This window comes from Haliotis rufescens, unplaced genomic scaffold (genome assembly GCF_023055435.1).
Source record: "Haliotis rufescens isolate VD_foot unplaced genomic scaffold, xgHalRufe1.0.p SCAF_12, whole genome shotgun sequence".
NCBI classification, from domain to species: domain Eukaryota; kingdom Metazoa; phylum Mollusca; class Gastropoda; order Lepetellida; family Haliotidae; genus Haliotis; species Haliotis rufescens.
In genome coordinates, this window is record NW_025963802.1 from 31,912,025 (window position 1) to 31,984,113 (window position 72,089).

At 40.1% G+C, this 72,089-nt stretch overlaps 3 protein-coding genes across 4 annotated transcripts in view; 2 read left to right on the top strand and 1 right to left on the bottom strand.

The window, feature by feature from the left end:
• LOC124117487 (kyphoscoliosis peptidase-like) overlaps positions 1 to 1,493 on the top strand; it is an 8,159-nt gene extending 6,666 nt beyond the window's left edge. Inside the window, exon 2 of the mRNA XM_046479407.2 lies at positions 1,302 to 1,493. The gene's annotated coding sequence lies outside the window, so the exon portion shown is untranslated. The remainder of the gene's footprint in view (positions 1 to 1,301) is intronic.
• Positions 1,494 to 14,850: 13,357 nt separating this feature from the next.
• LOC124117494 (protrudin-like) lies at positions 14,851 to 41,728 on the bottom strand. 2 transcript variants are annotated; one of them, XM_048393548.1, is made up of 13 exons: positions 41,562 to 41,728; positions 36,297 to 36,446; positions 34,064 to 34,134; positions 33,549 to 33,720; positions 29,961 to 30,056; positions 28,504 to 28,595; positions 27,242 to 27,262; positions 25,299 to 25,420; positions 23,915 to 23,980; positions 21,168 to 21,297; positions 20,906 to 20,955; positions 20,137 to 20,218; positions 14,851 to 19,262 (listed from the first exon to the last, which is right to left on the bottom strand). In XM_048393548.1, the coding sequence occupies exons 1-13, from the start codon at positions 41,582 to 41,584 to the stop codon at positions 19,177 to 19,179; spliced, it is 1,161 nt and encodes a 386-aa protein (XP_048249505.1). In that variant the 5' UTR covers positions 41,585 to 41,728; the 3' UTR covers positions 14,851 to 19,176. The 2 variants fall into 2 exon arrangements, with proteins under 2 accessions (XP_048249505.1, XP_046335376.2); XM_046479420.2 differs by lacking the exon at positions 27,242 to 27,262 and having other exon boundaries at positions 28,483 to 28,595.
• A 2,949-nt stretch (positions 41,729 to 44,677) lies between these two features.
• LOC124117500 (2,3-bisphosphoglycerate-dependent phosphoglycerate mutase-like) lies at positions 44,678 to 54,368 on the top strand. Its single transcript, XM_046479433.2, has 6 exons — positions 44,678 to 44,907; positions 45,716 to 45,925; positions 49,550 to 49,633; positions 50,684 to 50,782; positions 51,369 to 51,477; positions 53,976 to 54,368. The coding sequence occupies exons 1-6, from the start codon at positions 44,752 to 44,754 to the stop codon at positions 54,095 to 54,097; spliced, it is 780 nt and encodes a 259-aa protein (XP_046335389.1). The 5' UTR covers positions 44,678 to 44,751; the 3' UTR covers positions 54,098 to 54,368.
• The last annotated feature ends 17,721 nt before the right edge of the window (positions 54,369 to 72,089 follow it).

Here is a 72,089-nt window from a genome sequence, read left to right on the forward strand (position 1 = left end):
ATGTGAACGGGGTAATAGATGCGTTTGGACCTAAAGTTTGTAATGTTTCGGCAACTGTTTTAAGCGTTTATAATTGTTTTGTCAAATCCGATTTTCAAGTGTATACTTTCTTTTGCCCGGAAGTGTAGTATTAGGTTAAGTCAGATAAGGTTACCCTCCAAAACGATAAAACAACATTTTATGTTTATCGAGGCATTTCTGTCGTTTCTATGCATGACGCCAAAGCTTTGTACAAATATCAATCAACGCACTTTTAACAGCTGAAGAGGCAGTATTCATCCCTCTGTGTATTGTCCAAATATCCCCCTCCGCTTTGGGGTTTTCATGTGATCTTTCATCATGGAAGTTGATTTATTTTCCGAGTGGGAATCCTTGGCTGTAATTCATCCGTCAGTGTGTTCGGCCTTATTTTTGTTTGCCTTGCAATTCTCCTCCGATCCTTCATCAGTGGAGATGCTTTTCCTCATGGAAATCCTTGGTAATGATTCTCAAGAGCTTCTCTGTTGTTGTACTGAAGACTGAAAATTGGCCACTGGGGAGAAGGCTATTAGGTAGAACTTGGTTAAATATGAATGTCATGGTAGCCAAATGCCGTGGTTTTCTCAGTGATAGTTGTGGTTTCCATTACCTACATTTAACGACCTCTGTTGCCTGCAAAGGAAGCATAGTTAGCCGCCAGTAAACGTGTCTCTGTCCAATTTGAAATTCGGGCCAGTGCCAAAAACATAAACTTCCCTAACGCCATCAAAATATGGTTTGTTCGTCAGAATCTAATCCTACCATGTTTTCTAAATTAGAATAATCAGGTTCATTTTTTATACATTTTAACCACGATATTACCTCCCCACGCCTTCACTCTGAAAACAAATTCAATGATGATGTAAAACAAGATGTACTTGTTACGTAATACATTTGTTAATAAAGACCTGGAAAAGGAAATGTGACCTATTCATTAACCGACTCTTCGCGGGGAGCTTATAATTAAAATTAAACCTTCTCCTTCTGACCATACCATGACGAGTAAAGAACTGTTTTATAATTTGATCTTTTAAACATAAACAAAAGCGTTTGGAGTTCTCATTTATATCAAGATAAACATTTCAACTATGCACACATGACATAACAACTTTTCTTCTTCTTTGTCTTTTCTTTTCCGAAAAAGTGTCATGTATGAATGTTCTTCAAACTACTTAATGTCTATCAAAGACAACATTTCAACTAATAACTTAAATCATTAAATATTCATACTCAATTTTAACACATTTCAAATTATCCCGCTCACAAAACACTCTCTGTTTCAGATCCACCAGCCGTCCAATCAGCTTCAGTTTGGTACGCCCACCATGTCAGTACGGATGCGCAGTGGACATATTTGACAACGTGTTCTGTGTTATCTTTGTATTCGCTCCTGTATCTCCACCTTCTGCTGCGTTCTCTTGTATTGCTAACGTGTTCGCTTCAGGCTTCATGTTTAATAAATCGTCTTTTATGTTCGTATTTGTCCTGCATTTACAAAATAACAGGTCCGGAGACACACGACTCTCGTAACGCTGTCATAACTCCCATACTGTAGATCACTGAGGCGGTTGAGTGGCCTATAAGGTAATGCGCTTGTTCGTCACTCCGAAACCCGGGGTCGAATCTCCACATGAATATGTGTAAGGCGTTCCATGTGTATAACGGCATTATTGATGGGTTATTGCTAAAAACGACGTCAAACTCTACCCACTCATGCCATGATCGCCTTGTGTAAATGGTGGCCGAATATTTCTGTGATCGCTAGCTTTGTACAACTCGGGTTCGAATCCAAATTATGTTACAAAGATGGGTGTCTCTGTTGTAAATTAGCATATTGTACCGTGTGTCAGCCGTATTAAGGATTTCCTTGAGTATATGTCAAATTATTATGTGAAAATTAAAGTAACTGTGACGCCCCGACACATCCATCGTCAATACCCCAAGGGTTTGAATACTCCACGCTGTTACAAAACACCTCAGTGGTATTGAATACAATTTGCATGACGACATCTCCAATTAGACACAGTCAGATTCCCACGTCATAACTTCCCTGTCAAACTGTTTGTTGTTTTGTTTATTTGTTTGTTGCTTTACGCTGCATTCAACAATATTCCATCTATAGGACGGCGGTTTGTAAACAATCGAGTCTGGACCTGACTATCAAGTGCTTGACATCATGAGCATCGATCTACGCAATTATATATAGGATACGATGACATGCATCAACCAATTCAGCGAGCCCGACCATCCGATCCCGTTAGTCGCCTCTTACAACAAGCATATTCGCCTCATACGGCAAACATGGGTTGCTAAAGGCCTATTCTCTACCCGGATCTTCACGGGTCCTTGTCAAAGTGAGTGAATGTTGTTTACGCCGCAGTCAGCATTGTTCAAGTCATATCAAGTGAGGTTTGTGCAATCTGCCAACAGAGGGCGCAGGCATAACCAGTGTCTTTTGACGGGATTGACGGAAATAGCCGATCGTAAGATTGTAAGGTCTGGACCTGGCAGCCAGGTGACTGATAGCATGAACAACATTCCAGGCAGTCGGGGTATAGTGACACACAACCCGTCAGATCAAACACTGTAACCACCCGAGTCTTAGTATTCTGGAAGCATTGCATTCTTTGGGCATAAAGTGCACCCTGTCATACCCTATCAAATTTGAGTATTACATACTACCCAAAAGAAGTTCAAGAACACCCGATTCTTCGTATTGCTGTAGTTAATCTGTCATGCCATGATAGATTAACCATAGCAATGTGAAAGAATCGGGTGTTCTTTACTTTTTTTTAGTAGTATAAATCATGAACCTTCCAGTCAATCATGCGTCAATCATGCGTCAATCGGGTTTAGTTGACACGATACTGTATGTAATGAAGTGTAATAAAACGTATAAGCCTGAGAGTTTAACATTACTACACATACCTCTAATTTCACACCAATTGCTTTAAAAGAACTTGGGAACATGTTCTTTGTGCTGATGGGAAGGGAAATATTTTTTTTAGCCTCGTTATCTGGGCTTTCTGTTTTTAGCTCCTTCTGAAAGAACCCCATCTTGGAACACGCGTGCAATGTGGTAGTCGAGAAGCATTCTAAATACAGAGATACAATTGCATAACAATTATATACCGTTACCATGACAACAGGCGAAACCCGGATTCGGTTCATTTCTTATATGATATGATCCTAACACGAATAAGTATATTACCAACACGTGCACCACAACACGCCCGCATGGGGGACTGACATGCAGTGCTGCAATACGCTGTGGGTATACACGGCTCATCGTACTCGCTGAAATACTGCTCTAAGAAGTAAATGTTGTTGTGATAAGTAAAATGTTGCAGTGATCAGTTAAACGTTGTGATAAATTAAATGCTACTATGATAAGTGAATGCTACTCTGATAAGTAAAACGTTGTGATAAATAAAATGCTTCTATGGTAAGTAACATGCTGCTGTGATAAGTAAAACGTTGTGGTAAATAAAATGCTACTATGATAAGTAAATGCTACTGAGATAAATAAATGCTACTGTGATAAGTAAAATGCTGCTGTGATTAGTAAAACGTTGTGATAAATAAAATGCTATTATGATAAGTAACATGCTGCTGTGATAAGTAAAACGTTGTGATAAATAGAATGCTACTATGATAAATACAATGCTGCTGTGATAAGTAAAACGTTGTGATAAATAGAATGCTACTATGATAAGTAAAATGCTGCTGTGATAAGTAAAACGTTGTGATAAATAAAATGCTACAATGATAAGTAAAATGCTGCTGTGATAAGTAAAACGTTGTGAAAAATAAAATGCTACTGTGATAAGTAAAACGTTGTGATAAATAAAATGCTACTATGATAAGTAAATGCTACTGAGATAAATAAATGCTACTGTTATAAGTAAAATGCTGCTGTGATAGGTAAAACGTTGTGATAAATTAAATGCTACTATGATAAGTGAATGCTACTCTGATAAGTGAAACGTTGTGATAAGTAAAATGCTGTTGTATATTATAAATCCTACTATGATAAGTAAAATGCTGCTGTGATAAGTAAAATGATGTTGTGATAAGGAAAAGCTACTATGATAAGGAAATGCTACTGTGATAACTAAACCGTTATGATAAGTAAAATGCTGCTATTAAGTAAAATGCTGTTGTGGTAAGTTAATACTGTTATGTTTAAATATACATAAAATATGAAAAACGATCGTGGTTTAAACCTACAGGCGAAATCAGAATGCTACAGTAAATATATCACGTACAACGGTATTGGTCAATTCTAACAAATTGAAAGACTTTTGTTGTAAGTCAAACATGAGGTGAGGTGAAATGGGGTTTAACGTCGCGACCAAGATTATTGCATTCATATAGCGATGTGCATGAACGTGTGTGTGTGTGGATGCTTGTACTAGTCCGGACAGATGCCGATTTATAGTGCTAGCTCACTGAGATACCATGCCGCAGTTTAACATGAATACCCCACTCAGACACAGTATACTGACTTCGAGCCGACCAGTCTTTGTTTTCGCCCCTTAATGCCGAGCGCCAGACAGGGTAACAACAAGTACCATCTTTTAACGTCTTTTGGTATGACGCGGTCGGGGATCGAACCCCGGACCTTCCGCTCTCCGGGCGGACGCTCTAACACTAGATCACGGAGGCGGTCCTACATTAAGCATGAACACCTGTCGTTGACAGTCGTACTGGTTGAAATACTGGTTTCTGGTACGCCTAAGGGGCGCAACTCTGCAAAGACGTAATTTAAAAAGCAGTCCTGATTTATTGAACAGGCTGACATAATTGATAACTAGTTGCGACACTTGGTTTCTACTGGTCCCTGGTTCGAATCTGAGATTCGCTCGGATTATGAACCCCGGTCTCGTCAGCATCAACCCCGATGTTTGAAACGTGATACACCTCTGCGGCCTTATTCAATTTCCGCTTTCCTCCATCAATAAGCCGACTCGCCAGCATATTACCACTGACATTCAAATTGATGTTAAACTATAACTCAAAATAACTGGTGCATATGCAACCTACCCACCAATCAATTAATGTTTATTCAGAAAACTCAACAATTACATACAACTCACAAACAGCCGGAAACTACATTCGCTAAACTTCGGCAACTTTACTTCCGAGATGGCGGAGTGCCGAGATGTTTGTATGAATGTATGCTGCGCGCCTATCTTGTCTGGTAAGCTTTCTAACACAATCGTCAGCAGGCAGCCATTCCAGCCACAGACACTAACACCAAATCTCGCCTGGAATTCTGGAATTCCGTTGCTTGCACTTCTCCTTATCTTATTCCCGGTCTTCACTTGACTCATCCAAGGGTTTTTTGGTGCAGAACGGAGAAGCGGCATACCTGCAGAAAGCGTATAGCTATGCGTTGATATACCTGCGTTGCCTGTCAGGTTATTGAGAAATCCACTATGAACTTTGAAAAAAGTCCAAAATGTACAAAATAGTCGTATGTGGGTCATACAATGTCTGCTGACAAGATTGTTTGGTAGGAATGTTTTTATAAAACTTTTTCTCAAATCTTTTCAGAAGTTGGTTCATATGCACCGGCTTACAATGAATATTACAGACAGCATGAATATACATGGGTGATGTGAACGAAAATCGTCATTCAGCAATATTTCAACCGTTTTGTTTGTTTGTTGTTTAACGCAGCACGGAGAAGTAATCCAGCTATATGACGGCGGTCTGTAAATAATCGAGTCGGGACCAGACAATCCAGTGATCGCTATCATGAGCATCGATCCAGGTATTTGAGACATGATGACATGCATCGACCAAGTCAGCGAGCCTGACCACACGATTCGATTTCAAGTACTAGTATATAACGGCGACATGAACATGATCTATGTTGGACTAGACAAACAAGTGAACGATAGCATGAGTGTTCAACGACCCATGCAACTAGCACGATGACACATATGTAGCTGGGCGTGGAGTCATCCCACAGATGACATCCTTACCTTGTCAGCTTGCTGACGGGGTTAACCTCTTTGGTCATGTGGACAAGGCATCCGACCTCCGCTCAGAAGGTCCGTGGTTCGAATCCCATCACGGGACTCGGAAATTTTATGCCGCTACATTGGCGCCCAACTCGGGGCTGAGCACGTTCATATTAAATTTGAGCAAAATAAGCCTCAGTACCCTACTATGCGGCCCGGGACGTGCCTTCTGTTGACGGGGGAGTATGTAGCTGGGCGTGGAGTCATCCCACAGATGTTATCCTTACCTTGTCAGATTGCTGACGGGGTTAACCTCTTTGGTCATGTGGACAAGGCGTCCGACCTCCGCTCAGAAGGTCCGTGGTTCGAATCCCATCACGGGACTCGGAAATTTTATGGCCGCTACACACAGTCAACCAAGTAATAGAGCCGGACTCTCACATAGGACACCGGGAACCATTTCTACATCTGAATACCACGGGCCCGGTTGAGTATGAATACTGTCGTACCAATATTAAGGATGTACCGTGAATATTAATACCCTGAACAGAAGTTCGGTTATATCACGGCGAGTCAGCTTTGGAGGAAATCCCGCGGCCAGTCATGGAGATTAAACCCACGAGTAAAGCTTTTTTTGTTTGTTGTTTAACGCCGCACTCAGCAATATTCCAGCTATATGACGGCTCCACGAGCAAGGTGTTCACAGACCAAGGATCTAGGTGATCTGGGATTTGACCTGACGTCGAGGGGAGCCTGACCTCATCATGAAATAATACCGCCGTATCATGAATACTTATAGTTCTGAGATGAAATGGGGTTTAACGTCGCGTTGAAGATTGTAGCACTCATAGAGCGACGTGCATGTACGTGATTGTACTTGGATGCTTGTGTTAGTCAGAAGCTATTCCGGTGTTATAGTGCTCGCCCACCGACATACCATGCATAAATTCAACATGTATATACTACTCAGACACAGTATTCTGACTCCGAGCCGACCAGTCCTTGTTTTTACAACCCCTTAAACAAGTACCATCTATTTTCGTCTTTTGGTCGAACCACCGACCTTCCTCTCTCTGGACAGACGCTCTCTCCACAATATACCCCGGAGTGTGCTGAATGCTTATAATTAATATTGCAGGTATATGATGACTATTGCTGTCGCATCATAATTGGCGCCAGCATAATGTAATATTGCCTTTATATCAAGAATTATTTATCAAAATATGAAGACTTCTTTCAATCCTGAGAGCAGCCGAAACAAAGAAGCCACAGTGCTAGCAGTCATGATTTGCACGACCGACGCCGAATCGACTGCGCACGTGCAACACGAAGTATCTCGTTACAACCACGAGCTCTCATCTATTTCTTCCAACAACGGTAATAGAAATGGGGGGGGGGGGGGGGGGGGGGGTGCTTAGTACAAAATAAACTGTGCCCATAATATGTGAGTGAGTTGGGTTTAACGCCGCTTTTAACAGTATTCCAGTTATATCACGGCGTGTCAGCTTAATGTGGGAGGAAAGCCCATAAAAGCAGGAAGAAATAAACAAGCAGGAAGAAATAAACAAATTGTTCACTGGATATACATGTTTTGTGGGTCCTCCTGTGGTTTTGTGTTTGTCTAGATTTTACATCTTGGAGCGCTGACTGAAATCATTATGTATCAAGCAATGGTTATCCAGTCTTATTCTGTCGGGGCTTCAGCACTGGTGTGGGCATTATAAAAGGAAAGCAACTTGAAAGGCAGTAGTCTGGTAGACTTCCTGACACATGAATAATCATACTGATTAAGTGGTTCAATAAGTGGATTGCTAAGTTGTTATATCTGTACAGTGAAACCTCGTTTGTCCGGATTCCTCAACATCCGGACAATTTCTGCTGCGAACGCATTCGTCACCCCTCGGCCCTTTCCGCAACCTGCAAGACGACTCGCCCCCTGTGCGAAAATACGACAAATCAATCAAAATTCGCGTATGACTTCAAGTACTTCGGTCAAAAATTCTTCAGGAAATTTCTTTTTTTATTTTAGATAGATGTCTTCCACGAGTGGGGGCACGGCATTCGGCTGTCCCGGAATAACACGAGTTGGCCACGAATGCTGCGAACGGTCATATGTGGACACGGTGACATTACTCGCTAACTATGATGAGACTTTATCAATCCGATTACAGTGGGAACATGTAGTCTCCGTAAAAGTGGAAGACGCCAAATCTGACACATCTCAAGACCCCTGAAGATCCGAGTTAGAATTGGTCTTCAGCAATCCATGCTTGTCGTAAGAGGCGACTTACGGGATTGGTGGTCATGCTCGCTGACTTGATTGATGCATGTCATCGTATGCCAATTGCGTAGATCGATGCGCATGTCAATCACCGAGTTGCCTGGTCCAGACTCGATTATATGCAGACCGCGTCATATAGCTGGAACAATGTTGTGTTCAGCGTTAAAAACAAACACATCGAAATGCTCCTGACATCAAGTACACCCATTGTAGAATACACCAAAATAACAAGTTGTTCATTATTATCCATACTTTTATTTTTCAAAATTGTTTTGGTGCAAATATGTTTATACAAACAATAGTAAAGCTTGTGAAGAAAGCTTACAAAAACAAAGAACAATTCTGAAACCTACAGTTTGTAAAACATATGCAGTCAAAATAAACAAACAAAAGATGTCCCTATGGAAATTGCTGAGGTATATATGTCTGAATTCCACTTGTACTCTGAAAACTAAAACATCCCTTCATTTACCCAAATACTTTAAGATCAAACCCCAATGCTGAACTCGCTCAACCTGTAATAATACTGTGCCATAAAGTTTTCTCCAAATAAGAGGCTTAAACAGTATGACTTTGACACTCTTACCCTTGCCATAATACCAACAATGGTGAATAATAAAGATTTTCTGGTTGATGGCCTCTAGATTACATATTTCCAAGCAGAAAAATAGAAAGCCTTTGACACTACAATTATCTGTGCCCACTTTGGTCTCCTTGTTATTGATCTAGCCTCAGGTTTATTGGCCAATACACCTCTCTATGCACCGGTACTTAAAAGTTTCTCAAGTTGACAAGAGAGGATCAAGTACTTAAATGCTTTCTTACAAATTCTAGATTTGAATTCAATCGAAGGAAAGGAAACATCCAATCTTTCTCTGCTTGTTTACAAACTCGGAACCTTCTGATAGCCAAGTCACTGACAAAAAAAACTGCCACCAGGATGCGTGGAAGAATATTCAAAGCATTTGGAACAATCTTCGTTCAAAGGCAAGCTTTGGGGTGAATATTTTGTCCTTTTCAAGTACTTCTAAATGAAAAAGGTAAACGTTACTCAACTGGAGTTGAGTAAACGTTAGCGATACCCATACTTCCCTTGGTGTATTGGCCAATACACCAATCTCACTAAAATCAGATCTTAGTTCTTGCAGCGAGAACCCAGATCTGATTTTAAGGAGATTGGCCAATACACCAACAGTTCCATTTCTCTGATAGGCCCCGAAAGGGGTGGGTATAACTCTTACTTGAAAGGTCTATTTACCTGTATATCAGCTTACAAATCCTTATCATCCATATGGCGATTCTTGGCTCATCTTAACCTTTTCATTATGGGATCAGTTCGTCTTAGTGCAAAGATCGCCATGTTCAATGGATCCAGTGACCCATTTCACAAAGCTATCTTAGCACTGCTACAACTGTCATAAGTGGTCTTAGTACTAAGATCATATGTTGAAAAGGGACTTGCTCTTTACGGATCATGTCATCACTACTTAGTACTAATATAGCACATAAATGAAACTTCTCTGAGTACAAGCAGAGTAGCTGTATCTGTAGCTGTAGCTGTAGCTGTAGCTGTAGCCTAATATCACGAAGTTGCATCATCAGAAGCAATATTACTTCACATGGAAAATATTACTTTACATGAATAACAGTCGAAGCATTTCACATCGTTACCATTCCCAGTGTAACTGTCCAAAAGACATACACCAAGCCATTTGGAAGCTATGGTTACATAAGAATTTCACTGAAAGGGTAGGCTCTTAAGATAAAAAAGAAATTCGAAAAATTGTACTCTGTACAGAGAAAAATATATAATAATTTCTTCATAATTGTTTCCATATTAATATCAACATTTGTTCCATAGAAAAGCTCTTTGAATACAAAATCCTAAAAAAGGTATACTGTTGCAAGAAGCCCATTAAAAACAGAATGTCACATATATCATATCTACAAATAAATAAACATAAACTTAACTAAAACGTAAAAACATCTACCAATATACACTAAGTCATGAAATCTACATAAAAATTGAAAAGCAGATATAGATGAAAATCCCACAAAAAAGCAAATGTGATATTTGGTCCAACAAAATATTACATGAAAATTGAAAATCCATCATGAAAACAGTCATGCAAACATCAATTTTATGAATATTCTTGGTAAAGCTCTGTAATACAAATTCCCTCACACCACTGCCTGACTAGGCCTCTTAATCCTACCAGTACACTGCAAGGGTCCCAAACAATATTATCTTAATCCTTTTTGACAAGAGCTCTCCACACCTGAGGAAGTCTGATACAAATACAGTGGTAGAAATGAACCATAAATGTACTAGACTCAATAGTGATAACATACAAGAACACTAACTGAAATGTCTCTAGCCCTCAAACTATGAATGCCTTTAACGTAAGATGAGCTGACTCGGGCTAGCAGGCTAGAGCCAATTGTTATCCCTGGATCATGCATAACAAACCATGCACAACTAAAATGAACCATACAGAACTGATACCATCTTCCTGAAGCAAGGGAGGTTATTGGCTACAAAAGTCCAGTTTCCAACCTTGCTGAACTAGGGATGGTATTTTGTGGCTTGATCATACTTCCACAAGTGGCTATTACAGGTTATTTCCTTTCTGTGTCCCTCCTGTTGACCAATCAGATTCTACCTCTTCTATCACTTGCATTTGCTTCAAACAAAATGGTGGTGCCCAGTCAAGACAATCTGATCAATTTATTGAAGAAAAGTTTCACATCCCTTCCCTTCACAGACACCCAGTGCATGTGGGTTGTAGCACACTTGTGGAAAAAAAGATAAAAGATTTGGAAAATATCTGTCGACGCCAAGCTGACAGTGCACATGCTTTGCAAATCCTGCTATCAACCAAAATCTGAGTGGCAATCACCATGTTGTTTATGAACTGGATGTCGATTTTGTTATGGGATTTCTGATTGGACTATGCATAAACTCTTTAGGCCAGCCAAAAGATTACTCATAAATTCCAGCCTAGTACGCAAGGGTGGTAATTGGACTTTTGTAGTCAGTTAGCTCCCTTGCCTGAGGAAGATGAACTGATACAGACAATGTGTAACTGATACTGATTATATAATTTTGTTTTTGTGAGGGTAAATGTGATATATAATGTAAAAAAATTCTCATTTCTGATCAACGCTGAGAAATGAAAGTATGAAAAAAACCAATAATAATAAATGAAAAAAATATACACACGGCCCAATATAAAGGAAACATTTCATTGAAAAAGAGTGCATATGTATTGCATCTGATTGGATGTCATTTGTTCAGGCAGATAAATACATTACACAGACAATCTCATTAAAAGCAGATCTTTTACTCCAATATGATACTTCTCTGAGGTCTGAGGACACAGATCATTCTTTCAGATTGTGCTGTCAAAGTTAGCTCCAGCTTCACCTGACACAATCATCAATGGAGGTGTCTTCAGTTGTACTGACCGAGAGGTAACGTATCAGATTTTAATAAGATTGTTACACAGATGACAGACAATAGACTTCTGAAGTCTGTGTACAAGTAGAGGAAGAGCAGGTTGGTCAAGGCAGGGGATACCAAATATACATGTAGTACACTTTAATATGAGTGAGTCAGTGAGTAGGGCTCAACACCACTTTCTTCAATACTCCTGCACTATCATGACAGGAGCATACCAGAAATGGTCTTCACACACTGTACCTTTTGAACCCAAATCTTTGAGATGAATTTTGAACTGCGTCCTTTGTACATCAAAGCGATTACAAGGTCAGTCTGGACAAGGTCTGCCTGGACAGGGTCTGCCTCGACAAGGTCAGCCTAGTCTGGACTAGGTCAGCTTGGACAAGGTCAGTCTGGACAAGATCAGCTTGGACAAGGTCAGGCTGGTCAAGGTCAGCTTTGACAAGGCCAGGCTGGACAAGGTCAGCTTTGATAAGGTCAGTCTGTACAAGGTCAGCTTTGACAAGGTCAGGCTGGACAAGGTCAGCTTTGACAAGGTCAGGCTGGACAAGGTCTACCTGGACAAGGTCAGGCTGGACAAGGTCATCCTGGACAAGGTCAGACAGGACAAGGCCAGGCTCAAAATTGCATGGGCTGATTTGTTATTCTCACATCTGATTGTTGTATTACAAGAACATCACCAGTACTAAAACTATTGATGCAGTCTCCAGAACAAAGCATCATCAGATCTTGCTAATTTTACAAATATTGCTATCATCATATATCACAAAATTCGCTCCAAATTTGATATCAGTTCACATCTTAAACATATTTCCTGTAAAACGTGGCTAAATGTTTGTATGAATTCTGAAAGACATTCTTTAGACTAGATACAAACAACATATGTTACGTCTAGCTCGACTGGTACAAACAAACACTGAATTCTGAAACATCTTCTACCTAATGAAATCACAGGTATCTACTAAAACACCCTAGGTCAACAGCCTCTAAATAGTTATGAACAAATTTACACAATTAGTAAACATGCATTTGTCATCAACATGATTACATAAATAGAAATTGTTATTTACAAATTGTTAAAATCATCAAAAACTGTTTTTTACACTTTACAATTCATCAGATATTTTTTTAAGGAATACATGAACATGTCCCGCAGTCAAAGTCATTTTCTTCCAAACCGGAAAAATCTTACAGTCAAACACTGCTGTGTCCAAGCTGAAGGAACCGATGTAAATAATTCGAGTTATCCAAGATTCGACATAACCGAAAATAATGAATAAAGAAGGAATAAGCTGGGACCAATCTCTTACTTCAAGGGAAATGTAAATTCGACACATCAAAGTTCGACACAACAGTGTTTAACTGTTTTTGTTTCACATGAAACAACAATGTTGCCATGGTTACAAAACAAAACAATATTGTTGATCAACAAGTAGATGCTTATACAAAATCAAACAAAGTGTTGCATATATTGCACATATTTCACTCTTCATACAATCACTTGAGAGGAATGTTCCTCTACACTTGTGGTTTTCTCAGAGAATCAAAATATTTCCAGATTTACTGAGTTTATCAACTGGTACATGTATTTGTAAAAGACAACAATACCAGCTAAGATTTGCATCATGATAACACATCTGCTGAACCTCAGATCAGCTGGATTATTAAAAATGCATGATCATACAGAAAAGCATTTTTTTCTACTTTTCTATTTAAAACTGAGAAACTAATTCCAAAGATATATTAGGAAGATACACATATTATTTCGCTTTGATACCTCTTTAACTCAAGCCATATAGTGTCCAGGAAAAACAGGTAACCACTCATAACAAAGAGGACAAGAAAGTTTCGTAGCACAATAATTACACTGAAGGATGAAAGAGAAGGTATTGCTTCATCCTGGAGTCCATCATGGCAAACAAAACTGAAATACCTCAGAACAGTCGCAATCGCAATTACAGAACTTATAGAACCATTTCCAAAATACTTACTTCAAGTATATCTTTGAATATATATGTGTAAATGGTTTCATTGACAAATATTTTTTACTTAAATCTTAAATTCTGTATAAAGATTTGGTAAAAAACAAACACTCTTCTCAAAGACTGCATTATCACAAAAGTGTAGAATATACCGTATTCGACGTAATAAGCGCCCAGGGTGCTCTCAAAATTAGAAATAGGGGTCTCTTATTAGAACATCATTTTGATGAAAAAAAAACAGAGTTGAAACATAAATTTTGTGGTTTATGCTGTAAGTCTGAAATGTTTATGTACGACAGATATATTTTTCAAGAATTTAATTGCCCATAATTAAGGGTGCATATAACACACGAGTGCGTATTATACGCGAATAAATAAGTCTTGTGTACATTGATCAATCGGAAGAGGTGCTTATTGGCATTGTTCACTAGCCAATATATTAGCAAATATTGCCGTGGGCGCTTATTAGAGCGGGGCACTTATTACGTCGAATACGGTAGTAGCCATTGGTCCCTGTGGCCTCTGTCCCAGCCTCTGACCTTGAACAGCAAGGGGCGTAACCAAGAGAGGTCACAGGGTACAGCGGCTCAGAACATGGTTACATGCACACTACCATAAACTTTCAATAACGTCACTGGTGTTGAGCTGATTGGCACAACCTTCCACACAATAATCGGTTGAATCACAGGTTATCGACATGAGCGAAACAAATAACATGTAACACAACTGATATACAATATTGATGAGCAGGACAAAGCACACTACTGCTGCCAGTGTTCGTGGCACCGCTTCCAAATGATTTCAAACTTAGGGTCAAGTGGGTCAAGTGTATTACCGGTACTTGGGAAAGCGACCCTGGGCCCCATACAACAAGGTGTTTGTAGCACTACAGTGAGTGAGTGAGTTGGGTTTAACACCGCTTTTAACATTATTCCAGTTATATCACGGCATGTCAGCTTAATGTGGGAGGAAAGCCCGAAGTGATGCAGGTCTCAGACGTTTACCACTACGGTGAAACCCATGAGCACGGGTATAGTGCTGACAAACCTAGAAACATAATCGGGGCGAACCGGGATTCGAACCCACAATCATAGGTTTCTGGCTTGCCCAAGGGACGCAACTCTGTACAGCGAATCGCGGCGCCTTAGACGACTGGGCCACCTGTGCCCCCCTTGTAGCACTACAACTACAAGTCTATGTTAAAGCATGGGAGTTACAATCACCTTCGCACTAACATCGCTTTGTGAAACGGGGGCCAGGCCTCCAGGCCTTTAAAAAACTGTTGTATTCTGAACATTTTGAGTTACATAAATATGATTCTTTGTAATTATTAATCTCTGTTGAACACCAATGAATAAAAAAACTTCAGTCTACAAAAAAAAAAGTTGTTCATATTATTACACTTCCATTCACAGGTTCAGTTTTGAAGACAATTAAGAGACACTAGTTTGAAACCCTCCGGACATATAGGTGAGGAGAGTACAGCAAAGTGATTCAAATAAACAGAGGGATGCTTTTTCTGAATATTCTCTATGCAATTGTTTCATGGCTGTGAAAGCACCATAATAGTATTGGCAGTAATATTAACTTATATCTGTTGGTAACTGCAGCTTAAACAGCTAGATGATGTAGAACACAAATTCTATGCACACATACGTCTAACCCTACATGGATAGTACTAAACAGGCAACGTGGACTGTTGATATATTTTGCATGAATTCACATATGATTGGTTTCTAATTTCCTGATTTTTATACCTGGAGTACAAGAGGTGCATCTAGATTAATAAACTTGGTTTGAAATTCCTGGTGTTGGAACGTCGATGGTATGGTTAAACGTTTTAACAGCAAATGATATATACTGGTAGGTCCAAGAACCTGAACATGCTGAAGGAGACACTTCATAATAATATTTCTTTTGCAAAAAATTATTATTTTAAGAACTATATGTCCTTTTGGCATCAAGGGGCTTTACAGACATAGGAGAGTAGAAACAGAAACTTATTTTTAAACAACAGTCATGATGAATATTTCTGGATTTCTGGAACCAAGTATTCTTTGGCAGGCCTCACTGTGGTTGCGAGGATCTCGTGCCTGACAATAGTTTCCTAGCCTAAAATATCAGCTTGAAAAACATTACTTTGACATTTGGGTTCATACAGGTTCAGTCTCAAATTTTGAGGTCTTTATAAGATTTTTTTCCCAAATTCAAAACTCTCAGCAGCCGATCACTGAAACTGAGATAACTATGTGATTACTGAGAGTAAATAGATCATTTACAAATTGTTTTCTTTAAAGATTATCAAGTTCAAAAGATTTCAAGCTGTTCTAAAACTAATAAAAGATTAACAGGGTTTTTTAATTTTGTAGTTGCTTAACATGTTTAAAATGACTTAAATACACACTTGTCGCTTGGATTCAGCAAATTATTGTATCTAATGCATCTCAAACACACAGAACATTTGCGAGATATATGCTTGAACAGGCTGGCTACCATTGCACTGAGCCTCAAATACTGCCTGGTAATAGCATCATCATCATCATCATTGTCATGAACACCAGGTGACCAAACAGACATACAAGGGATGAACAGGTTGCCCAGAGCTGTCTACTAATGTGCTTGCCACTAACCGCTAGATCCTCATTTGTTGTAACTGTGCAATGAAGTCAATAGGAAAATGGTTGTTTGGAGTAGCATGTAAAAGATTTAGGTTCCCCAAACGAACATATTATAGAAGAAAACCTCATGGAACCCCAGACCCGCCCTAATTTCAACACTGCATTTGAATGCTTCAATATACTGATGAAATATCCCATGTAAACCAGCAACTGAAGAGATTTATGTAGAAAACATTGCAAAGAAAAACAAAGTCAACCCCCCTCTTGCCACAATCATCTACCATGGCAGACAGGTTCTGATCCCAGCACTGCTACCCGTACTAAGGTAAGTACATGTCCACATGGCCAAGGTCACGACAGCTCCATGAATGTAGGTCGCGGACAACTCCATGAACATGGGTCACGGACAACTCCATGAACGTAGGTCGCGGACAACTCCATGAACATAGTTCACAGACAGCTCCATGAATGTATGTCATGGACAACTCCATGAACGTAGGTCGCGGACAACTCCATGAACGTAGGTCGCAGACAACTCCATGAACGTAGGTCGCGGACAACTCCATGAACATAGGTCGCGGACAACTCCATGAATGTGGGTCGCGGACAACTCCATGAATGTGGGTCACGGACAACTCCATGAATGTGGGTCACGGACAGCTCCATGAATGTGGGTCACGGACAGCTCCATGAATGTTGGTCACGGACAACTCCATGAATGTTGGTCACGGACAACTCCATGAATGTGGGTCACGGACAGCTCCATGAATGTGGGTCGCGGACAACTCCATGAATGTGGGTCGCGGACAGCTCCATGAATGTGGGTCGCGGACAGCTCCATGAATGTTGGTCCAAACAACTCCATGAATGTGGGGCAAATCATGTCTCGCACATCATTTGCACCACTACAGGGCAACTATCAAACCTCAAACAGCTAGACAGAAAATTTGGGGAAACTCAATTTGCACTTATCGTGGAGCAACTTCCACACACATACCTGAGATACTGTAACAAAAAACAAACCTGTTCTAACCAATAAGATTGTAGTCAATGGCTAGTGTTTGAGTTAAGTTTTATGCTATTTTGAAAAGTAGTTCAGTTATATCACGGCATGTTAGTCTAATGTGAGAAAAGAGACCGATGTGACGTTAAAAAGTCCTAGATGTTAAAAGAATTTTTTTTTAAATGTATCGAAACATGAAGTCAGTGTATCATGACATTCAAATAGAACATCTCTGTTTCGGAGAATTGTGGAACAATGTAGGCAAAGCTCACCCATCAATTCTTCGTAGCGGAATACATATGGCTGCTGTGCAGTATAGCAGTGAGTCTGAAGTGTGTTTATTTTTACTTAGCTAATGAAATAAGACTGTTAATAACTCTTGGATGCATATTCATGCAAACCCTACTACTGCCTGACATTAAAGTGAGTGAGTGAGTATGGGTTTACGCCGCTTTTTGCAATATTCCAGCAATATCACGGCGGGGGACACCAGAAATGGGCTTCACACATTGTACCCATGTCGGGAATCGAACCTGGGTTTTCGGTGTGACGAGCGAAAGCTATAACCACTAGGCTACCCGACTGCCCCTGACATTAAAGCAACGAGTAGAACAGCCTAAGGATATGGCAAATGTTGAGCACATCAGGTGACAAACATTGCCATTGTCAGATGTAAGCTAAGTGCTCATTGGTCTGAGAACTCACAGGCTTCCCTCTCACTTGGTCCAGTCCATGTTGTTGGTTATATATAACGACTACACTGCATCGCTGCCGTATTTATTCATAGATGATGGAGACGTAATGAATTGTAAGCTGTAAGCTGTAAGCTATAGCCTCATAAGCCTCCACTCCTCACATCATCGTTTCCTATCACTACATAGTACCCAACAACGTCTCACAGGCATGAGACTCATATCATCTATCAACAAACAAACCAATCTTTGGTCTCTTAACATGGTCTAAAAATTGTTGCAAAATTGGTCCAACATGATTGTGTAACATAAGAATACGCTAAACGTCATCCTTAAAATTTCATTGGTTCTCACTAAAATTGTTACGATTAAAATCTATATGATAAAAACATTGTTGGTTAGCTTCAACTATTTGAAATATAAATGATATGATAAAATGTTGACCAACATAGTAGCAGTAAAACAATCTACAAAAACACTAGATGGCACTAAACATTGACCGGGTTACATAACTTAAAAACAAACATTATAAATATGTTAATAGCTCAAACTAAAAACATGGCATATAATAACAAAATAAAATTACATAGGTATTAAAGTTTTCAAGTAAACAAGCAGGCTTAGAAATGTAAACAAGAATGTTTAAAATGTACATTGACTTGCTTGTTATTATGAACATCATGATACTACTTGAAGAGTTTATATAATCATGATAATACAAATCGTATTTCAACTAGCTTACATCTGCTGACTAGTACACACCTTAAGTTTGTTTTCATGAATGAAGAATAGTTTTTTGTTCAGAGGATACTTCTCAACACGACGAGGACAACGTAACACTGACAGGGGGAAAAAGTAAATTATCTTTGTCTTGATTTAATCACTTCAAATAGAATACTTCAAACCCGCTTCTCATTGCATTTTAGTCGAAGAAAACTGCTTGTGATCGATTTTATAAACAAGCCTTACATATATCAAATCATCACGTTTGTCAATGATCAGTGAAAATGAACACCCCTGACCAAAGTGAAATTCTTCCTCCATGCTTCTTGGTCTCTTATTTCTTCAGCTGATTGTCAAAGGTCATGGTCCCTGACCTTATCCTTGAAGTCAAGGTCATCTGACCTTGCTACAGAGGTCAAGGTCATCAACTGACCTTGTCCTTGTCCTTTTTTGTGAGAAGCTCGTGACAAGTATTGCAAACAATCACAGTCTCAGTCTGGGCTGCTGGAGCTGAAACAACATAAAAGAAACATAACCTACTCATGTCCCAAACCAGTGATAGGTTCTAGTGAGTGTAACACTATCCTCTGGCCACAAAAGCTGCCTGAGACTAATATAAGTGGATCGCTATTTTTCAGGGCATTATCATTTGCAGAAGCCCGAGGTCTCCCATTATGGCCCGACGAAGGAGGGCAGTTGAAAAGACCGAGGGCTTCTGCAAACGATAATGCCCTGAAAAAAACCGTTACCATTAATACAGCTAAAATGGATGGAATTTGTTATCAAATATAAAGAAACAACAATATCGGTTTTGAAACATTTACTGCAATCAACACGATTCTATCCTTATCCTATGACCTCACCTAACAACGGGCATGACAATGGCTTGGCGTCAAGCAATTTGAGGGCATTATCAAGTTACAGTGGCCTGCTGATTTCTGATAACATGCGGACGGTTTAATGATAATTCTATCCATTTTAGCTATAAGAAGTCAATAATTTTCAAAGCCATCTGAAATGGAAGATAGCATACATGCTGGCCTGGAATGAATGATAAAGTTGTTTAAAGTTGGAATTAGTACTCCTTGGTTGTCCAGTGTATCTCAATTCAATTCTCATAACATCCATGGACCCATTTGCCACCAAATGAGTACGAGTCAGCAATATTCCAGCTACATTACACTACCAACTCTTTTGGGTAAACTAGTGGTCGACTGCATGAACATCGATCCATGTCGTCAGGGCACAGTATCGCAAATATGCCAGGTCACACACTTTGTACCCATCCAATACTCATGAGCTGGGACAAACAGCAGCTCCCAACTCTTTCATAAATGATTGTGTACATGAGGACGTTATCCTGCCAGATCAGGCCTAGACTTACACGTGGCTCCAAACACGGATCTAGGGACCTTCTGGTTGCAGCACTTGTTACAGAAGTGGTTCCCACAATGCCGGCAGTAGTACTGCAATAGAAACATGGATTACATTTCACTCAGATTAATATTGAGATGATTTGACTTCAACATGTTCATAAGGAAAACAACTGCTTCTCAGATTATGATCATTGTTCCTTCTAGTTGACAAAAGGAAGAGCGAGCACTTTGGGTTCAATAGTGACAAAAATATGGGGTTATTTTCAACAACAAATAGGGGAGTGGTGGGTGTGGTGTTTCAAAGGAAAGCCATAAACTGCTTGGCGATCCTTACTCTCACATGGCATGTCGTGTGCTTGTTTGGAAGTTTGACAGTTTATCCGCAGTTTGACGTCTGGTGCTTTATGCACATTCAAAAGTCATGTATTTCCTATTTCAGTCAAAAACAGCCAAGGAAATAAAGTCAAAAACTTCTCTTAGAAAATGGGATCAGTCCAGGATTTCCTCAGCTCGTCTTTCACTTGCCATTGCTTGCTGTTAGGCTTGCTGGTTAATGAATGGGACAGTCCACTTTGGACTGTCCCATAACATGCGCCATCTTTCACTGTACTTTGGGTTTTTTCAGTAGCGTCTTATATTGCTCAACACCATAATGTGGGTGGAGATCTTTACAGCGCAGTGCTGCACTGTAAACCATTAAAGAAACCATAACAGGCTCTGCCTATCATGTCAAGACTAAGCTTTGTTTCTTGTGAATAGTATTTAATTTGTACCTACCCTTCTTTTTAAAAATGATGAGAAAGACACTTTGCATGTGAAACAGTTTTCTGGAAAAGAAATGCATTCAATGAATATATATTCAAAATAGCATAAACACAATAACTTATTTCTTTATTTTAACAAATATTGCCTAAAAACAAATATCATTCTCAGCATCATCAGAAGAATGATGAAGCAAACACACAAAAGATGGACAAGCCTTGACGGAACCCCTTTCCTCCTGAAACATAAGAACATATCAGGCGTTTTATCAACTTACCACTGGCAAGCTGTTGCCGGCGCCGCTTGAGTTCCAGGAGCCTGGCAACCATACCAGGTTTAGATGGCGCCGGCTCCAGTCTGGTAAGGTGGTCTCCGTCCAACTCTACTGTGTTCTCATCTAGATCTTCCTGGATGGAAAGTTTGAAGACATAGTGGGTGAAAACTCAGCAGTGTAACATTAGTTTTGAGTGTGAGATATTGAATTAGGGAGTCAGGAATATGACAGTTGTACTGTAATAGTCATCTTAGAGTGTCAATCCTCTCAGTTCTCTCAAAATATTTGTTGGGCACTCAATCAGTTATCTTTTATAGGTTGGACATGTCTCCCTTAATACGTAGATAGGCAGTGGCCAATTTCCCGTAGGCTGAGATGGGATGGCAATATTCATAGCATTATTTGGTCCTCTGTGTCACATGAAAACAAATATAGCAGACTATGTGAAGTAAACTTGCCCTTGACGTAATTAACATTAACAGAGTGAGTGAGTTAATATTTAACGTCACATTGGCAATATTCCAGACATATCGTGATGAGAAGTTAAACGTTTAGAATACATATATGTAGATTAAATAAAAACCTGTCATCGATGGGCAGTAAAATAACTAGAATATCACAGATTGATATTTAAAACTTGCATACAACCATAAAAAGATATCACTATATGTAACAATACATAATAAAAAGGGCTACAGATCGCCAGCAGCTGAAAGCATAGATCACAATGCTAGGGTCCATGGGGACTTACAGTACCATTGCTTCCTGCATCATGTGCCGGACCCCAGCCGGATTTACATCATCCCTTCAGGTGTTGGCAACTATTGTCCAATTTAGCCAAAGTTAAATGAACACATATTCTCAGTCTCATTAAAATCAGATCTAAGTTCTTGTTGCCGCTAAACAAAGATCTGAGGACATCCCATTATGGGTCACGTCAGAACAACCTTCCCCGAAACTTTGACCGACCACTGAAATGTCTAACAAGAAGTCGACATATTAGAAAGCAGCTTTCTCGAGCCTTACGTTTCAACCTAGTGACTTCCAATTCAGACTACATTAAATTTTTGAAAACTGAACAAACGAACATTCCAGAGTGTTTAATATATGGTTGAGATTGTATGGCAGTGCTTCCCCATGTACTGTGCAACACCTACTCCGTTCAAATGTTTATCCCACGGAGGCCAGAGATAGACGATAATTTTGACAGAATCAGTCGTACAGGCCGTAACTGTCATTCAGAATACACCGTGTTAAAGTTTTTGAGGTTGCATGATCAGAAAAAAACATTCAGACTGTCACTTTCATGATCTGGTTAGCAACGCTTTGATTGGTCAGATGAAAGGTCGTTCTGATGTGACCCGTAATGGGATGTCCTCAAATCTTTGTTTAAAGATAGCGAGAACTAACATCTGATTTAAATGAGATTGCACATATTCTACGATTAAAAATGTGACAGAAAAAAATACTTCGAATGACGTGGTCTTACATACCCCCTCTGGGGGACAATCATTTTACATTACTTCAACCCAACATCACCAGAGGTGTTTGTTATTACTTTTAGTGCAAATGCAAACTTTCAAGGTGTACCCCCAGGTCTCCTAACATTTGTAATCAAGGATTCAACACATGTACACCTACAACCAGATTTGGCACAGATTTGTACATTTTGAGGCTTATGTCCATTGGCTGAACCAACAGCAAAACTAGTATGTGCACAAACAAACCATTTTTCATTATCGCCACTTGGTCACCTCATAACAATACATACTATACAGTAGGGCTGCAACGAATACACTATGAGGCGAATACGATTTGTATCATGAATATAGGGTAACGAATACGAATAATAATTCACGAATACAATAACAAGTCAGCAGTTGATGTATCACTTGTCATATTCAGCATGTTCAGTGAGGCAACAACAACATAAATTATTTGACATGGTTTGTTAATTTTTAATATTTTATTTAATATTTTATTAAATATATTATTCATTTATATACTGCATTTATCCAGGTACTAGTATCTGCTCAAATGCAACAATGACCAGTGACCACAATACTGTCAAATTAAACAGTATAAGAGTGTTGTCTTATGAAGAAATCTATGCATAAAATATGTTATGGGTATTTTTTAAATTTAAATGCATTTGCTTGCATATTCATAAATATTCGATTCTAGTAGCCACGAATAACGAATTCAATTCTTGAATGGATACGGTTCGATTCACCGAATATGCAAGTGAATCGTAACAGCCCTACTATACAGTGAGTAGGGTGTGTAGATATTAGATCATTACCCACTCAATGAGATCCTGTTTCACAAAGTAAAGTCGCACATTTGTCAAAGGGAGATAACTTGTGAGGTTAGGTGAAATCGTGTTTAACGTCGCGTCCAAGATTATTTCACTTGTATAGCGACGTGCATGCAAGTTTGTGTGTGTGGCTGCTTGCCGATTTATAGTGCTAGCACACTGAGATACCATGCCGCAGTTTAACTTGAATACCCCACTCAGACACAGTATACTGACTCCGAGCCGACCAGTCCTTGTTTTAGTCCCTTAGTGTCGTGCACCAGACAGGGTAACAACAAATACCATCTTTTAATGTCTTTTGGTATGACGCGGCCAGGGATGGAACCCCGGACCTTCTGCTCTCCGGGTGGACGCTCTACCACTAGACCATGAAGGTGGTCGGGAGATAATTTGTACTTAACATGCTGCCACAGCTACACATAGGAATACTCACATCATATAGCTCATCTTTGTCTGGGGAATCTGTTACATCCCCACTTGAGGCTGTGTCACTGCTTCCCTGATGAAAAATTCGACCAGAGTCAATCAAAACTAAACCTTGAAAGGTACTACCATGATTACTTTTTCATCCACTGAAGGGGCAGTCGGGTAGGCTAGTGGTTAAAGCATCCGCTTGTTGGTTGGTTGGTTGGTTTGTTGTTTAACGCCGCACTCAGCAATATTCCAGCTATATGACGGCTGTCTGTAAATAATAGAGTCTGGACCAGACAATCCAGTGATTGATATCATGAGCATCGATCCACACAATTTGGATCGATGACATGTATCAACCAAGTCAGTGAGCCTGACCACCCGATCCCGTTAGTCGCCTTTTAAGTCAAGCATAGTCACCTTTTACGGCAAGCATGGGGTTGCTGAAGACCTATTCTACCCCAGAATCTTCACAGGGCGCATTCGCTTGTCACCGGGTTCGATTCCCAACATGAGTACAATGTGTGTAGCCCATTTCTAGGGTCCCCCGCCGTGATATTGCTGGAATATTGCTAAAAGCAGCGTAAAACCATACTCACTCACTCACTCATCCACTGAAATCAACACAGTACCTTTCAAAAATCTTAGGAAGTGAAATTAGATAAAACATTCCGGCAATTTTTCTTTTATGAAGTTCAAAAATAATGTACAACAATAAACTGGTCCAAATATATACCAACATTCATAAAGGTCTGATTTGTAAAACATGTAATCATCCAAGACTTGCTCCCACAGGAGATATTGCTCCGTGAGCTCAAGCTGTATCTCGTGGCAATGAAATCGCATCACAATGCTTTGCAGACCATTGTGATGTCATTGTTACCATGACGTCACAATCAAATGACATCACTAATGGCTCTGCTAGTACTTTTTACACTTAGGACACTGCTTATTACTGTTCACAAACTGAAGAAGTGGAAGAACGATGTTGGATGATAAATATAATCTCACCCTTTTGTCTTTTGAAATTAAATATGTCAACATGAGTTGATAAAAGTGGAAAAACTCTAAGGCTTGTCAAAAGACACTCGGGTGAGATTCTCTATTTATACATCTTGAAGATACAAATAATGAAACATTTACTAAGTGCTTGTATCAAGCAATCATACATCTATAAACTTTTTGTTGTCATCATCCCAAACTTGAAATTGTTGAAAAGAAAACAGTTCAAGCTACATATGACATGATGACTCCATTCAATGAATCTCCAAACATAATTTCCACAAATTTCAAGTTAGGTAGCTTCAGTGTGTCAAACACATTCCACGACAAAGAAAATGTGTTGTAATTTCATAGTCTCTGTTCATTCTCTACTCTACACCTTGTATCTATTGAGAGTGGGTTACCTTTGACTGGGATTCAGATGGAGTGGCGGCAGTGCTCTGTGAATCACTGGGGTTCGCTGCAGTGCCAGAGCAGGGCTTGCCATTTGCTATGTTCTGCAGAAATGTCCACTGGCTGTGGAGAACTGGAACAGAGCGCATCAACAAATAATGTCATTCTAGTTCAAAACGAGTTGCCAGATTGATATCAACTGAAAGAAAATCAAAGTCATCACTTTTGCAAGAAATGTTCGCATTAGGCATCATCGATCGACTTTGTTTTCTCATTTTAATCATGTTCATAATCCAGACAATTGTCTAAACTGAACCAGTGTCCAACCTAGAATTGAAAATCAAGGGGGGACTTGTCCCCCCATCATGTAGAAAATAGGGGGGATTTTGAAAAAGTAGGTGGGATAATTGCTTTCTTCAAAAATGTCTTATTTTGTATTATGTACTGGAACATCATCATATAAAAGTGTAACAGATCAGAATAAAGAACTGAAATGAATAACAATGCTTTGTGCTTTTTTCTATTTTGATTAAAAAAGTCTGTAATTCTTTTGTTTTTGTGCGACATGGTCATTCACTATTCAAAAGATCGTCTGCTATGACAGTCGGCGATTCATATTGTGTGATTTCAGAAATGAAACTAAAACGAACTAAAATGCTCAAAAATATTTTCAGAACTATTCAAGATAGAATATTTATTGTCTTTAAACATCTTGTCAAAGGTTTTAGATTACTAAACAACAAAATACAACATAATTTTGATCAAAGTTTTGATACGTTTTCTTCTAAAGTAAATCAAATTTCGTTTCCTATGCCAATCCTATCGATAATTTATTCAGCAACCCAAGGGACGTCACTCGTGTTCGAACTTCCGGTTGTTATCGATCGGTCTTCGACAGTTGTTTACAATGTTTGCTGTGAACTGTCTTTCTTCGTTAATTGATTAAAGATTTAGTGAGTATTGAATCTAAAGGTAGGGATAAACAGCTGATAAAGTAAGTGACTGTACAAGAAATTACTGTGTGCGACAGATCGCGCTTTGATTTTTTTATGAGGGGCGATTTGATTTTTTTTAGCATGAATCACGCAATCATGCGGCCTGGGTTGGACACTGCTGAACATGCTGATTGGATTTAATTCAAAGATTAACATGGCTAGCCTTGTGGTTAAAGCGTTAACTCATCTTTTCTTTGACCCAGGTTCAAATCTCCAAATGGATACAATGTCTGAAGCCCACTTCTGGCCTCCACCTGATATTGTCAACCTGACTGAGGACAGTGCACAGCCAAAGGCTATCAATAACATCAGCGGGAGGGATGTCTGTGGGTAAGCCTAGTGGTGAAAGGTGAAAGTGTTCGCACATCACGCTGAAGACCCAGGTTCGATTCCCTACACGGGTACGATGTGTCAGGCACATTTCTGGTGTCGCCTGCTGTGATATTGCTGGAATATTGCTAAAAGTGACATAATACTCACTCATTCACTCTGAATGGTAGTCCCCAAGAGTAATTCATGTATTCAACATTTGCCATTGATTACTTCAAATCAATCAGACACCAGCTAATTGTTTCTGTCACAATTTTGACTACTGACCTGGGCTTAAGTATCTCCTGCTCTCTGACTGGTCATTATTAAATATGTTGAATCAAATGACGTCTGCCTCAGCTTGTTTCTTTTGGATCTATCAGGGGTTGATTGATTGATTGATTGATTGATTAATTGATTGAGTATGGTTTTACGCCGCTTTTAGCAATATTCCAGCAATATCACGGCGGGGGAACACCAGAAATGGGCTTCATACATTGTACCCATGTCGGGAATTGAACCCGGGTCTTCGGCGTGACGAGCAAACGCTTTAACCACTAGGCTACCCGACCGCCCCCTATAAGGGGTTGGATTGCCTTGATAATTCATATTTATGCATCAGTTCACAACACAGCTGGGAAGATACTCACTATTGATGGTGTCTCTGTGACCACAGAAGAACAACAACATAATTTTGATCAAAGTTTTGATACGTTTTCTTCTAAAGTAAATCAAATTTCGTTTCCTATGCCAATCCTATCGATAATTTATTCAGCAACCCAAGGGACGTCACTCGTGTTCGAACTTCCGGTTGTTATCGATCGGTCTTCGACAGTTGTTTACAATGTTTGCTGTGAACTGTCTTTCTTCGTTAATTGATTAAAGATTTAGTGAGTATTGAATCTAAAGGTAGGGATAAACAGCTGATAAAGTAAGTGACTGTACAAGAAATTACTGTGTGCGACAGATCGCGCTTTGATTTTTTTATGAGGGGCGATTTGATTTTTTTTAGCATGAATCACGCAATCATGCGGCCTGGGTTGGACACTGCTGAACATGCTGATTGGATTTAATTCAAAGATTAACATGGCTAGCCTTGTGGTTAAAGCGTTAACTCATCTTTTCTTTGACCCAGGTTCAAATCTCCAAATGGATACAATGTCTGAAGCCCACTTCTGGCCTCCACCTGATATTGTCAACCTGACTGAGGACAGTGCACAGCCAAAGGCTATCAATAACATCAGCGGGAGGGATGTCTGTGGGTAAGCCTAGTGGTGAAAGGTGAAAGTGTTCGCACATCACGCTGAAGACCCAGGTTCGATTCCCTACACGGGTACGATGTGTCAGGCACATTTCTGGTGTCGCCTGCTGTGATATTGCTGGAATATTGCTAAAAGTGACATAATACTCACTCATTCACTCTGAATGGTAGTCCCCAAGAGTAATTCATGTATTCAACATTTGCCATTGATTACTTCAAATCAATCAGACACCAGCTAATTGTTTCTGTCACAATTTTGACTACTGACCTGGGCTTAAGTATCTCCTGCTCTCTGACTGGTCATTATTAAATATGTTGAATCAAATGACGTCTGCCTCAGCTTGTTTCTTTTGGATCTATCAGGGGTTGATTGATTGATTGATTGATTGATTAATTGATTGAGTATGGTTTTACGCCGCTTTTAGCAATATTCCAGCAATATCACGGCGGGGGAACACCAGAAATGGGCTTCATACATTGTACCCATGTCGGGAATTGAACCCGGGTCTTCGGCGTGACGAGCAAACGCTTTAACCACTAGGCTACCCGACCGCCCCCTATAAGGGGTTGGATTGCCTTGATAATTCATATTTATGCATCAGTTCACAACACAGCTGGGAAGATACTCACTATTGATGGTGTCTCTGTGACCACAGAAGAACCACATGACGAATATCAGACAGATCCACCGCGCCGGGAAGACCACGAGTGACAGGATGAACACACTCAGCTCAGCATGGAAGCTGAAATGGGTTGAACAGCACATTACTGTATGTGGCAGCTTACAAATCTAAACAGGCTTGAAGAAACACGTGGGGGATGTAACTCTGTATGGCACAAATCGCACTGTAAATGCACTGTCAACATAAAATGGTTTCTCAAAGCTCTTCAGATTCTAGCCTCGTCACGCTAACTGGCAACATAATAATTTCACAAGGTGAATAATTTGATGTAAAGAACTTTATTGTAAATATGGCCCAAAAACATGATGGATTAGGCTTAAAAAATATAGAAGATTTGGTTCTCAAACAATGACTTTTGCGAGCATGGCGAGTGGAGTTTTTTTTTAATTGCTTGTTCAAACTAGTATTTAACCAAATAAACAGTTGTGTACCATCAACCTGGGAAAGGGCCTCCCTACATTAACAAGCATACAAACTCCCACTGCCACCATGACCATAACATGATATGTGCAGTGAAGCAGTGTGCATGGAAAGGGAAGTAACTGCGTGCTATATTGGATCGCATGGTATTTAAGTATTAGGATTTTTATATTTTTTTGAAAATGGAAGTAAAACCGAAATGTGTTGCAGACTTCATGATGCAGGGCCTCAGCACCAAGACTATTATTTTTTTTAGCCTTAGCAATGTCAATTCTAGTCAAAACTTACTGGTGATGTCTTCTTGACAAACTTCCTTACCACATCACCCTGCTGACAATACTGGCATATGTAGGTGCAAAATATGGTAATAATTATGCCCAAATAATAATGCTTGGCAACTCTGGTATTATCATTGCATTTATCATGTTTATGCTATAATGGAAAATTAGTGAGTGAGTGAGTTGGGTTTAACGCCGCTTTTAACAGTATTCCAGTTATATCACGGCGTGTCAGCTTAATGTAAGAGGAAAGCCCGAAGTGATGCAGGTCTCAGACGTTTACCACTTCGATGAAACCCACGAGCACGGGTATGGTGCTGACAAACCTAGAAACATAACTGGGGCGAACCGGGATTCGAACCTAACAATCATAGGTTTCTGGCGTGCCCAAGGGACGCAACTCTGCATAGCGAATCGCGGCGCCTTAGACGACTGGGCCACCCGTGCCCCCTAATGAAATATTAAGCACTAAAGCCTCTCCTCTTTTTGGTTTTATAATCAGTGAAATACAAGTCACCTCTATGAAACTATAATCATAGATATAGCATTATAAACATGATTTGGGAAATTAATAATTCCAATATGGGAATATTTTGCTGAAATATGCTTTGAATATTGACCGCTGAGCATGTTGACCCTTGAGCATGTTGATCAGGTCTTGATAAATCCAAGCATGATTATTATGATGATTATTATGATGATAAATGGTGGACTACATATCACTCACATGATGGCTGGGATGGTGAAGTCCCACTTGAGGAGAGCGTAGAAGTAGGCGAGGTACTCGTTACACTTCACCACAAAGTCATGCATCTGTATCAGGCTGGAAAATAAAGAACATGGTCAACCATTGGTGATAGGTATTGGCCTGACTTTCACATTGGAATTTATAACAATAATATTTCATGTATATGTATCACAATATATTGCATGTATTCTTTCATCTGTAATTAGACCGCCTCCGTGGTCTAGTGGTAGAGCGTCCCTTCAGAGACCCCGCCTGGGTCATACCAAATGATGTTAAAAGATGGTACTTGTTGTTACCCTGTCTGGTACTTGGCATTTAGGGGCTAAAACAAGGACTGGTCGGCTCGGAGTCAGTATACTGTGTCTGAGTGGGGTATTCATCTTAAACTGCGGCATGGTATCTCAGTGGACTAGTACTATAAAGCATCATCAGTCCGGACTAGTACAAGCAGACACATAAGTGCAAAAATCTTGGACGCGACATGCAGGGGATGTGAACCTCCATTCCCTCTACACCTTTTTGAAAACCAAATGTAGTTTATTGTAGGCAGTAAAGTTAACTGAGAGGAGTTTGATATTTTGGACCCTTCCCTTTTAAAAATGCTGGATCTGCCCTTGGATATCCCAGTATGGATGATGTTTTTGACAGATCTGAATCTGAATTTACAATTCTATTCACATTAATAAAATCATCCAATAAAACTTGTTTATCATTTTGTGATCATAAAAGTACTTTTTCACTTGTAAACTTGACAAACACATAGGAAACATATTGATATGATTACCATATTTAACATTTGTTTAATGCAATGGAAGAAACACAAAATAAACATGGGATTCAGAAACTGAAACAAGTATTATCTATCTGTCCATGAAACGGAGGGGATCAAACTTTCAACATTACAACTGCTTATTTTCAAATGTTGAGATGACATACACCACAGTTCATGGGGTTGAACATTTGTTGAAGATGGATCAAAAGTATTTTTGACACTAAAACAATTTGTGAGTAATCTGTACATTTCTAACCCTTCATTTTTGTTGTTGCTTAACATAAGAGACAGCAATACTCCAGCTATATCATTACAATCTGAAAATAATCAAATCTAGACCTTACAAAACTAAGTGACTAATATAATGAGCAACTCCTATGCCGTAGGGATACGACACTTTCTTGCAAAAAATATCCACATGGTCTTAGATTGGAATACACAATGGGGGAAATATGTAGAATCAGCAATAGAAACTAACAGTTTCAGCCCACTAGTCCTTACAATGATAACATATAGCAAAACCTTTAAAAATGGCAAATTTCTACAAGTCCTTATGATACCTTTCCTAATGGGCAGTTTGGCAAGGACTATAGGACTAGTGCCAATTTCTAGCGCTGAGAATGGCCAAATTTTTTGTAGGGGTGTCGCAATTCCTGATTCGATGAATCTCAAATTTTCACTTGCCCATTCAACACATATGACTTCCCATGTATCAATTAATGTTTTTATTACGTGTTGATTTTCAAAACATTTCACACACAAAAAAAACATAACTACTGGAGCTAGCCTTTCTACCATGAAACAAAAATTGAAATCTGATTAGGATGACGAGAACGATTCTCAAATAATCTGTCCAGCGATTTATCCATAGGATGGTTGATAGCAACAATATCTGATCACCTGGGCTGATTCATGACGTACACGAACATGGATATTTTAATACAAAAACCAGAGCAAATTAAGCATCGCGACACTATCTCATCGTGACTCAAGTGGGTTGATACTTGACACCTCTATAATTGCCTGCCATCACCTGTATCGGAACTCGCGGACAGTATGCAGGGTGTTATTCTCCTCGTCGCTGGCATAGAAGTTCACCCTTCGCGTGTCCGGGAGTATCTTGTCTATTGGAATTTATAACAATAATGTTTCATGTATATGTATCACAATATATTGCATGTATTCTTTCATCTGTAATTAGACCACCTCCGTGGTCTAGTGGTAGAGCGTCCCTTCAGAGAGTGGAAGGTTTGGGGTTCGATCCCTGCCTGGGTCATACCAAATGATGTTAAAAGATGGTACTTGTTGTTACCCTGTTGTTACCCTGTCTGGCGCTCGGCATTAAGGGGTAAAACAAGGACTGGTCGGCTCGGAGTCAGTATACTGTGTCTGAGTGGGGTATTCATCTTAAACTGCAGCATATAAAGCATCATCAGTCCGGACTAGTACAAGCAGACACACACACATGCATGCACGTCGCTATATAAGTGCAAAAATCTTGGACGCACATGCAGGGGATGTGAACCTCCACTCCCTCTACCCCATTTTGAAAACCAAATGTAGTTTATTGTAGGCAGTACATTTAACTGAGAGGAGTTTGATATTTTGGACCCTTCCCTTTTAAAAATGCTGGATCTGCCCTTGGATATCCCGGTATGGATGATGTTTTTGACAGATCTGAATCTGAATTTACAATTCTATTCACATTAATAAAACCATCCAATAAAACTTGTTTATCATTTTGTGATCATAAAAGTACTTTTTCACTTGTAAACTTGACAAACACATAGGAAACATATTGATATGATTACCATATTTAACATTTGTTTAATGCAATGGAAGAAACACAAAATAAACATGGGATTCAGAAACTGAAACAAGTATTATCTATCTGTCCATGAAACGGAGGGGATCAAACTATCAACATTACAACTGCTTATTTTCAAATGTTGAGATGACATACACCACAGTTCATGGGGTTGAACATTTGTTGAAGATGGATCAAAAGTATTTTTGACACTATGTAAAACAATTTGTGAGTAATCTGTACATTTCTAACCCTTCATTTTTGTTGTTGCTTAACATAAGAGACAGCAATACTCCAGCTATATCATTACAATCTGAAAATAATCAAATCTAGACCATACAAAACTAAGTGACTAATATAATGAGCAACTCCTATGCCGTAGGGATACAATGACATTTTCTTGCAAAAAATATCCACATGGTCTTAGATTGGAATACACAATGGGGGAAATATGTAGAATCAGCAATAGAAACTAACAGTTTCAGCCCACTAGTCCTTACAATGATAACATATAGCAAAACCTTTAAAAATGGCAAATTTCTACAAGTCCTTATGATACCTTTCCTAATGGGCAGTTTGGCAAGGACTATAGGACTAGTGCCAATTTCTAGCGCTGAGAATGGCCAAACTTTTTGTAGGGGTGTCGCAATTCCTGATTCGATGAATCTCAAATTTTCACTTGCCCACATATGACTTCCCATGTATTTCACACAAAAAATAATACATAACTACTGGAGCTAGCCTTTCTACCATGAAACAAAAATTGAAATCTGATTAGGAAGAGGAGAACGATTCTTAAATAATCTGTCCAGCGATTTATCCATAGGATGGTTGATAGCAACAATATCTGATCACCTGGGCTGATTCATGACGTACACGAACATGGATATTTTAATACAAAAACCAGAGCAAATTAAGCATCACGACACTATCTCATCGTGACTCAAGTGGGTTGATACTTGACACCTCTATAATTGCCTGCCGTCACCTGTATCGGAACTCGCGGACAGTATGCAGGGTGTTATTCTCCTCGTCGCTGGCATAGAAGTTCACCCTTCGCGTGTCCGGGAGTATCTTGTCTAGGATGCGGGTGTGGACTTGGAAAAGACACGCAGCGGCTATGAGCATCACCAGGAAGGCAACCAACACAAACATCGCTCCTGAAAACATCAATGTTGCTGCACTGTAACCCACATCCCTTAAAACACCAATATATTTCGTGTTACTATTGCCACACACACATTGACCTGAAACATCAATATTGCTACAAAATGTAGAGTTGTATGGTTGTAATTAGCAGTATAACAGCTATATGACGGCTGTCTGTATGTAATCCAGTTGGACCAGACAATCCAGTGATTGACATCATGAGCATCGGTCCACGTGATGACATGCAATTTACCAAGTCACCAAACCTGACCACCTTATCAATCTATTCACCTCTTCTGACAAGCCATGCACCTCAGTGGAGGATGCACCTGATACTTTGATGAGGAGCCTTACCTTGTGTGAGAATCAAGCAGCAGAAAACTGAGATCAACCATAAGGCCACTGTCACACCAGGCAACTTCCACCTGAACAACAATTGAAAACATAACTGTCAACGATCATATAGAAATCAGCACTACTCCTATAGTCCTTACCAAACTGCCCAACTGATAAGATATCATAATATAAGGGTTTTGCTATACAGTAAACTACGGTTACAACGAACTCAAAGGGACCACTTATTTTAGTTCGTTATAACCGTAATTCGTTATTAGCATTTATACAGCATATATACAGCAAATGGCCGGGACTAAACATGCTAAAAAATAAGTTCGTTATATCAGTCAGTTGGTTATAAGCGTGTTCGTTATAAGCGTATTCGTTATAACCGTAGTTTACTGTATGTTCTTATCATTATAAGGGCTAGTGGACTAAAGCTGTTAGTTTCTAACCCTGGACAAGTAGAAATTTGCAATTTTTGAAGGGTTTTGCTAAATGTTATCATTATAAGGTCCAGTGGACTAAAACTTAAGTGTCAGATCTATCCCTGATGTATTACAATATGAAAGTCACAAGTCTTCTAAATCCATAACACTTATTACAGAGTCAGTAAGGTCTTATCCAGGCCCAAATTTACGTGTTTCCTGTTTCAGCCTATCCACAGAAAGATAGGAAGGTCTGTTTTCCTTCTTTGAAAAACAGTAATTTTCAGTTTGTAATTTACGATCTTTCAATTCTGTTTTTCTCACCAAAGTTAAGTAAACACCCCTTATTTCTAATTTTGAGAGCACCCTGAGCACTTATCACATCGAATACGGTAAAACATGTTCAATACAGAAAACACTGACATGGTGACAAAAGCTGATGGTGCACATCAAGAAAAATAAGAAAACAGTTTGAGGGCAGGAAACACAAACCATAATTTCTTTTAGGCTAAACAATGATAAAGGACCAAAGATCACCATTGTTCAATCAGATTACCGGTAAACATAATTATGGTAATACACTGGAAATCACTTCAGTACATTTCTGTGATACTGTCAAAGAGATTGATATTTCAACATATCACATTTGTTTGTTTTTGATGTTTAACACCGCATTCAGCAACATTCCGCCTGCATGGTGACAGCCTGAAGATAATCAAGTCTGGATCAGACAATCCAGTGATTGACATTATGTGAAACAATCCACGCTGTTGGAAGAAGGTGACACTCCATCAACCAAGTCCTTGAGCCTGACCACCGGAAGAAACTAACACTTTAAGTCCACTGGTCCTTATAATGATAACATATAGCAAAACCCTTAAAGATAGCAAATCTCTACTTGTCCTTATACCTTAACTATTGGGCAATTTGGCAATGACAACAGGACTTTAGCCAATTTCTGGCGCTGCTGACCACCCGATCCATTAAGTCGACTCTAACGACCAGAATAGTTTGCTAGGAACCAATTCTAACCCTGAATCCCATGGGATTCAAGATATTACAAGGCACACAAGAAGCTGAATTGAACATGAAGATCATCCACCTATCCATCTTCCCGAGGCAAGAGAGTTAACTGACTATCAAAGTCCAGTTTCCACCCTTGCCGAACTAGGCTGGTATTATGGAGTTACATTTTGGCTGGACTAACGAGTCTATGCATGGTCCAATCAAAATCACAACGAAATTGAAATCAGGTTCGTAAACTGTCGTGCAGATTTAGGTCGATTACAGGATTTGCAAAGCATGTGCACCGCCAACTCGTTGTCAACAGACATTTTCCAAACCTTTTCATGTTTATAATCAAGGTGCTCATATGATTTGATGGACTTTGCGATGTAAGACTCGTTTTATCCCAAGATAGATCTTGATTATAGATTAGATGGTCTTGACTGGGGCACCACCATTTTGTTTGAAACAAATGCAAGTGATGGAATCTGATTGGTCCATAGGAAAGGCTAAGACGGGACATAACTCGTAATAACTTCTCTACAATCGAGCCCAGGAATTCCAGCCTAGTTCAGCAAGGGTGGAAACTGGACTTTTAAAGTCAGTTAACTCTCTTGCCTCGGGAAGATGCCACCTATCTAGCTCATGGCAATAAAGTAACTCCAGTACAGATCTCTCTTTATAGAAACATGGCACAAATGTGGCTATGGCGTTAACAAAGTATTTAACTCAAGATGTTTTTTGTATTACTTTTACAAATTGAAGCAGAAGATTGCATTGCATTGCAGTTGTGACTTTTCCTGTCAGTGTCTACCAACCTTCTCACATCATCCACTGCAAAGAGGACGAAGGCAAAAGGCTCGATGAGTTTGGAGAACCTCTCCACCTCCATGACGAAGTCGGCGATGTCCACATAGTTCTCTGTGTCCTTCTCAGAGGAGTTGTCCTGCTTCCCCATCGTCGTTGGTCTGAAGAGGCAAATGGCACAATAGTGAATAAAAAGAATTTAATTATTTTTTTTCTATATGTTATCGTTTGATGATTAACATGATTAAGTTAGGGTTTATGCTCATAAGTCTTTTATTTATTTATTTATTTATTTTTTATATTTTTTTTACTAAATTCAGTACATGTTACATATTTTAACCATGTTAACATAAAGTAACATGTAATTCTACATTAGTAAGTGTAGGTTATGTGCCCTAAGGTCATGTCACGTCACGTCACGAGACAACAGTGTATTGTTTCCGTCATCCTGACGGCATTATTGACGTCATTCGAATCTTATTGTGACGTGAGGTTGGAATGACGTCACACAAGAAAAGACGTCATAGCTGCGGATTGTTGACGTCATTCGACAAATTGTGGTTCCGCTGTTGTTGCGACTTGCTGTCCTTATAGGTAAACACTAAAATTTATCTCTGTATGTAGACATCTTCTTCTGTAATAAATAGAACATTATTTTTGTGTTCATGTCATGCTAGGTTTATGACTTTCGTGCCTAAATTCTAGTATTTACCGGTATCGAGATTTTTATCATATTGCGACCTCACCGTATTATTACACCTCTGGTTGGTTGGTTGGTTTGTTGTTTAACGCCGCACTCAGCAATATTCCAGCTATATGACGGCTGTCTGTAAATAATTGAGTCTGGACCAGACAATACAGTGATTAATATCATGAGCATCGATCCACGCAATTGGGATCAATGACATGCATCAACCAAGACAGCGAGCCTGACCATCCGATCCTGTTAGTCCCCTTTTACGACAAACATAGTCACCTTTTACGGCAAGCATGGGTTGCTGAAGACCTATTCTACCCCGGAATTTACACCTCTGGTAATCATGGCAATATAGTGTAATGGTGATTCAGGTGTGTATGTTAGGGGTTAAACAGAATTTAGACACTCGTGTCGTACACCTAGTATGACATGAACTCGAACATAATATCCTCTATATAAGATACCTAACCCTTTGGAAGTCTGTCAGGAAACAGGTGAAAGCATCAATATGAAGTCAACAGCTGATGAATGTAGCAGGCTTATTAGTAGGGCTGCAACGAATACACTATGCGGCGAATACGATTCGTATCATGAATATGGGTAATGAATACAAATATTAATTCACGAATACAATAACAAGTCAGCAGTTGATGTATCATTTGTCATATTCAGTGAAACAGAAACATAAAATATTTGACATCGTTTGTGAATTATTAATATATTATACATTTATATACTGCACCTATCCAGGTACTAGTATCTACTCAAATGCGACAATGACCAGTGACCACAATACTGTTAAATTAAATATTATAAGAGTGTTGTTTTGGAAGAAATCTATGCATATTATATGTTCTTAAGGATATTTTTAGGTACAGGGTATGTAAATGCACTTGATTGCATATTCATAAATATTCAATTCTTGTGGCCACGAATAATGAATTCAATTCATGAATGGATTTGTTCGATTCACCGAATACGGGAGTGTATCATATCAGTCCTACTTATTAGGGTCTTTATTAATAAAATCCGAAGCTAATTTAATTTCTTTTGGCCATTGCGATGGGAGGGGGTGCTAAAAACCAATGCACATATTGGACACTGACACATATATATGGTTGGAGTGACCTAGCAGGAAGTTTGGTACCAATACTTAATAACTCATACAAGACGCTGTCTAACATGTTGTTAATCATATAATCCCAAAATAGGATATTAAATGAATTCAACCATCACTTAAAATTGCAACAATATTGTTGCTGTGCTTTTATCATATTCATAATTTTCAGGTAAGAATAGTTTGCAAATGTTTGCAGAGATGTATCTACATGGTGTATGATTCAAGCATTTCTCTGGACCTGCCTACAGGCCAAATTGGCCCATTACCTGCAGCAATAACCCATAAAAGTCCTAAATGTAAAACATAAAATTCATATAGTAATAACTAAACTGATGCTTTAGTCACAATGACTTGCAATTTACTGACAACAGGACAAAAGATGATACCGTATTCGACATGATAAGCGCCCATGGTGATATTTGCTAATATACCAGTATTGGCTAGTGAACAATCCCAATTAGCACCCCTTCCGATTGATCAATGTTCACAAGACTTATTTATTTGTGTATAATATGCACTCGTGTGTTATATGCAATTAATTTCTGGAAAATATATCTGTCGTGCATGATACGCACATACTTTTCTTTTGTATCATTTTAGGCTGTCAGCGTAAACCATGAAGTTTACAATCTTTCAAAAATATATTCTAATAAAAGCCCCCTATTTCTAATTTTGAGCGCACCCCGTCGCTTATTACGTCGAATGCGGTAAGCCTTGAACATGTAATTTTATATCATTGCATTGAATACTACACAATACACTGCTTAATGCCTCCAAAACAAGAACTTTTTAAAAAATCCCAATTTTTAATATTTTCCTAATGTGCTTGGCAAGGTTAGCCAAGTTAGAATGTTATATAAATCCCTGTGATTATTTCAGAGACTGATGTTGATCACTAACTTGGATTGCTAATTCTTCAAACCAATCAACCAATTCTTCAATCCATTATGTTAGGGCTGGGATGGGTAACTCGGGTACATGGGTCAGGTGGGTACTGAGTAAGACCCGGGTACCCACAGGACTACCCGGACCCGTAGTAAGTCATTGTTTAATGTTATATTGTTTAATGGCAAAACATATTTCGAACTCTATGGTTACACTATAAGTGACAAATTTCGTTCTGACTATACACACATTCCTTCTGACTTTATATGTTTGCATAATGATATAACTTCAGTCAACATCAGTGTATGCATGACCAGATTGGAGGATACGTGTATCTAAATACATTTTGACAGGAGTACGGTCAAACGTTTCCCAATCAGACATTTTGTACACCTCTCTTGTGACCTACAACGGGTACCAGGGTAGGGTCGGGTAATAGGGGGGTGGGTACACGGGTAGTAAATTTGGACTCGTCCCAGCCCTACATTATGTACATAATGTACATTATGTGAAAGTAGGAAACACATTACCTCCCCGCCTCAAGTTTAGACCCAAGGCAACAATCAGGATACACACTATAAAACAGTATTATGTAACAGTTAGTTGACACATCCTCAGCCCCCACGTTCCTGTAATCTGCCATGCTTACTGGTGGCGCTATGCTACTTCTGCCATTATAGGAGGTAACTCTATTGTTTCGGTTCTATTTGTAGAGTATCGCAATCTCAGAACCTGACGATTCAAGTATCATGTACCTATAGTTAAGTATCTATGATATTGTAGGTGTCGGTGAATTGTTACAGCCGTAATGTTAAGCATACTGAAATCCCCTGAGCCACATTTGCTTCAGGGCAATAATTATCACTGTCACGCTTACAGTTATTAAGAATCAGGAGTGCCTTGACCCACACATCATGTACTCAATGGTGACATATGAATAGAGCAAATGACACAAAATTGAGTAATCATTGCTAATCCTTCTGTCAACATTACTCTGATCACAGTAATCATAACATACAGCCAGATTGGTTTGTGTGTTTGTTGTTTTACGCAGCACTCAGCAATATTCCAGCCATATGACAGCAGTCTGTAAATAATCAAGTCTGGACCAGACAATCCAGTAATTGACATCATGAGCATCGATCCATGCAATTGGGATTGATGACATGCTATCAGCATCAAACCAAGTCAGCGAGCCTGACCACCCGATCCCGTTAGTTGCCTATGACAAGCATAGTCGCCTTTTACGGCAGGTATGGGTTGCTAAAGACCTATTCTACCCCGGATCTTCACGTGTCCATACAGCCAGAAGTCAATATAAGACTACAGAGAATGATAAAGAGAAATTTCTTTATTTAGTTGTTTGGTTTCGATGTTGGACAAAGTATATTTCCATGTCTGAGAACTTATCAACATGATTCACATTATCCTGATTAAGGATGTGATAACTAAGCTGAATAAGCACAGGTTTGTAGCGGTAGAGCAATTGATCAAATAATCAGTTAAACCATCCATCTTGACATTAAAAATGTTTTTTGACAGCCGTAACAAATACAATTTGCTGTCTCCCTTTTAAGCCTGCCCCACAATTTGCAAAAAAACAACTTGTGATCAGCCAACTGAATCAGATGCATCATGTAATATTATTCATTTTCATGATAAAAATCTCAATAATGATCAATTAATATCCCATGGTTAGAAATTAACACTAGCCCACCAGCCCTGGGCTAGTACAAATTCCTGCGGGCTAGAACAAATTTCCTAAGTTTCCCATTGTCTTAACATTACAAGGACATATTATCTTTACCTGGCCTAGTAAAGCCTTTCAGTTTAGTTCTAAGCCTGTAATTGATTTGATAGCTTTAATTATTGACATGAGTATTTAGGGAGATAACCACCACAATTTGTTTCACACATATGAAGTATCAGTACTTAACCCTAAGTTTGACACTGTCCAAGAAATGTGATGGGTTCCGGCAGTCAAAACATGACCATGTGTGATAGCTAGTAGATTTAAGTTAAGAGATATAAGTATTTAGCATTTTATCTAAAGGATGGAAGCAACTCCTGCCAAATATCATGCTTGTACAGAAGCTGTAGCTTCCGAAACTGGTGATGATTTCAAAACCATTTGGCCCTTGTCAGTTAGACATGTTGCAGTAACATATTTTTAGTATTGTTTATAGTTGCATTTCAGATAGTTACCTATTCCCATTCACCCTCTTTTAAGCAGGATAAATCATCAAACAACTACATTATTCTGTGTATTCACATCAATATCTTGTAGATCCATGAATAAAATCAGATGAGCAGAAATAAGGCAATAAATCAACGCAAACATCTTAAGGAAATAAACAGATGTTTCAATGATAAATTATCAGCATGAAAATCCATCTGTAGAAATAATAGCTACACCATGAGATATTTTCACAACACCAGTGACAATGCAATATGACCCAGGCTGAAATATTACCTGAAAAGAAACATTTCTTGTTTGTTTTTCATTCCTGTCAATAATTTTCACGGAAATAATGTTCTATCAGATACTTCACGCCCATCGATGCAAAAGCTTACCTTGTTGCAGTGTTCTGCAACATAGAGGACACCTGTGTAATTAGGAGGTCATCGCGATCTATCCAGTCTGACAAAGACGTTCTGTATTGCGAATGTGGCTGATTGATTGATTGACAATCTCTTCCTTTTCTGTTTTTCTGCGACAAGTGCTAGTTCACTGCAGCGCCTCCCGGAATGTAAGGGGAATAACTCTTCCGCATTCCAACACAGGTGGAATGCCGCTAAGGAATGATGCACATGTTGCTCAAATGCTAATGCTGCTTTTCATGCATGCTTTTTAAAAAAGTGAAACATAAACAAACATTATCACTGTTTTATATTAATTATATCTAATAATTTATGTATTGTTTATATTCCCTTAAAGTATTTTCAGCATTATTCTGAAAGGGATAATACATTTTCAATCTTGATATTCTATATTTATAAGCTCATATTCACAGCTCATTTAAATGTTGTTTGATGGGTTTGTATCCATGGTCTGATGCCCACACAAACAATATCAGCTATCTGGTATCTAACTACAGTGAAACCCCGTTAATCTGAACTGTACAGTTCCTGGATATAATTAAGTCTTCAACATACATAGATTTCAAGATTACACTCTAGACGCTGTACTTCCCAGTGTGAAACTCAGACATTGCCTCTGTGCAGTCATTGGGGTAGACATTAACTTCTTAATTATTATACATGATAACATATGTATGGAATCCTGGAAGGAACATTGTCGCATTGTCACGTTGTCGCCCTCACAAAATTTAAAAAAAAAAATTAAAACGCGACAATGTCCTTTTCTAGGATTCCATAAATATGAGCTAGCAGGGAAAGCAAGTGGGGTACTAGAATCAACGTGATAATTACTAGAGTACTAGAATCAACGTGATAATTACTAGAGTACTAGAATCAAACTTGATAATGAGTGAGTGAGTGAGTGAGTTTGGTTTAACGCCGCTTTAACAGTATTCCAGTTATATCACGGCGTGTCAGCTTAATGTGGGAGGAAAGCCCGAAGTGATGCAGGTCTCAGACGTTTACCACTTCGGTGAAACCCACGAGCACGGGTATGGTGCTGACAAACCTAGAAACATAATTGGGGCGAACCGGGATTCGAAACCACAATCATAGGTTTCTGGCGTGCCCAAGGGACGCAACCCTGAATAGCGGCGCCTTAGACGACGGGGCCACCCGTGCCCCCTCAAACTTGATAATTACTAGAGCACCAGAATCAAACTTGATAATTACTAGAGTACTAGAATCAACGTGATAATTACTAGAGTACTAGAATCAAACTTGATAATTACTAGAGTACTAGAATCAAACTTGATTATTACTATAGTACTAGAATCAAACTTGATAAATACTAGAGTACTAGAATCAAACTTGATAATTACTAGAGTACTAGAATCAAACTTGATAATTACTAGAGTACTAGAATCAAACTTGATAATTACCGGGGTACTGATAATTACCGGAACTGTCGGTTAGTGAGGGTGACACCACCCCTGCGTACCAAAAGGGGGTATAAATTAAAAGAATTGAGTGTTATTGAATGCACTGGTTCTAATTCAAAACGACTGGTGATTCAGTTTTGTTGAAGTGGGGTGGTCTGTTTTCACCATTGAGGCGATTCTTTTAGACTGACATTTAGTCCCAGAAATTAAGTTTTCTTATTTAAAAAAATATATATATCAACAAAATATTAAGAATTAAAATCCAAATGAAGCCCAGAACAATTCTTAATTTCAAGCTGAGGCAATCTAGACTTGCCAAATCATTCTAGACTTGAGCTGGACTACTTTTTAAAAAAAAATTCTCTTGGGCCTGGGAGATAGACTAGCGTTTCTATCTCTCATGTCTTGAATCTCCCGACTCTTTGAGAAAACTGACCTTGTCATATCTCAGTATAGTGCTTGCGGTCCCGACTGTTTGAAATAATGTATTTCTAAGAAAAATGCACGTTTGCAAATCCGCTGCCTAGGAATAAGAATACATCCCATATGATACGTCCTTTAGATTTATTATAGTGTTTGTTTAGGAGATGAACATACTGTGCGTTCGGTTCCAAATTAAATTATATTAATCTTTACACAAATTCAACAAGTTATTTCCTTTCCTGTTTAGATTCCGTTGCATTGCATTTTCAATTCTGATGTTAAAATGCCTTACCGTGTTGGGTATATATCTTGATGTTATATTTGTTTGTTGTTTACAGCCACACTCAGCAATATTCAGCCTGTAAGTAATAAAGGCTGGCCTAGACAGTCCCCCCTTTTTTTTAAAAAAGCCAAACCAAAACCAAATGTAGTATGTTGTGGGCAGTACAAATTATCTATAAAAAGGGGATTTGGATATTTTGGACCCCGGATCCATTTTAAAAATGCCGGACCCGCCCTTCATTATATAGTGGACTCTGCCCAATCCGACATCGAAACAGGGGATTTAGCTCTATGAATATGCAAGGTCTAGGGTGGTTATATACATGTGGATAATTATAATTGATGTTTATACAAGATAATGTTTTCACAACAGAAAAGGTTATAAAATCTGATTGATGTACATAAATAGGGTTAAAAAGGCGTGATGGGTAAAACAGTAATTGATATGGACAAGTTGATTGGAGTGATTGAGTTGGGATTAACGCCGCTTTGAACAGTATTCCAGTTATATCACGTCGTGTCAGCTTAATGTGGGAGGAAAGCCCGAAGTGATGTAGGTCTCAGATGTTTACCACTTTGGTGAAACCCACGAGCACGGGTATGGTGCTGACAAACCTAGAAACATTTTAGAGACTAGATGTTAGTCTATTAATAGGGCGGCGGTTTCGCCTACTGGTTAAAAGCGTACTTTCGTACAAGTTATTGAATAGAACAAATTAGTTAAAACTGTTGAATGAATGCCAATAAAAATGGAAAAATCACAGTTTATTCACATTACTTTGTCAGGTTTTGCACCGAGGGAGGTTCGAACCTACCAACGGATAGTACTGAGAAAAATATTAGGTCTGTAAATTATTATCTCCCTTTGAATGAATATCATTGAGAACTACACTCTTCATATTTTAGAATCTCGGGACGTTATGTAGAAGCCAGCTGCTTGCCGGAGATATCCGAGACGTTCCGAATCGCATGCGGAAGACATTGGGCCAAGGACTCTCATTCTCAAGGTCGTCCTCTCAAGCTCATCACACTCGGCCATGGCCACTAAGGAAGGTAGCACGAAACCTGTCAAATATACCCTGGTGCTTGTCCGCCACGGCGAGAGCGAATGGAATCAACTCAACAAATTTTGCGGATGGCACGATGCAGATTTATCTGAAACCGGCATTGCAGAGGCGAAAAGCGCAGGAGAGGTGACATTCTGATGACTCTTGAAATCACTAGAACATGTCAAACTAACCTATAAGCAGAATATGTGCATTATGAGGCTTACCTGTGATCTGTCCAAATATTATTTTTATTATGTATTAATTCAACCATATTCACTGGTTATTTTGCTATTTGCCAAAGAATAAGTTTATGCCTAATTTAGATAATTTAATGGCTACGTTTAGATTTTTCAAATTCCTAGGGATGTGTCACATGTGTTATAAAAAGATTGAATTGACTACTGTTTAGATTGTGTTATGCTATGTGTTGGAGATATCGACCTCAAAGACAATTCATTCCTGTGCACTAATTAAATTGTTTTCCACTGGATAATCTCCAAAACTAAATGTCATATTCTCCTTCACCTCAAGTTTTAAAGGAATTGGAAGGTGCATCTATTTCATAAAAAAAAGTATGACATAACTTTGACCAGCAAATGGAGCAATGCAATGTGTAATTCTATGAAATCTGCATTTGCTGAAACATATTTGATTTTATGATATGTGATAACGCAACTGACGAAGAACAAATTTGAAAGTTTTGTTATTCTATTTAAAGGAACTCAATTGCTTGATATGTTTTTTTGACATACCGGTAGTTTAAATATCCTGACCAGTGACCACCAAATCCATTGTATTGCATGGTATGTGTGTAAAGCACTGGAACATGATAGGATGCTGGGCACCAAATCTACCCAGAATGCCCATGGGATGGTGTTTCTGTATTAGTCTGTTAGAATGATGAGTACTACACTATGTGAGATTGAGTCCATCTTTGGCTTTATTACTACAGATTCTGAAAGAGAAGGGTTTTGAGTTTGATGTGGCCTACACCAGTGTGTTGAAGAGAGCCATCAAGACACTGTACTACATTCAAGATGCAACCGATCACCACTGGATCCCAGTTAAACGTTGCTGGCGTCTCAACGAACGTCATTACGGAGGACTCCAGGGGCTGAACAAATCTGAGACAGCAGAGAAACATGGCGAAGATCAAGTGAAGGTACACAAGCAGTTTTCGATATAGGCCTGAGGCTGACAAATTTTTTCTTGGGCTGATAGTTTTATATTTCAGCAGGTCCTTACGGCCTTCAGTATATTAAAGCTGACACTGGGATTGCTTGGTAAAATAAGAGTCCAGCTTCAAAGTACTCCACTTGTTAACTCTTTCAACACAGCAGGCCGGTGTGCTGGCCACACCGTAGCCTTGTTAAATAAGATATAGTTTCATTACTGACCTGTCATATCATTCATTTATCATATTTTATCAATAGATTTAAAATAATGAACTTATGTTATTGAAAAACCTAATAATCTGGGACATATGCTTCAACAACGGGCCCATATCGAAACATGTCAAAGAGCAATATAAAGTCATTTCAAGCAAATAAATATATAAATTAAAGTAATAACTAAAATCAACAAACATATTTCTAACAGTTGTTAAACTTGCATCTAAGTTACTATTTCCATCCTTTCGAGCAGTGTAATGTAAGTCTTGATTTAAACATATTTTATTGCGGAAAACTAAATTGATTAGGCACAAGTGACACACTTACGAGGCCTTCTCCTATATACATTTCATTACATTGTGGTATGTAAATTCTGTGGTGCCGAATAAATGTGCAGTGCATAGGAATTACAAGTAATGAGAGAATATAATAACACACATATTCATATATTAACAGTATTATACACATATACCTACATACACTCACACATATATCTACATATATCTACATATATATATATATGATGAATTTACATTTTTGGTTTACAATGGTACATGATATATTTATAAAATAACACAGTAGTTAATAAACTACATTTAATAGACATTTTAAATTTATGTGAAGGGCGGGAAATCTAGAATGTAACTTAGCTGTGATAGTTACAGGGAATGCTATTGTTTTACATCAAAATCAGAGTGTTGAAACAACCATGGAGTATATGTGCCAGTCACTTGTAAAATCCAGATAATTTGAAAGTAGCTCGTGAAATATAATTTTTGTTATAATTCTTGTTGTATTAGGATACAATTTAAAATCTATTTGTTTCTACAATAAATTTATGGACATATTTAAAAATTAAGTTATTTTGTTCTTCAGATAGATTTTTGTTACCACAAAGAATTGTTTCTAAGTTTGGCTGAGTCCCTATATTCCTAATGTTGATAAACAAAGATTGTCTTATTAAAGAATATTTTTTACATTCAAGAAAATAGTGAAAAGCATTTAGCATTGGGAACCGCAAAGGCAAGAAATAGTGTCTGACAAATTAACCCTAAATAAATCATCATTTAGATTGCTACATCTAGGTCTAAGTCTTGTGTGGATAATGTTAATTTGACGCTTTCCATAACTGAAATAATTTGGAGATTTAATAACAATTGGATAAATTTTAGTTTTTAATTCAGCTACAGAGATACTATTTTTAATATTTTCATTTTGTGAATTCCATTGTTTTAAAGAGTCTATTATAAATGATTTCTGAAATGTACTTGTTCTGGCAAAAGGTACAGTCATGTTCTGTTTGTTACATAGGTTATTATTTGAAGCAGCTGATCTATTGTGGGGTAACAAATCATTTAGATATGAGGGACATTCATTTATTAAATTTGGTCAAGCCTGTCACAATTCTGGCAGTGTCAAGTTGTATTAATTCAAGTTTATTTTCGTTATAAGCAGAACAGTTGTCCCATACTTCCGATGAGTATTCCAGAATAGGTCTTATAAATGTCAGATAGATTTTTGACAGATTATATCTATTTAATTTATATTTAAGTTTACGCATAGCTGAAACCATTTTCGCTGTTGACCTAGCAATAGTTGAAACATGTGCAGTCCATTTCGTATCTTGAGATAACGTGACCCCCAGATGTTTGTGGGTTCCAACATGTTCAATGGCACTGTTAGCATAGCAAATAGTTGGATAATCCTGTACCTGTTTGTGACTAAAAAGCGTGTATTTTGTCTTGGTTGGCCATGTGCTTGCCCACTGGTGGAGAGAGAGAAGGTCTTGATTTAGTGTGTCTTCAATTACGACCATATCAATAGATGAAGTTCCTATACATGTATCGTCAGCGAATAACCTAGGAATATTTTGAAGCTGATCAGTAATATCATTTATGTAAACTAGAAATAGGAACGGCCCCAGTACAGACCCTGTGGGACCCCAGCTTTAGTGTATCACTTACTTGATAAACTACCATTAATAAATACTCTTTGGCAACGAGCTGACAGATAACTACGACACCAAGCTAATAATTTACCAGTTATACCATAATGTTGAAGTTTATGCAATATACCTTTGTGCCATACCCTGTCGAAATACCCTTAGAAATATCACAGAATATCATACAAAAATATTTATGATCATCAAGTGAATTACAAATGTGATGGTAAATTTCAATTAATTGATATGTAGTACAATTGTTTGGCATGAATCCTGATTGATATTTGGAAAGTAGTTTATTCTCCAGAAAGTAATTATACATTCTTTTAAAAATGAGTCTTTCAAATAATTTCCCAAGACAAGATAACAGTGAAGTAGGCCTGTAGTTGGAAGGGTTGGATTTATCTCCCTTTTTGTACAAAGGCATTACATTAGCTAGTTTCCACTGTGATGGGAATGTGCTTTGTTCAAGAGACAAATTAAATAACAAGCGTAAAGGATTGGCTATGGATAGTGATATATATTTAAGTAATCTGTGATTCAGGTTGTCGGGACTGTTTGTTTCAATAAAGATATAATCCAATTCATGATCACATAGTTTAACAAATGGTGGTAGTGAGGCGCCTTCTTCATCAACATTGGAAACTGACGTAAAATAATCGTTGAGAGCTTCAGCTTTATCAAAATCAGAAAATGCTTCAGGTACAGTGTTGTTGTTCGTGACCAGAGGTGGGATCACGGTGCTGGCTCCAGACTCTTTGATCAAGTGACGTAGAAGTTTCCAATAATTAGAACTGTTTTCCTTGATTTGTGTAGATAATAATTCATCTAAGTTAAGATAAAAGTTTTCCTTGGCAGCTTTCTTCAAATTATTTACTTTATTTCTCTGTTTTCTATATTTAGATGAATCATGTTCATTGCATGTTCGTCTAGCTTTTTTTCTCAGTCGATCTCTTATTCTTATTTCTCTACGTAGTTCACTATCAAACCATGGTTTATCTTTTGGCCTTATTGTGACAGCACGGCTTGGTATGCATAAGCTTATATAGTTTTTAAATGCGGACAGAAAAATATCACATATTTCTTCAACAGACTCGCAGCTATTAAACATGTGCCTCCAATCAGTTGATTCAATCAATTCATTTAACTTCGCATAGTCACCATCTTTATAAATTAGAACCTCTCTCACATAGGATTTTTTCATGTCAATGTGGGTTTACTAACCAAAATTGTTTCCTGAATGAATGCTTTGCATTCATCCACATTTTCGTTATATTAAGCTCACATCCCTTTTCATCGTCCCGAGGCAAGGGAGTTATCTGACAATAAAAGTCCCTTTGCTCAACTATGCTGGAAATCTAGAGTTACATTTTGGCTGGACTAACGAGTCTATGCATAGTCCAATCAAATTTTATGTTACGGGGGTTGATGAGGGAACTTGTGTCTGTTTCAGATCTGGAGGCGTTCCTACGACGTTCCTCCCCCTGCACTGGAGGAGAGTGATGAGAGATGGTCAGGAAAAGAGAGGAAATACGATGTAAGTGTGTCAGTGTAAGCCTCGTGTAGTTTATCAGTTTATCAATTTCTTTACATCAACAATTAATTTATATCAATTTCCAGTCAAGTAGTCAATCATCAAATCTAATATTGATAGTGATTGGTATTGGTTTGAATTTTGAACTGCAATTTATTGCAATAAGGATTCTTGTATTGTGATACATACCACAATATATTTGATAGTTTCTTTCATCTGTAATTTGTTTTGAACCTTAACAAAAATGCTCCCCCTACTTGTTCTTCATAACTTCATTTTGTTGAATGTTGCTATGGTCACAAAGCATGGGTAATAGACACATCATAAACAGGAAACTGTCACAAATAGTTTAACTGTTAAAACCACAGGATAAAGTTGCTAATTTCTTAATTTCTATTTGAGTTGTCACTAGTGTTAAATCTGATGATTTGGATGATTTTGAGAAACGCAATATACCTGTATTTACAAACGTATTGTGGTACGCATTTATTGGTATTTCATTCCGTGGTATACTGGTAATATCTTGCTTGTAATTATTTATTATTTTCTCTTAGTATGTCTGTACATTTTTAATACATGCTTTTTTTTCAATTTGTGAGAGAACATAAACATGATACAAATTGAGTCCATTTTATACAAGTTTTTTTAGAATCACAAGGTCCTGATAACAGACCGTGTTTCAAGACCTACTTCTCTGTTTCCCGTAAATGTGTTTCGTTGCAGAATATAGTGATATATTAGGTCCACAGTGCATTATGCAAATCAAGCAAAGTGGTAATTAAGAATTGAGGCACCAATGTTTAGAAAAAAAAATATTAGATCATGGTGATATTTATTCTCGATGCTTGTCTTGAAATTGATTTATGTTTTTATGGCTTCTTTTTTATGAACTTTGCCAGAGTGCATTACAATTTAAATGTTTGCTTTAAAGGTGCAGAAAAACTATTTTGACTGTGCAATTATGATTTTACCCGTGTCATTGGCAATCGAGTACAAAGAAGTTTGAAGCCTTCACGTACATACAGTGTTAATGGTATGTTGTGGATGCTTCAGGATCTGCCAAAGTCTGACATCCCTGCCTGTGAGTGTCTGAAGGATACAGTAGCCAGGGTGATGCCCTACTGGGAGAGTGACATCGTCCCAGCCATCAAGGTAAACTTTGCCTCACACCTTCCTCCATAGTCCAGTGTATTGTGTCTCCATTCTGTTGTGAAAAAGGGTGTGCGGATGGCCCAGTCGTCTCAGGCGCCACGATTCGTTGTGCAGAGTTGTGTCCCTTGTGCATGCCAGAAACCTATGATTGTGGGTTCGAATCCTGGTTCGCCCCGATTATGTTTCTAGGTTTGTGAGCACCATACCCGTGCTCGTGTGTTTCACCGAAGTGGTAAACGTCTGATACCTGCATCAATTCAGGCTTTCCTCCCACATGAAGCTGACACGCCGCGTTATAACCGGAATACTGTGAAAAGTGGTGTTTAACACCACTCACTCACCCACTATTGTGATAAATACCCTGGAGCCATTCCCTACCACGGTTTCGTTTTGAACCTGATTTGAATGGCTTGCTTCTAAAAATAGTTGTCCAATCAAAATATTCTGTTGTTTCCTGATTACAACAAGCTGCGATATCCCCCAATTTCCCCACTGTTACCTGCCGTCAATGATTTTTAATGGATTTTTTTTATTCAACAGCTGTGATGAAATTGATATTTCCAGATATTGTCATATCTTGTTCCAGAGTGGCCAAAGAATTATAATCTCAGCTCACGGCAACAGTCTGCGTGGCCTCGTGAAATACCTTGACAATGTTTCGGATTCAGACATAGTGGGTCTGAACATTCCAACAGGTAAGTCACCTCATCCATTGAACAAGCCTGATAGTATTGTGATCATGTGCAGGAACTGTTGCGCTAACAATGCTGTTCGACTGGATAAGTCTCCATTTTGTTATGATATCATTTACGTAATGCAACACACATTTGTTGTATGACCTTTACTTACCAAAAACTTTCATATGGAACAATGTTTCCAGAGGTTTTCGGGGAGGTCGGGTAGACTAGTGGTTAAAGTGCTCGCTCGTCACGCTGAAGACCCAGGTTCGATCCCCTACATGATATTGCTGGAATATTGCTAAAAGCGGTGTAAAACCATACTCACTCCAGAGGTTTTCATGCTTTCAGAACACTCCAGGGAAGAGGAAAAAATATACCTAAGATTTTTTTACATTATTTTTAAATCCAAATCGGAAACATGGACTGCTTCCAGTCTAGGTATGAGTGAGTGAGATAAGTAGTAATCATGTTTCACATAGATTTTATGGGCATGGGTGGCCCATTTGTCTAAGGCGCCACAATTCGCTGGGCAGAGTTGCGTCCCTTTGGCACGCCAGAAACCTATGATTGTGGGTTTGAATCCCGGTTTGCCCCCATTATGTTTCTAGGTTTGTCAGAACCATACCCATGCTCGTGGGTTTCACCGAAGTGGTAAACGTCTGAAACCTGCATCACTTCGGGCTTTCCTCCCACACCAAGCTGACACGCTGTGATATAACTGGAATACTGTTAAATGTAGCGTTAAACCCAACTCACTTACTCACATAGGTTTTGCTTATGAACAATTAGTTTTAAATGGTTTTCTGACACTGAGGGGCACGGGAGGACAAGTCGTCAAAGGCGCCGCGATTCGCTGTGCAGAGTTGCGTCCCTTGGGCACACCGGAAACCTATGTTTGTGGGTTCAAATGCCGGTTCTCCCTGATTATGTTTCTAGGTTTGTCAGAACCATACCCGTGCTCGTGGGTTTCACCGAAGTGGTAAACGTCTGAAACCTGCATCACTTTGGGCTTTCCTCCCACATCAAACTGACACGCCGTGATATAACTGGAATACTGTTAAATGTAGCGTTAAACCCAACTCACTCACTCACATAAGTTTTTCTTATGAACAATAAGTTTGAAATGATTTTCTGACAGGGAAATCAACTCAATTCTCTTATCACTCCCCTGAATGAGAATATTCAAACATTGCTACATTTCTAGACATTTAGTTGGTTGGAATAACATTGGAGTGTTCACACATGATCACAGTATGACATTCTGTTAAACATGTTTACCAGCTGAGCCTGTTTTTAGTCTCATACTTGTAAAAATAAACAGTGTTCATGGTAAACCTCTAATGAATTATAATGGAAAGCCAGTTCCTCCACTGCTTGCTCATGTCCCTTATTTAGAGTTGTCTCCCTTCCATCCTAAAGGCTGATTTTTTGTTTATTGAGAGTATGACACACTTCATTGGTGATCAATGGAGCCAGTTATGAAAACATATCTTTTTAAGGAAGAATTAGTAATGCGAAAATTTGTTAAAGCCTTCAGTAGGTTTTAGCAGTATGGAATAAGTGGAAAATACGCCAAACAGATGACATTTCAGAACAATTTCTATATTTCATTGTATTCTGTAATGCAGTGGCAAGTGGTGTATGCTTAAACCGATTGAAAACAATGATCAATTCAACTGAATGAGGCATGACAATCTGAGCTCGTTTTGTACAGGTTGGCACCAAGGCGACTATGCTTGTCGTAAAAGGCGACTAACGGGATCGGGTGGTCCGGCTCGCTGACTTGGTTGATGCATGTCATTGTATCCCAATTGCGTGGATTGATGCTCATAACATCAATCACTGGATTGCCTGGTCCAGACTTGATTATTTACAGACTGCCATCATATAGCTGGAATATTGCTGAGTGTGGCGTTAAACAACAAACAAAAAAAGAATGGCACACATTTGTGTAAAGTGCTGCCTTGGAGAACCGCCTCAGAGCTACTATGCTGTGTCTTGGTGGAGTATTGATGTTAAACAGCTACCTGGTATCTCAGTAGGCCAGGGTGCTGTTTTACAAAGCCATCTTTGCGCGAAGGTGATCGTAACTCCCATACCTTAAAATAGACATACGACAGTCGACAGTCATAGTGCTAAGGTTGTTTTGTACAACGGCACCAGAAGTATAACACCGGCACAAGTTTGGACATAAAAGCAGCCACAAACACATGTGCAGACAGACACTCATCACTACAAAAGTGCAATAATCTTGAACGAGACGTAGGGGCGCTCGGTAGCCTAGTGGTTAAAGCGTTCGCTCAGTTTGATTCCCGACATGGGTACAATGTGTGAAGCCCATTTCTGGTGTCCCCCGCCGTGATATTGCTGGAATATTACTAAAAGCGTCGTAAAACCATACTCAGTCAGTCAGTTGAACGAGACGTTGATACTATTTCATCTCACCATAGATTTTGTTGACTCCATTCAGGTATTATATCCAAATGTCAATCAAGTCATTTGTTTTCTTGCAGGTATCCCGTTAGTGTATCGACTGGATGAAGATCTCAAACCAGTGAGCAGCCAATATCTTGCTGATGAAGCGAAGGTGCAAGCTGCTATGCAGAAAGTTGCCAATCAAGGAAAGAAGCAGTAGAGGGAGACATGACCTTTGCATGATGTCACATCCTTACTAACAACACAATACCCTTGTAAGGACACGTTTCAGTTGGTGTAACTTAAGGACCTTGTGTGAAGAGAAAATGCTCATTGTAACAGTGAAGTTTCTCACTTTCATTTGTTCTCGAAAACAATTTGTTGGCATTAACTTTGTTTTCTTTAACGTGTTTTCCTGGTATCTTGCTGATGGTTATTAAACCTGTTTATTTATATCTGGCCGAACCTGTCCACATGTATATGTGATCTTTCCACTTATGAATCTGTGCATCTCCTGTTTTCGAAGTAAAAAGGGGCTTTAGATTCCTGTAGAACCTAGGACCCTAAATGCTTTAATTGTAACATTATGGTGATTACAAGGATTCTTTAACTTTCATACTTAATTTCAGGGGGCACGGGTGGCCCAGTCGTCTAAGGCGCCGCGATTCGCTGTGCAGAGTTGCGTCCCTTGGGCACGCCAGAAACCTATGATTGTGGGTTCGAATCCCGGTTCGCCCCAATTATGTTTCTAGGTTTGTCAGCACCATACCCGTGCTCGTGGGTTTCACCGAAGTGGTAAACGTCTGAGACCTGCATCACTTCGGGCTTTCCTCCCACATTAAGCTGACACGCCGCGATATAACTGGAATACTGTTAAAAGCGGCGTTAAACCCAACTCACTCACTCACTCACTCATACTTAATTTCAAACACTGGTATCTTAAGGAAGAGAATATATGGATGTCAACTTCTTTATTATGAGGATCACAACGTTTTGGAGTATATACTGTATATACTCCAAAACATTGTGTTCCTCATAATAAAGAAGTTGACACCCATATATTCTCTTCCTTATATGTATCACTTCTAAATGCCTTTAATAGACACTGATATCTTCTAAACAATTACACTTTGAATGATGTTTGTTTGTAAGTATTCAAACTTTTTTTTCAGAATGATGATCCCTTGATAGTCATAGGAATATTTACGTAACGTGATTGTATTTATATCATACAGAACATCATCAGATGTGTTGCAGTAAACAGCCCATTCTTGTTCACGGATGTATTTTCACATTATGTACAAAACTGGAGATACGTAAAGTTTGTTTGGTTCTCATGGGTGAAGTTTAAAGGGAGATAACTCAACCGTGCATAGTTGGAAAAGAGAAGATTTTAAAATAATTCTTTACATACCAGCCATTTTAGTCCCTGTTTTTGTTTTGTTACTTACTGTAGTGGCCAACTCCTTCATCATAGTGCTACTGTTTCCATGTTTCAAGATGGGGTTGTTTGTAGACTGGTGGTAACCCTTTAACATATGTTCTGTTTGTTTAATTCTTCAGCAATCCCATTTGTCTTGTGTATTTACTTGCCTGCATTTTTGAGATAAAGACAAAATAAAGTTTTAGGAGTTAAAGATCTTTTATTATTTTTTCAATCTCATTAAAATCAGATCTTAGTTCTTGCTAAACAAAGATCTGAGGATATCCCATTACGGGTCACGTCAGACCAACCTTGCGCGAACTTTGACCGACCAATGGAATGACCAATAAGAAGGCAGCTTTCTCGTCCTTTACAGCACTAATTTCAAATTGGCGACCATTCGTCACCACTCGCCCTTTTCCGTAACCTGCAAGAAGCTATTCGGCTTGTCCGGAATAACACGAGTTGGTCACGAATGATTGGCGACTACGCTTCGAAACATATTTTGACAAATTCTCGATTACAAATTTGAAACCTGAACAAAAGAACATTCTGGAATGGCTAATAGATGGTCCAGATTGTATGGATTCAGTCGTTAAACCCGAATACCCCGTGTTAAGGTTTTCGAGGTTGCATGATTAGATATCACATTCCGACTGTCACTTTCATAATCTGGTAAGCGACGCTCTGATTGGTCGAATGAAAGGTCTGACGTGACCCCTTATGGGATGTCTTCAGATCTTTGTTTAGCGGTTGCGAGAACTAAGATCTTATTTTAATGAGATTGTTGTTTAAGGGTGCTCTGAGCAATAGTCCCGCTAAATGAAGAGTCGATGACGGCCTGTAAATAATTAAGTGGGCAGCAGACAACCAAGTGATTGACGAAATGAACAACGACTTGCACCTGGGTACGATGACATGCAATCAACCAACAGCAACCAAGTCCCCTAGCATGACCACCCGATCTATTTGATCGCCTCTTACAAGCAGCACAAGTGGCTGTGGACCGATTTTCTTACCGGGAATCCCCAAAGGGATACACGCTGAGCGATTTGCATCAAACAGGCTAGGACGACCCACTGGCCCTGACTTTGTCCGCCTTTAGATGATCGAAAATACCACATGGGATAAGAATGTATAAAAAATCACACAAACAAGGATGCAGCTAAATTACTCTGAAGATGTATGGAAATATGGATTCTCGTTCGACAATGTTTGTAAAAGTAAATATTATGATCAACATGCATCCACGTAAGATCAATTGTATCTTTAAACACTCGGTGTAGGTTAGTTTAAACACATATTTACATAATAAACATAATAACAAATATTCATTGATCAATTATGTTGTCAACATGAAATGTTTACTGACATGGAATACAAAACATTTTGCACGTTTGAAGTACGAACCGTTCGATTGCCATACAAATAGAAAGTTGTCATCCATTAAATAGCTTGTCCTTACCGTATGTAAACAACAAAATGGCGCATCCTTGCACATGTTAGAAGGATATAATGTAACTCGATATCATCGACACAAGTGTCCCGTGTAACCTCTTGTACCAGAGAGATGTATTGTGGATGTGAAAATGTAAATATTTGGTAGATCCGACGACGCAGGTTCAAAAGTCCAATGTTTAGTAACATTAATAGGTTTTGAGACACCACTAGTTGGGTTTAACGCTGTTTTTAACAGTATTCAAGTTATATCACGGCGTGTCAGCTTAATGTGGGAGGAAAGCCCGACGTGATGCAGGTCTCAGACGTTTACCATTCGTTGAAACCAACGAGCACGGGTATGGTGCTGACAAATCTATAAATAATCGGGGAGAACCGCGATTCGAACCCAAAATCATAGGTTTCTGGCGTGCCCAAGGGACGCAACTCTGCACAGCGAATCGCGGCGCCTTAGGCGACTGGGCCACCCGTGCCCCCTGGTCGGCTCAGAGTCAGTATACTATATATTCATATCAAACATCGGCATGGTATCTCAGTGGGCTGTCACTTCTAAATTGAAATTAGTCCGGTCTAGTACAAGGGAGGAAATTAGGGTAGGGTCACCAAAGAATATGACCCTTGCCCTTTTGACCACGCCCACTGCAGATCGAGGTTCAAAACGTTCGGTGTAAAAACGAAACAGTCAACTCTCTCACACACGCAGGTTCGAACCCCGGTTCGCCCCGATTATGTTTCTAGGTTTGTCAGCACTTGTTTGTGCTCTTAGGTTTCACCAAAGTGATAAACGTCTACGACCTGCATCATTTCGGGCTTTCCCCCAGATCAAGTTGACACGCCGTGATATAACTGGAATATTGTTATAAATAGCGTTAAAATTAAACTCACTCACTCACACAGTCACAGTCTGCTGTCTTGGGCTTTTGTCCTCGTTCCTACAGTATATATAGCTTCGTTGGTACAAAAATCACTTATTCCTCGATCCTTTCAGAGGTGTTGTCGTCACATTTCTGCACTGTTGTGAATCAATTTTTTGCCCAAAGGCTCGATCGATCTTGGTATTACCGAGGAATCCATACAAGAGGGTCACGAGGGACAAGCCAAGTATTGGTTTCCCCGTTATTCGGGCTGTCACTTCACGCTGGTGTCTTCGAGTTGATGGGGCAGTTATGTATCGATTCAGAAGATGTACCAACGGAATATGGTTGTCTTGTTCACGTGACGTCACACGTGGACGACCGGCCCGTGGCAAGTCAGAGTGTTGACCGGCTGTACATATGTGATATTGTTTCTCGATGAACATTAAAATTTCTGACAACTTCTTTTGCGGCATTCTTGTTTGCAGCATACCCACGGCTCGTAGGCGTTGATTTTTAGCAAGCCGTGGCATTGTGAAAGCGTTAATTACGGTTAAACAAAAGTGTTTTTATGAGCACCTGATAGCTAAACAACCAGTGTTTGCTCTTCACATTAATGCACCACGCGAGTATCAAGCTCCCAACAAACAAGCAAACATCCATTTTTTCGCCCTACCTGCACGTGCAAATTGTGAATCACGACCTTAAAGTCGAGATGTTTTCATGACCATGTTTTGAAATTGCATTACTTAATTTTTAGAATAAATTTATTTTTATTGAAATTCATATGAACCACATTTTCCCGTTAGTGTACATGATTGATTACTCCAGTGTACTCTACGCGCTGTACACTGTTTGGCTCACCTTGAAACACTACAGGCAGGAAGTGTCGCGCTGGTAACACGACCGATCGTTTGTGATCAGTTTGCTGTCGATTATTCGTCATAAATCCATTCTTATTGAATGTGAGTTTAGGGGGCGGTCGGTTAGCCTGGTGGTTAAAGCGTCCGCTCGTCACGCTGGATCCGGGTTCGATTCCCGACATGGGTACAATGTGTGAAGCTCATGTCTGGTGTGTCTCGCCGTAATATTGCTGGAATATTGCTAAACTCTGACTCAGTCAGTCAGTCAGTTGAACGAGACGTTGATACTATTTCATCTCACCATAGATTTTGTTTACTCCATTCAGGAATATTGCTAAAAGCGGCGTAAGACCATACTCAGACACGCACACATACACCCACAGACACAGACTCACACAGAGACAGACACACAGAGATACACACACATGCACACCATCACAAACACACAGTCGCGCACACATACACCCACAGACACACACACTTACATACAGAAACAGGCACACACACACACACACACACACACACACACACACACACACACACACACACACACACACACACACACACACACACACACACACACAGAGCGATAATGAATAATGATGGTGATGATGTTGATGATGACGACACTGCTGATGCTGATGCTGATTCCTGCTAATAAATCTGATCTTGATGTTATATAAAGCCTCGCTTTCAACCAACCAAACTAAACAGTAGTCCGACTCGTTCGCCGACCTTTTTGACCTTTTTGATCCACGAAATTGACGAGTGAGCATTATGAACCAACTGCGTGTTGGCCAGTAGGGCGTGACCCAAAGTAGAGTGAGGTGATTGGTCGTTGATATCTATTGTAGAACCCGATGTAGAATGCCAGTTTGGGGAAAGGCGTAAGCATGTAGTCCTTCCCATGGGATTGCTAACGCATCGTGGTCCCAGGCTAGGGGGTCTGGGATTGGAGATAATAACCGGGATAGCTGAGTATTGAAGCGGGTTGCGAAGAGGTCGACGTCTGGGCACGGAAATAACTGGCAAATCCACTGAAAACCCGACACATGTAGTCGCCATTCCGTGGGTGATGGTTTGTCGGGTCGGGACAGGGAGTCGGCTATGACGTTGGCGAATATGTCTTGCTCGAACTTGAATGTTGAGTGAGTCGTTCAGTTTGAAGAAGTCGAGTGCTAGAGATAGCAGTGATGTTGACTTGGTGGATCCCATCTTGTTTATGTACCACACGACCGATAGGTTGTCTGACTGAATCATTAGTGTGGAGGACTGAAAGAGTGTCGACCAATGAGACACTGCCAGAATCACTGCTTTGAATTCTAGATCGTTGATGCTGGCTTTCTTCTAGTGACCACCGCCACTTGTAGGTCTTGGCAATGAGCTCCCCATCCCACGGTTGAGGCGTCGACGAACACGTGGAGGGTCGGGGTGAATGGTTGCAAGGAGACCCCTTTGCAGACATTTGATGGAGTTAACCACCATTTGAGGTGTGAGTGTAGATGGTTCGGAAGAGAGATTAAGACCTGACAATCGTCTTCCTGAAGGAAGGGCTTAGGAAGCACTGGATTGGCCGTAAGTGAAGTTGACCTCTCTTGGTGAGGGCTTGTGCTGATGTTAGGAGACCGAGAAGTTGTTGCCATTGACGTAAGGAAAGTGTCTGTTTGGGTGCCAATGGAACGAGGCGTTGGATTTTCTCCCAACGATCTTGGGGTACAAACATCTTGCCCAGACTCGTGTCGAAGAGGGCTCCGATGAACTGGAGACGTTGTGTTGCAATAGGTTCGGACTTTTTTGTGTTGATGATCCAACCTAGTTGATGAAGTAGGCGTTGAGAAAAATCGAGGTGATGAAGTAGAGTGTTCGAATCCTTGTTGGCTTGAATGCAGTCGTCGATGTACGTTTCGAAGACGATGCCTCGAGTGTGTAGGAACTTGACGGGCTTGACTTGGTTTTGTGAGGCGAGTAAATAGCCACGGCGCCGAAGAAATTCCAAATGGGAGCATTCGCCATTGGTAGTGTTGGCCTTGGAACACAAACCGAAGAAAATGGCGGTGCTCTGGCAGGATAGGGACGTGTAAGTACGCGTCTTGTATATCTAGGCTGATCATGAAGTCGCCGGGATGAAAAATCGTTCGTAGTAGAGCGATTGATGTCATGCGAAAGTGTGGAGGAGTCTCTAGGTATAGTTTGTTGAAGGTTTTCATGTTGAAGATGAGTGAGTGAGTGAGTGAGTATGGTTTTACGCCGCTTTTAGCAATATTCCAGCAATATCACGGCGGGGGACACCAGAAATGGGCTTCACACATTGTACCCATGTCGGGAATCGAACCCGGGTCTTCGGCGTGACGAGCGAACGCTTTAACCACTAGGCTACCCGACCGCCCCTGTTGAAGATGAGACGTAGTTCCTCAACTGTCTTTCTTGGGAACCAGAACAATTGGAGAATAGAACCCTGGTGTCATTTTACAAGTAACGTGTTTATGGCGTCTATGAGAACTGGAAGCTGTTTGGCTGGATACAGAGGTAGAGGCGGTTTGCACGTCGTCGGAGGTGTGGTGGCAAGAGGTAGAGGATAACCTGTTTGTAGGAGACGAGACACATATGGGTCGTCTAGGATGCTCCAGTTTAAAGCAAACGTGCCTAGTCTTCCGCCTACGGGAGACGTGAAAATCGGAAAATCGGTCCCAGTCGTTCTGCTGTTGTAGTGAGTCATTTGGGGTTAGTGTCTCCTGGCTTAGGAGAGTTAGTGTTTCCTTTAGACCCTGAAAAGGAGACGATGCGTCCGCCTGATTTCCCTCCTCGCTGATGTTGGCGTGCTCGGCCATGGCCACGAAAAGAAGCAGACCTATTACTCAAAACTTCTCTAAGGTCCTGTTGAGAAGGAGTAAAGATTGGTCGTCTTCGGTCTTTCCTTTGTTCGTCCAGTTGATTTCTCTGGAGACGAAGTAAGTCAACAGTGACTTGCAGGGAAGTGTCTCTTTGGACTTCATGGGCGACCTCCTGTATGCGCCCAGCAAAAAGGGAGGGTGTTGACCATGGCATTTGGTACAGCCTGTTCTTAAATTGATCATCCCATGAGCAATGTTGTAACACCCCACGTCTACGAAGAGTAGTGATAGATCCCGCATGGTGAGCTGTCGTTTTATCCTGGATGAGGGTCCCAGCACCTCGAATACAGGATACTTCCTAGGAAGATGCATGAGCTAGAGCCGATAAAAGTGCTTCAGTTGCTGATAAAATAGTGGAGACCAACGGGAGAGTCCTTCGAACAGTGGTGTCGAGGTGAACTAGGTCCCTATCATCCACTGAAGAAGCTGAGTACGGGCGCTTAGGAGCTAATGTTGCGATGTCACCGTCTAGTTCGGGAGCAATCGTAGACAAGCCATGAGTCCCTGCATCTGCCAATACAAAGCGTGGAGATTGAAGCCGATCCCGAAGACGGCGAAAGGATCCAAATGCTTTGTCTAAATTGGTGGCCATATCCTGTAGGACTGGTCTCGGAGGGAGTGTGATGTTCGGCGACGAGGCTGAAGGCACGACAAATGATGATAAATTGTCCTCCGTTGAAGTACTTTTTAACAATTGTAACTTATCTGCTATCCAGGTAAGTACAGTGATCGGATCCGCTATGTCGAAGCAGAAAGCTCGCTAGGGATCCATGATGTAGGGATAGCTTGAGATGGAGCTTGTGATGTTGCAGGAGTCTGTGATTCAGAGGAAACAGAAGGGCGTCAAACCGGAGGTGGCGATGGGGAGCCGGTACGGCGAGTAGGTGAAGTAGAACTCTGCCTATCTTTAGGTGAAGGACATCTACTAACGGTAGCTGATCTGAGTGGTCTATCTCTATGTCGCCGAGGAGAATCCTCATGACGAGAAAAGGAAATGTGGTAGGACCTATAAGGTCTGTAATCCGGATCATGAGGATCCCCATGCCATGGAGGGTGGGGATCCCTGTAGTGTGGGTATCGTTCCAACTCATGTGCGTAGGCACTATATGAAGTAGCGTTCCAAGGGTAATCACCACGTTGATGAAAATCAAAAGTGTGAGGGTAATCTCTTGGTCGAAATTCCGGATGGATGAGAGAAGGAGAAGATCGAGACATGTAGGATGAATGGCTAATAGACTCGTTGTAGCGTTCATCCTCCGAGCCTAGACGTGATGGGTCTCAATAGTGTCTGCGTGAGACATGATAAGGGATGAGCGATAATTCGCTCGCCTGTCATAAGACGAGTAACGATCTATAGGTGAACGTCGCATCTTAGGTGAATCTCTCGAATGTCTCCGATCCTTGGAGGTTTCATGATCTCTCGTGTCCTGTTGAACCTCCTTTGAAGTGTGTCGATACTTAGAAGTCTGTATGTCCTTCTAAGTTCGGTTCGATGATGTTCGTTGAACCTCAGAGGTTCGACGAGGCTCGGATCTCATTTGTTTGTCCTAAGATGTACGATTCGAACGCGACTGACGCACCTCGGGAGTAGAGCGATGTTCGGAGGTTCGACGATGTTCGAATGTTCGACGATGTTCGGATGTTTAACGAGGTTTGGGGGGGGGGGGGGGGGGTGTCGGTGATGTTCGGAGATTCGATGAGGTTCGAGGTTCGGATGTTCGAGGTTCGGAGGATCGAGGTTCGGGGTTCAAGGTTCGAGGTTCGGACGCCCGATGTTCGTAGGTTCGAGGTTCGGAGGTTCGGAGGTTCGGAGGTTCGAGGGTCCAAGTTTGGAGGTTCGGTGTTCGGTAGTACGAGGAACCTTCGATGGTGGGACGTTCGGTGAATCATGGTGTCGAGAGTGAGAAGTCTGTTGGTCTCAGTCTGAATGCCGATCCCCCGATGATTGCACTGAATAAAGTGCACTGACTGTTGATGCTAGTCGATCCTGGGACGAATGTCTATCGTCTTGTGAATCCTCTCGGGAATGGGAGGTTTGTGAGCCTTGATCCGATGAGTCGTCATACAACCCCTGGTCTTGAGAGGATCGATCCTACGAAGATCGTCGTATGGGAGATTTCGAACGACGGACCGAACCGAATAGGTTGCCCAAAGGTACCAGTACTATGTGTACCCTCCGAAGGTAAAACAGGAGCGAGCTCCATGTTAGTCGCTGAACACGACGAGTCGAAAGTACGAACCTCGGTCGGGTTCGATACGTTGGCTGACGTAAGCCGGTCATCCACACTCGTGTCTAACGAATGTCCGTGTCTCGGGATGTGGACGGAAGGTTCGGCTTTGAAGGTGGATTCGTGGAGACCTTAGACCTTAGACATGTCGTCTGTGAGAAAAGAGTCAGAGACTCCCTCATTGTCTAACGAGATCATGAGACCAGTTTGATCCCTAGATCTGGCTTTCTTGACCGGTGTTTTCTTGGCTTTCGTGGATTTTTCTGCAGTCTTAGAGAGACGATCTGACACCCGACGCCGACATTTATGCAGGTACAGTTTGAAGGATTCATCTGAGTAGATCGGAGCAGAGCTCGCAACGCTCTAAAAAACTGCATAATCCACGACAATCCGAACACTGGGCATGAGGGTCAGACGGAGAGAAAACACGTCGGCACAAAGTGCAGACATGTCTCCATGTGGACTGCTCGTCCATTATGAAGAATCACTATCCAAAACAGGGATATAAGTAAATTTGTAGGCAATTAGACAACAAAAATGTGAAGATCGCTTGCAAGCGAAAAAAAAACCAAAATGGATTCCACACGTTCATTCACTGTCAAACCGCCACTGTAAAAAAAAACACGTGATCAGTGCAAGAAGGTCAACCAGCATGCATAGCGCGCATGAATGACCCAAATCTGGGAGGTGACCGTGGTGATGTGAGGTATGACAGGCTTAATTAACTTTAGAAGCTGGAAACTTTTATTTCAGACACGTTTCCACTCAGAATCGAAAGAAGAAAGAGAAATGCATAGTGTGAGAAATGATAAGTTTAAAAATTCAAATGTTTTGACAGAATTGAACTTGGTTCTTTTCTGAGATTGCAAAAGTATCCTTTTGATAATCCACATGGTATTAAAGCCACTTGTCTCAAATACTTTCTGTGAATAGAAAGGAAATCCTTCTTTGATTGTTTTAAGGGTTATGGTTAATCTTTGATACACGGATTTGTTGGACGTTGCTGGACCTGGCAAAATATCTCGCTTTGTATGGATTTTATGGAGCTTTGGAATCCAGTTCATAAGAGGAATGGACATGTCATGTCAAAAGTTGATAGTACTGATGCTAGGTTTTGGCAATTTTATTTGACATAATACAAGTTAAACCCTTCAGGATTACAGTTAACATTAAGCACATTCTGAACCCGCGAAGAAGCAGCCGATCCATATTTCAATACTTTCAAAGCTTGGGTGTGATCGACAGTGTTTAATTAATAAAGTAAATATTTTTGATCGACATACATCAAAGTAAAGAATTGTATGTTTAAACACTCGGTGTAGGTTAGGTAACACACACATTTACATATTAAAAAAAATATTCATTGATCAATTATATCTTCAACATGAAGTATTAATTGACGTGGAATACAATACACACTGCGGGTTTGAAACACGAACTGATCGATTGGCATTTGTTTTTATTTGTTCCTAAATAAAATATAAAAGTTATTACCCATTAAATATCTTGTCTTAACCGAAATACAATAACAAAGTGCCTCCTTGCACATGTTTTGTTTGTTGTTTAACGCCGCACAATATTCCAGCTATATGACGGCTGTCTGTAAGTAATCGAGACTGGACCAGGCAATCCAGTGATTGATATCATGATCATCGTTCCACGCAAAGGGGATACGATGACATGCATCAACCAAGTCAGGGAGCCGGACCACCTGATCCCGTTAGTCGCCTCTTACGACACGCATGGGTTGCTGAAGACCAATTCACGGATCCCTTGCACATGTTAGAAGGAGTGAGTGGGTGAGTGAGTTGTTTGCACTTGTTTGCGCTCTTAGGTTTCACCAAAGTGATAAACGTCTACGACCTGCATCATTTCGGGCTTTCCTCCCAGATTAAGTTGACACGCCGTGATATAACTGGAATATTGTTATAAACAGCGTTAAAATCAAACTAACTCACTTACTCACAGTCTGCTGTCTTGGGCTTTAACCCTCATTCCTACAGTATATATAGCTTCGTTAGTACAAAATAAATCACCCATTCTTCGATCCTTTCAGAGGTGTTGTCGTCACATTTCTGCACTGTTGTGAATCAATTTTTGACGTCAATGCTCGATCGACCTCGGTATCACCGAGGAATCCATACAAGAGGGTCACGAGGGACAAGCCAAGTATTGGTTTCCCCGCTGTTCGGGCTGCCTCGTCACGTTGGTGTCTTCGTGTGCGGGACAACCTTGGTATACTTACCCTTGCACCTATGTACAAACTGCACAATGGCACAGACTCGGCATCATCCTGTGTTTGGGTAATCGTCGATTGGCCCACCCGATGTAAGTATGGGTAATCGTAGATTGGCCCACCTGATGTAAGTATTGGTAATCGTAGATTGGCCCACCTGTTGTAAGTAGGGGTAATCGTAGATTGCCTCACCTGTTGTAAGTATGGGTAGTCGTAGATTGCCTCACCTGTTGTTAGTATGGGTAATCGTAGATTGGCTCACCTGATGTTAGTATGGGTAATCGTAGATTGCCTAACCTGATGTAAGTATGGGTAATCGTAGATAAGCCCACCTGATGTAAGTATTGGTAATCATAGACTGGCTCACCTGATATAAGTATGGGTAATCGTAGATTGGCCAACCTGATGTAAGTGTGGGTAATAATAGACTGGCTCACCTGATATAAGTATGGGTAATCGTAGATTGCCTCACCTGTTGTAAGTATGGGTATTCGTAGATTGCCACACCTGTTGTAAGTATGGGTAATCGTAGATTGGCTCACCTGTTGTAAGTATGGGTACTCGTAGATTGGCCCACCTGTTGTAAGTATGGGTAATCGTAGATTGGCCCACCTCTTGTAAGTATGGGTAATCGTAGATTGGCTCACGTGATGTAAATATGGGCAATCGTAGATTGGCTCACGTGATGTAAGTATGGGTAATCGTAGATTAGCTCTTCTGATGTAAGTATGGGTAATCGTAGATTGGCCCACCTGATGTAAGTATGGGTAATCGTAGATTGGCTCACCTTATGTAAATATGGATAATCGTAAATTGGCTCACGTGATGTAAGTATGGATAATCGTAGATTGGCTCACGTGATGTAAGTATGGGTAATCGTAGATTGGCCCACCTGATGTAAGTATGGGTAATCGTAGATTGGCTCACCTGATGTAAATATGGATAATCGTAGATTGGCTCACGTGATGTAAGTATGGGTAATCGTAGATTGCCACACCTGTTGTAAGTATGGGTACTCGTAGATTGGCTCTTCTGATGTAAGTATGGACAATCGTAGATTGCCACACCTGTTGTAAGTATGGGTACTCGTAGATTGGCTCTTCTGATGTAAGTATGGATAATCGTAGATTGCCACACCTGTTGTAAGTATGGGTGCTCGTAGATTGGCTCTTCTGATGTAAGTATAGACAATCGTAGATTGCCACACCTGTTGTAAGTATGGGTACTCGTAGATTGGCTCTTCTGATGTAAATATGGGTAATCGTAGTTTGGCTCTTCTGATGTAAGTTTGGGTAATCGTAGATTGGCCCACCTGATGTAAGTATGGGTAATCGTAGATTGGCTCACCTGATGTAAATATGGATAATCGTAAATTGGCTCACGTGAAGTAAGTATGGATAATCGTAGATTGGCTCACGTGATGTAAGTATGGGTAATCGTAGATTGGCCCACCTGATGTAAGTATGGGTAATCGTAGATTGGCTCACGTGATGTAAGTATGGGTAATCGTAGATTGCCACACCTGTTGTAAGTATGGGTACTCGTAGATTGGCTCTTCTGATGTAAGTATGGACAATCGTAGATTGCCACACCTGTTGTAAGTATGGGTACTCGTAGATTGGCTCTTCTGATGTAAGTATGGACAATCGTAGATTGCCACACCTGTTGTAAGTATGGGTACTCGTAGATTGGCTCTTCTGATGTAAGTATAGACAATCGTAGATTGCCACACCTGTTGTAAGTATGGGTACTCGTAGATTGGCCCTTCTGATGTAAATATGGGTAATCGTAGTTTGGCTCTTCTGATGTAAGTTTGGGTAATCGTAGATTGGCCCACTGATAATCAACTGAGATATTAGATGAACAATGTCAGTATCGGGTGTGACCATAATTTGCGTTGATAAGGCTAGGCGACGGCGGTACATTGAAGACACCAGATGATTGAAAACAACCTGGGGAGACTGGTCCAACTGAGCTAGCGTTACCGCCGTAGGTTCATCACCCGACTGTACTCTACGCGCTATACTCTGTTGGGCACACCTTGAAACACTCCAGGCAGGAAGTCTCGCGTTGGTAACTCGACCGAACTTTTGTGCTCATTGATCAGTTTACTGTCGATTATTCGTCATAAATCCATTCTAATTGTGATTTATTGACTTTTGTAGAAGTTGGTGTGACCACGGGGCAATTATCGATCATTTAATAATTGATTATCGATAAAATTTCGAAAGTGTCCGCAGTTGGCTGACATCTGTTTTGTTGTTGTTCGTTTAGTCAATAAAAATGAGGAGACATGAACAATAATTTAGTGAAAAGATAAATTGGCGTATTTTGTTGGTAACACACACAGACACACACACACACACACACACACACACACACACACACACACACACACACACACACACACACACACACACACACACACACACACACACACACACACACACAAAAACACACAGAGACACGCACGCACGCACACACTCATACTCACTCATACACACACTCTCACACAGACAGACAGACAGACGGACATGTATCTCACGATGATGTAATTTCCAGGCTTACATGTTACAGTGATAATCAATAATAATGGTGATGATGTGGATGATGACGACGACGCTGCTGCTGCTGCTGCTGATGATTCCTGCTAATAAATCTGATCGTGATGTTTTTTAAAGCCTCACTTTCAGCCAACTAACCTTAACAGTAGTCCGACTCGTCATGCATTGTTTGGTGCCTGTCGACCTTTTGGCGCAAATCAGGAGAGTGCCCGGGTTCTCCACGCGCAGCGCATCTCTCCTGTCAATATGGGTAATGCAAAATTGGGGAGTCTCCATATTTTCCGAAAAGTTCTTTGGGGACAATCCCGGTGTTCGAAATGGCAGCGCCGCCTGGGAGAAGTCCCATTCGCTTTCTGGGCTGGGAGTAGGAGGGGCAAGAGCCTAACCAGTGCCAGGACCTCTGACATCCTCGAGGAATGCGCCCCTTGGCCTTCATATTTAAGCGATGCATCAAGACAGTCGATGACGTACTCCACATCAGATATGTACTCAGATACTCTTGTACCTTAATGGCAGTGTACCCGGCCGCGTCATACCAAAAGACGTTAAAAGATGGTACTTGTTGTTACCCTGTCTGGCGCTCGGCATTAAGGGGCTAAAGCAAGGACTGGTCGGCTCAGAGTCAGTATACTGTGTCTGAGTGGGGTATTCATGTTAAACTGCGGCATGGTATCTCAGTGGGCTACCACTATAAATCGGCATCAGTTCGGACTAGTACAAGCAGCCACATACACCCACACACACGTGCATGCACGTCGCTATATAAGTGCAATAATCCTGGACGCGACGTTAAACCCAATTTCACCTCACCTAATGGCAGTGTAAAATGCTTGGCTCTGAAATGTCATGTACCTTAATGGCAATGAATATGTTATGCTCCGAAAACCCTGTACCTTACTGGCAAGCATACATTATGCTCAGACACCTCCTGTATCTTGATGGCATTCCTCTGTGTCATAAAGGATTATTTGATATACTTGCTAATTATTAAACTTTAACTTGCATACGTTCTAGTTGACAGTGTAGAATGAAGAGAACACAGCACCAACGAAACGAGTCATGCGTTGCGATTATCAGTTTGTGAAAGCATCAATAGAACCATCAGCTCGGAAGAGGTTGTTGAGCGCAGTCACTCGATAGGACTGCAGAAGATAATAGATGGATTTTTTAAGTCTCCTGAGTGGCACTTCTACTAACTACCTTGATTAAGGCAACAAGATTAGTGCGTTACAGAGATGTACTTCAGATAAACATCATGACATTCAAAGACATCCAGTGAAACCTATTTACTTGGAACTGTAACTCGAAATGTCTTTTCAGACAAACTAAACAGAGGTTAGAAATCGATTTATCAAAGGCAAGCACATCTATTGGGAGCCGACCATTTATTAATCTTGTGGGGGCTGTGAATTTAGTTTAGGCGGAATATATATTGACATACAATTTGTGTCTGTGAAAGCAGCGGAACCCATTTGGTTCAGGTGATTGAGCATGCCCAGGGAACAATAATTTTGTGTGTGAGCGTGGCCTGATTAAATAATATATTTTCCCGTATGTTCTACAACAAACGATTTTTTCACAAACATCAATAACGTCGCTAAGAAAAGTACATCTTACGAGGGGCGTTCAATAAGTTTTGCAACTTCAATATAAGACCAAGTTGTAGAATATCTTTTGCACTTTTATTTTTCAAATTATTCTCCATTGACCTCAATACACTTGTTCCATTTGTCCTTCAAGCTTTTAATACCACTTTTATAGAAATCCGCAGATTGGCCCTCTAACCACACCTCTGTGGCAGCCTTTATGTCCTCGTCATCCTGGAAGCGTCTTCCACGTAGGGCAGATTTCATTTGCCGGAACAGGAAATAGTCGATGGGGGCTAAGTCTGGGCTGTAGGATGGGTGATTTAACTGTTCGAATCCACATTCACACATGGATTTCTTTTGCTTTGCATCCCTCCTTGATAAGGAACTTTATTACAGCGCGTTGTTCATGTTTGAGCGAATCCATGATTGTGACCACCCTTAGGTGAATGAAGCCATCACATATAACGTATTGTTGTGTCTGGAACTTGTTATGTCACGTGTCAACCTGATGTTGTGACTAGTGTCACTAGTGTCACACCTAACACAAGCTGACATTGTTTGTGTAAACACAAATGCCAAAGTTGCAAAACTTACTGAACGCCCCTCGTACCGTTGCTTGACTGCCAACTACCCTGGAATTATGGAGTTTTATTTTGGCTGGACAAACGAGTCTATGCATAGTCCAATGAAAATCCCGAAACGAAATCGACATCCGGTTCATATACAACATGGCAACCGCCGTGCCGAATTCGTTCGATTGCATGATTTGCAGAGCATGTGTACCGTCAACTGGGTGTTGACAGATAATTTCCCAATCTTTTCATGTTTTTAATACAAGTGCTCAAGTGATCCGCGAGATAAAACCCGTTTTATTACAATAAAGATCTTAATTGTCGATGCGATCGTCTTGACTGGGAGCCACCATTTTATTTGAAGCAATGCAAGTGATATTAGAGATGGAATCTGATTGGTCAGTGGTGGGGACATGGAAGGGACATAACTCATAATAGCCACTTATGGCGGTTATATCGAGCCCAGAAATTCCAGCCTAATTCAGCAAGGTTCGAAACCAGACTTTTATAGTCAGTTTACTCCCTTGCCTCGGGAAGAAAAGAGAAAAGTTTTTCAGATAAATAACTGCGTATTGGCTAAAGAAACACAGGTCGTTACCGCTTTGGTTAAACCTCCGAACATGGTTATGGCACAGAAACACCAAGGATCGTAATTGGACGAATATGGGATTCAAACTCACGATCCACGGATCCTGGCATTACCAGAGCAGACAACCATGAACAGTAAATCGCGGTGCCTCAGCCCACACGGCAAATGTACAAACAATCACCCAACACAACCACAGCAGAAATCCATTTGCATTTGCACTCAAGGGAAGAGTCAGAACAATTTACAAATCAGGAAACACGACTACATAAAATTCTCACAATAAGGCCATTCTCTCACCTTAAAAACACAGAGAGCCACAACTATACATAAAAACAAAGGACCGAGTAAATGTAGCTTTCCCACACTGTGCCATCGCAGCAAGCACAACGCTGATATTATTTACATACATTAGGGCTCAGTCACACATTCAGGATTTTTACTGCCGTCCTTGATAGGACCATTCCCGATTAAAATTTGTCAAAAGGCTGATCAAGATTGTGTGATTCGTTGCGGGAAATTCACAAATTTGTGAAAACATTTATTTAATCACGACAACAATCAGATATTGTTCCGGAAGCGTCCCGATTCAGCCGTTTCCAGCCGAATTCGTCCCGATTCTCCCGTTCTCAATCCGAATCTGATCCGATTTGTATCTTACGCATTGTACAAAACGACCGAATCTGTCCCGACAGCGTCCTGATTCTCCCGAATGCGACCCGCCAGAGATCAGACAGTTACCAGACAGTGAACCGACAAAGACGGTTCGCATTCGGCAAGATCTTGACGCAATCTGGACTCAATCGACAAGAAACGGCAATGAACAATTTCTCCAAATCATGCCCGTTCATCACGACAGCGTCCCGATCCACAGGAAACCGTCCGGACAACTCAGGACATTGTTACGATTTTGATCCAATACAGCAGAATCTGTCACGACATAGTCAC

Coding starts and splice junctions, on each gene's coding strand:
- LOC124117494 (XM_048393548.1), bottom strand. CDS start 41,584: ATGTTGCAGAACACTGCAACAAG. Junction 33,721..34,063: donor CTGCTTGATTCTCACACAAG/GTAAGGCTCCTC, acceptor TGATGTTTTCAG/GAGCGATGTTTGTGTTGGTT. Junction 19,263..20,136: donor ATCCGTGTTTGGAGCCACGT/GTAAGTCTAGGC, acceptor ATGTTGTTTCAG/CTCCAGCAGCCCAGACTGAG.
- LOC124117500 (XM_046479433.2), top strand. CDS start 44,752: ATGGCCACTAAGGAAGGTAGCACGAAACCTGTCAAATATACCCTGGTG. Junction 49,634..50,683: donor GAAAAGAGAGGAAATACGAT/GTAAGTGTGTCA, acceptor TGGATGCTTCAG/GATCTGCCAAAGTCTGACAT. Junction 51,478..53,975: donor GGGTCTGAACATTCCAACAG/GTAAGTCACCTC, acceptor GTTTTCTTGCAG/GTATCCCGTTAGTGTATCGA.